Source organism: Helianthus annuus, chromosome 2, assembly GCF_002127325.2.
Source record: "Helianthus annuus cultivar XRQ/B chromosome 2, HanXRQr2.0-SUNRISE, whole genome shotgun sequence".
In the NCBI taxonomy this organism is placed as follows: Eukaryota; Viridiplantae; Streptophyta; class Magnoliopsida; order Asterales; family Asteraceae; genus Helianthus; species Helianthus annuus.
The window spans coordinates 64,496,977-64,569,065 of NC_035434.2; the positions used below are offsets into that span (position 1 = coordinate 64,496,977).

The 72,089-nt window shown below is 39.4% G+C and overlaps 2 protein-coding genes across 2 annotated transcripts; both read right to left on the reverse strand.

Moving 5' to 3' along the window:
- Positions 1 to 34,243: 34,243 nt before the first annotated feature.
- On the reverse strand, positions 34,244 to 34,887 carry LOC110902868 (probable calcium-binding protein CML15). The gene has a single exon (XM_022149219.2). It carries the CDS (start codon positions 34,736 to 34,738, stop codon positions 34,244 to 34,246), a length of 495 nt encoding a protein of 164 aa, XP_022004911.1. The 5' UTR covers positions 34,739 to 34,887.
- Positions 34,888 to 37,684: 2,797 nt separating this feature from the next.
- Positions 37,685 to 38,371, reverse strand: LOC110888120 (ATP-dependent DNA helicase PIF1-like). Its single transcript, XM_022135661.1, has one exon. It carries the CDS (start codon positions 38,369 to 38,371, stop codon positions 37,685 to 37,687), a length of 687 nt encoding a protein of 228 aa, XP_021991353.1.
- Between the last annotated feature and the right edge of the window lie 33,718 nt (positions 38,372 to 72,089).

Genomic DNA, 72,089 nt, shown 5'->3' on the forward strand with positions numbered 1-72,089 from the left:
AATCTGAGTCTCTAGAAAGGCGGAATCAGACTAGAAACCTTGCATCAGTGTTAGAATAGGAGTAGAAGAGTATAAATACATTTTAAACATGTTTTCCATTGATTATAAACGTTTTCGTACGGAGAGAATTCGTCAGCACTTCGTGGCAAGATTCTATGAAAAGTTACAAATGAAAAACTCAACAAGCCTATTTATAGGCACACCAGGTCGCACGAGGTCATACATCCACTTCGCACGAACTGGCTACTTCCAGTTCGTGCGACCTGACCATATAAACATTCAGGTCGTGCGACCTGGACATAATACATACAAAACTTAACTTTTAACCTATTACATCATACATGACATGACTCAGACTGATGACGTAGGCGATAGACATTGCGCATCAACAGGTCCCAAGGTGCAATCCGATCGGGTGGCTGTCCGGTCGGGTGGCAATCCGATCGGATGGCAATCCATCACAGACGACCTGATCGTCTTCTTCACTTGGTTGTTTTGATAGTTTTGTGTTTTCTCGAGGCAGTGTGATAATGTGTCAAACAACAGAAACCTTGTCAAGACCCTTGTGACCCGGTCGGACAGGAATCACCTAAATCCGACCCGTTCTAGTCACTGGTTCGTGACGGTTTTCATGTGTAACCCAAAATCAGTATCCTCATGGATAGAATCCCGATCTTGAACCAACCAACACTAAGAACGAGTAGGAGATCAGAAAAAGCTCTGATTCTATCGGTTTTGAGTGCATTGAGTGTAAAAGAGTTGAAAGAAAGTTAGAAACCATCCTTCAATCCTTTTCCACCTCTAATATGTTCGGATGTATGCAAGATCTTTGTTTATTTGTGTGTAAATCGTTCAGATCTATGTTGTTCTTGGTGGATTGAGGACAAAACATGAAGTTCCTAAGAACACCATGACGACATCATCCTAGAACACCTTAAATCTAGTGATTTTACGGTTAAAAGTTAAGATTCAAAAGATAGAAAGGTGTAGGAGTGCGTGTAGATCTAGAAAGTACAAGATTTAGGTTGAATACTTACAAGAATCGTGAGAAATCGGAATAAAAGTAGGCAAAGAGCACTAGTCGGACGAGTGGTGCAGAAAAGGTAAGTTTGTGATGTGACAAGAGGTATTTATAGGGTTTCCCAAAAAGGAAAGTGGGAAAAGTGGAGGAGAGTGGCTGGTCGATCGGGTGGTAGCCCGATCGGATGGCACCTCGACCGAGTGGCAACTCGCTCGGGTGGCAGTCCGGTCGGGTGGCAGCTCGGTCGGCTGGCCACTCGAGTGGAGCGTTTGGCGCGACGAGTTTTGCGGTTTTAAGCGTTGCGATGCGATAGAGTTTCTCATTCAAATTACATTTAATCCCAACCACTATATCTAACATACAGTCACCCTATTTAACTTACGTTTAGCGTTTGCGATTCGATTGCGATGGCGTTTCGATTGCGTTTCGATTGATCACCACATTAAAACATAAAGTAAACATGCAAAGGTAACACATAAGTAACACACACGTAAAATAATATCCAGAACGCATAAATCGGGTTGCGAGTGCGATTGCGATAAGCGATAAAACATGCGATAAATAGCGATTAAATAGCGATAAAACCTCGATTATTTCAAGTACTCCACATAATACAACTAATGTAACAAAGCAAATAGATTATCTACAAGTCAAAGAAGTCAAAACAGGAATTGAGCAAGGAGTGACAGATCGCAATTAGCAATCTTTTCTTCCTTCGACTTCAACCTTGACTTTGACTTTGACTTTGACTTTCGAAACACGGGGTGTTACACTCAAGCACATGCTTTGCAATGCTCCTGTTCTTGCTTTATCTGACGGAAACGACGACTTCATTGTCTATTGTGATGCCTCAAACCTTGGTCTTGGTTGCGTTCTCATGCAGCGGGACAAGGTTATCGCATACGCGTCTCGTCAGCTCAAGATCCACGAGAAGAACTATACAACCCATGACCTCGAGCTAGGTGCAGTTGTTTTCGCGTTGAAGATTTGGCGACACTACCTGTACGGTACCAAGTGTACAGTCTTCACCGACCATAGGAGCCTACAACACATCTTCAGCCAGAAAGAACTTAATATGCGTCAACGCCGATAGGTGGAACTTCTCAACGATTACGACTGTGAGATTCGTTATCATCCTGGCAAAGCAAATGTCGTTGCCGACGCCCTCAGCAAACGAAGCTATTTGCATAGCGTTCATAATGTTCAAGCCCAGCATCATCTCGAAACTCTCATTCGTGAAGCCCAACATGCATGTTTTACCGAGCGCACTTTGAAGAAGAAAAGGATTCTCAACGATGGAGCCCAGTTAGTGAATAAATCGAATAGGATATTCCATTATCTGGACCGAATTTGGATCCCTAAGCGGACCGATTTATGACAGATTCTGATGGACGAAGCCCACAAGTCTCGATATTCTATTCATCCCGATGCCAATAAGATGTACAAGGACCTTCGCTAAAAGTACTGGTGGCCGGGCATGAAGAAAGATATCGCTCTCTATGTTTCGAAGTGCCTGACTTACTCGAAAGTCAAAGCCGAGCATCAAAGACCCTCTGGATTGCTTGTGCAACCCGAGATCCCGATGTGGAAGTGGGAAAGCATAGCTATGGACTATATCACGAAACTCCCGCGTACAAACTCAGGTCACGATAGCATCTGGGTTATCGTCGATCGCTTGACCAAATCTGCTCACTTCTTGCCAATACGAGAAGACTACAAGGTAGAAACATTAGCCCGAATCTACAAAAACGAAGTTATCTGTCGACACGGTACGCCTCGCGACATCATCTCTGACCGCGATGGTCGGTTTACCTCGCGTCTATGGGAAACGTTTCAAGCTGCTCTCGGTACTTCGCTTAATCTAAGTACCGCTTTCCATCCCCAAACCGACGGTTAAACTGAAAGAATGATTCGTACTTTGCAAGACATGCTTCGCTCATGTGTCTTAGATTTCAGTGGTAATTGGGACGCATATTTACCTCTAGTTGAATTCTCGTATAATAACAGTTATCATTCTAGTATATAAATGGCACCTTTCGAGGCATTGTAAGGAAGAAAATGTCGATCGCCAATTGTGTGGCATGAGATCAGAGATGCGCAGCTAAACAGTCCTGAGCTACTACAAGAAACAACTGACAAAATCCTCCAAATTCGAGACAAACTGCTGAAAGCTCAGAGTCGTCAGAAAAGTTACGCCGATAGACGACGCAAGCCCCTTGAATTTGACGTTGGCGACCATGTACTCCTAAAGGTATCCCCTTGGAAGGGTGTGGTCAGATTCGGCAAAAGAGGAAAGCTCGCGCCTCGATATGTTGGACCCTTTAAGATTCTGTAAAGAATCGGAAAAGTGGCCTACAGACTCGAACTACCGGAGGAACTTAACAACGTCCACCCGACTTTCCATGTATCGAACCTCAGAAAGTGCCTGGCTGAGCATGATTTACAAGTTCCTTTAGAGGACCTCCAAATAAATGAAACACTACACCTCGTGGAGAAGCCTGTCGAGATCATGGACCGGGAGACCAAGCAGCTCAAGCGCTCACGCATACCCATTGTGAAGGTCCGATGGGAAGGCAAACGAGGCGCAGAGTTCACTTGGGAACTCGAAGGCGGTATGAAGGCGAAGTACCCGCAGTTGTTTGTTACGGCTGAAGCCTAATTTCGGGACGAAATTCCCTTAACAGGGGTAGGCTATAACACCCCGTGTTTCGAAAGTCAAAGTCAAAGTCAAAGTCAAGATTGAAGTCAAAGGAAGAAAAGATTGCTAATTGTGATCTGTCACTCCTTGCTCAATTCCTGTTTTGACTTCTTTGACTTGTAGATAGTCTTTTTATTATCGCATTAGTTGTATTATGTGGAGTACTTGTTAATAATCGAGGTTTCTCCGCTATTGATCGCGTGTTGTATCGCTTCATCGCTTAACGCAATCGCACTCGCAACCCGAATTGCGCGTTCTGGATATTGTTTTACGTGTGTGTGTTGTTTATGTGTTACTTGTGCATGTTTGTTTACATTATAATGTGGTGATTAATCGAAACGCAGTCGAAACCCTATCGTAATCGAATCGCAAACGCTATACACAAGATAATTATAGTGATTGTATGTTAGATATAGTAGTTGGGATTAAAGTGTAAATCCTATCACATCGTAAAACTCAACGCACGAAACGAAAACGCCGAACTCTAACCGTCGGAGCCACTCGATCGAGTGACAGCTCGATCGGATGGCCATCCGATCCGATTGCCATCCGATCGGATTGCCACCCGATCGGACAGCCACCCGATCGGACAGCCACCCGATCGCACTTTCCTTTTTGGGAATCCGTATAAATACCTCAACTGTCACATCACTTGATGTGACAGCTCCTCTCACTCGACCCAGCGCTCTCAAGCCTCTTTCTCTCGATTTCTCGCGATTCTTGTAAGTTTTTCAACCCAAATCTTGTACTTTCTTGATCTACACGCACTCCTTCATCTTTCTATCTTTTGAATCTTAACTTTTAACCGTGAAATCACAAGATTTAAGGTGTTCTTGGATGATGTCATCATGGGGTTCTTATGAACTTCATGTTTTGGCTTCAATCCACCAAGAACAACTTAGATCTGAACGATTTCCACAAGAATAAACAAAGATCTTGCATAGATCTGAACATATTCAAGGTAAAACAGATTGAAAGATGGTTTTCTAACTTTCTTTCAACTCTTTTACACTCAATGCACTCAAAACCGATAGAAGCGGAGCTTGTTCTGATCTTCTACTCTTTCTTAGTGATGTATCGGTTCAAGATCTAAATTCTATCCAGGAGACTACCGATTTCGGGTTAAAGATTGAACGCCGTCCCGAACAGTTAACTGGTCGGACTAGGGTGATTCCTATCCGATCGGGTCACTTGAGTCTAGACGAGGTTTCTGATTGTTTGGCACGTATCACATCGTCTCGATCAAACTACAAACCCTCAAAACAAACAAGTGACAAGACGATCAGGCCACCGGGAAGGATTGCCGTCCGATCGGCTTGCACTTGTTCCACACTTAAGCATTTATTCAAATAATTCAAGGTTTTAAACGTTGAACGGATTACCGTCCGATCAGATTGCCATCCGATCGAACAACCATCCGATTATGTGATGTTTGGAACTTCAACACTTAAACAATTTTCAACATGTTCAATGCATAAACAAAGACCAATGGATTGCCACCTGATCGGATTGCTATCCGATCGAGTGACAAACTGCTGTGAACTTGTTCTCACTAAGTGTCCACCAATCGGATCGTCACTCGATCGAACCACCGTTCGGCCGTTCAATCGATCGACCTGAAGAGTAAAGATACTTCTCTGTTTTCAAAATGCTACAACGAAAACTTTAAATGGCAAACCATCATACACAAACACATCCTTCCCAAACGAGGTAGCAATCCAATCGAATGGTCACTTGATCGGATGACCATCCGAACTGATTGTCACCCGATCGATCGGCAATCCGATCGGATTACCGTCCGATCCTATGACACCTTGCACCGTTTTACGCGCCACTTATCATTTATGCTATCGTTAACTGTTCAGGCTAATCTCTCTCAGCGATCCCTTCAATCCAAGGTTGTGTTTATTTATTAAGCACAATCTGTGAGTATACTCGAACCCCTTTTGCTTTACGCACTTTTGGGTGTTACATACGTTATCTATATTCAAATCACATCTATCACACAACCCAAACACTATTTAAACGCTAACCGCTATTGCATATTATAAGTGACTCGATGAATGCTTGTTTGTTATGTTAACACATTGATTGATGTCTACCAGCCTTAGCAACGATAGTACTATAGTTTGGATCAGCAACTGTCGTGGACAGGGGTTGTTAAGGATATTACTTCACGTGTTTGCAGTGGTGAACATGTGTTGCGCACTCGTTACTCGCAGTCATTGGTATTGATAGTATCTTTGTCGATAACTTACATGCATCAGATTATACGTTGTACATGCTGGTTATGCGTAAACTTTTTCGAATTTCTATATGCTATTATCAAACTTGTATGCTCACCTTTACATTTTATGTATTGACTTTTATTTTAATGTATGTGACAGGTGTTTAGGATGCTATCTGCTAGGATGTGGTGTTTTCATGCTTTTATGGAATCGAGTAGGATGGAGTCTAGAAACAAAGACAATTTATCTTTTATTTAAATCTTAATCGTCGAAACAATTTAATTTGTCTATGAGATACTGTGTCTGTAATAACTGATTTACTAAGTACGTTTTGGTATGGGACTTGACTTAAATATTTGGTAAAATTAGCTGTTATGGATTTCTCCTGGACAATCTTTTTCGCTCAGTGCCGCGCCCCGATGTTTCCGTCATCGATTGGGGTGTGACATTCGGTACCGGTCCGGTACGGTACCGGTTTTTACCCTCAAATACCGGTACCGTACCGGTACCGAACCGTACCGGGTATATATTCGGTACCGGTACCTACTTTTGGGGATTTTCGGTATCGGTACTTTCGGTGGTACCGGTTTGGTACCGGTCGGTGCCGAGCTCATCCCTACCCCCGAATATTACGGTTAGAAGTGTAAAATTTCTTCTTTTAGTCCGAAAATTTTAAAATTATATAGGATTGTCCCCCAATTATTTTGCCTAAATATTTATACAATATATAAATTGGGTCCCATGACTTTCCGCCTTTTTAAAACTTTTGGTTAAGCTCCGCCACTGTATGGTAGGTTGCCATATTACCAATTTCTTGATTACAAGTAATATAACCCTAATTCTAGGTCTATAATGAAAGGCTTTTGTACTTGAAATTCACTAATTCTTCATCAACTCCAAAGTAATAAAAATGAGTCGCTATTTGCAGTGGTGGACGTAGGTCGGTTTACACAAAGCAACATAAATCCTTCGTGTTCTTTAGTTTCTGCATTTGTGAGCGTGTTTTTACGTTTGCTACAATACCGCCCCTACAGTACATCGCATATATGTCCAGAAATTTCCTTCCTTCGGAAGTGGTTGTTGACCTTGTCGGTCAACTGTTTTCACACAATACTTAAATAATATATATGATTTACTTGATCTTGCCATAAAAGACTAGTATTTTCTTTTCTTTTCATCAAGGGCGGACCCAAGCCCACTTCAAGGTAGGCGGGCGCACCCCCGGGGAAAAAAAAATTAGTGTTAAATTCTGTCGAAAATCCCGTCCGCACCCTTTGGAATTTTTCGTCCGCACCCCTTGGATTTTTCGACCGCACCCTTGAACGCACCCCTTAGGTAAAAAGTGTTATCAATTTATATTTTAATTTTTTGGTAAACTCTTATTTAAAAAAAAAAAATACTACATAAATTATATAACTTTTAATACCTAACTAACTAAACCCAAATACTCATACATTTACCCACTTATAATTCCTAACTAGCTAGCCCATTAAGTCTTAGCCCATTAACCAAACCCAACAATTTTTCAAACTATAATAAAATAATTAAAGCCCAAAACCTTTATAAATTCTCTCCCGCTCTCTCCCTCTCTTGCTTCCCTGCACTGCCAACGAACAACATCACCCAGCGACAACAGTCCAGCAGCCGGCGACCACCGTAATCAGCCACCATACCACCGTCGTTTGACACCAAATCTAACCGGAATCCGAACACGGGTAAGTTTCTTTGTATTTTGATGATTTTGGTTGATATTATAGGAGAAAAAAAGGTAATAAAGTTGTTAAATAGGTTTGAAATTTTGTGTGTTTTGACGTTGTTTATGGTTTTTTAGGTGATTTTTAGGGTGATTATGTTGTTTATATATTTTTACGGTGATTACAACTAAAGTTATGATTTCTAGACTTGAATAGTTGAAAATTAAAATTGAAACATTATGTTATGGAGCGATAAAATTATGTTATATAGAGAAAGAATTGTTTAAAAATTTAGTTTTAAGTGATGTTTTGGATAGATTTCAAAAAATGAAAACCCGTAGGGCGTCGACGTTTTAATTATGTTTGTAACAAAGTTTACATGTTTTTGATTATTATATAAATTTAGTTTGATGTTCGTTTGTTTTACATGACCCGACCCGACCCGATACGAACCGATTTTTTTACTCATATAACTAGGGGCCTAAAATTTTTAAAAATGTTCCACACCTCCATGGAAAAATTCCTGGGTCCGCCACTGCTTTTCATGACACGCGTAGAATTACTTATGAAAACTGAACACAAGGAAATTTATACCTGCAAAACGGGCGGAGTGGGGTTACAAGTTAAGGTTGTTCATTTGAAAAGCTACTATTCATTTGGGGGGGGGGTCAAGAGCATATCTATTTATATACCAACCAACCATACCCAGTAAATCCTATAAATAGCAAAACTACTTATAGGGTCTGGGGAGGGTGGGATGTAGACAGACCTTGCCTCTATCCCTAGGGATAGAGAGGCTGCTTCCAGAGAGACCTTCGGCTCCAAGCATATCTATTTATATATATATTTTAAAATGTGAAACCGAGAAATTTATTGAATCCTTTATATAAAAACTAGGTTAGAACCCCGTGTATTACACGGGTTGAATAAATGTAATTTTATATATTAAATAATAAAAAATTATATCTGAAACTCGCATATTTTACGGGTTAAATAAATGTAATTTTATATATCAAATAGTAAAAAAAAAGTTATCTTTAAAAACTATGTGTATTACACATATTAAATAAATGTAATTTTGTATACTAAATACTAAAATCGTCGTATCTTTAAAAAGCCGTGTATAATCGGGTTGAATAAATCTACCAAATGATAAAAAAAAATTACATCCTTAAAACCCCGTATATTACACATGTTGAATAGATTTAAAAAAAGAGTTATATCTTTAAAAACCATGTGTATTACACAGACTATATAAATGTAATAAATACTAAAAACATCGTATCTTTAAAAAACTCGTATATAGTCGGGTTGAAAAATCTACCAAATAATAAAAAAATAATGTATTCTTAAAAATCTCGTGTATTACACGTGTTGAATAAATCTAATTTTACATAGCAAATGATAAAAAAAGTTATATCTTTAAAAACTTCATGCATTACACGAGTTATATAAATGTAACTTTGTATAGTAAATAATAAAAGTTAACTTTTTAAAAACCCCATGTTTTACATGAGTTGAATAAATATAATTTTGTATACCAAATAATAAAAAAAAGTTATATTTTTAATAAATTAGGATAACATTTAATATTAATTTATTATTTATATATTTAATATAAGATAAGTAGGAAAGAGAGGTATTTGTTTTAAAAATATACTAAATTAACAATTTAGATTTGAGCATAATATTTTATTAAAGTATGATAAGATTTAATATTAATGTATTATTTATTTATTTATTTAGTTAATATAAGATAATTATATAATTTAATCTAACAGTTTGTTGGGCTAAATAATTTTATTTTGATTCATATCTAATTTCTTATAGTTTTTTGGGCCCAATAATTTTATTAACAATTCGAGTTTGGACAATACATAGCAGAACACATATGAACTTTTTATAGCCAAGCCTAACCAGTGAACGAGTGATTTAAAAAGCGAAGATTTTGAAAAACGATGTTTATAAAAAAAAAACTTATAAAAAACAAGTTAACAAGTGTAAGTTTTTAAAAACGCACGGATTTAATAAACGAAAGGTTTAAAAATAATGAATTTTGAAAAAACAAATGGAAGATTTGAAAAAAAAGATAAACCATTCTAAAAAGAAGTTTGAAAAATGAATGATCTTTTGCAAACTTTTTATTAGAATGGTTCATTTTATTTCAAATCTTTCATTTCTTTTGTTTTTCATACACATCGTTTTTTAAAATTTTAAAATGAACGACTTCAAAAAGCGAATTGTTTAAAAAGTTTAAAAACTGTAGGACCGTTGTATGACCTAAGTAGTCAGTTAAGGCGGTTCATCTTTGTGTACAAAAGCGGAATCAGTGTAACAAAGTAACAACAGCTTTTCCTCTTTAATTCCTCTTTATATTACTGAAATCCAAGCTTTTACAATGATTTCTGACAAAAATCCGGCAGCACCTCAGCTTAGATTTCGCTCCAACAGATACTCAAATGAGATCACACATTAAGGTATTTATAGTGTGCTTGATTTCGCTCCAACCAGCAGGAGCGAAATCACCATGATCTCATGAGCGAAATCACTAACTAAACACCTAGGAGCGAAATTACCAATTTACACATCAGGAGCGGAATTAACCTTATACCTGATTTCGCTTCTAATGACACCAAAGTCATTTGGAGCGAAATCTCCCTCTAAAACTACAAATCATATTTTCCGACTCCGTATAATCTATCTAAACCTAAGACTCGATACTGACGTAGTAAACAGACATTTAGTGCACCAACAAAAACCAAATGATTTCAAAAAAGAAAGGTATAAAATGAATTGTTTAAAAAAACTTTAAAAGATAAAGGAATTTAAAAAGAACGATTGAAAACAAATGGTTTAAAAAGTAACAATTTTAAAAACGATAGACGGTTTAATAAAAGGTTAAAATACAAATGATTTTAAAAACGATATTTGTAAAATACAAACGATTAAAGAAAATACATATTTATTTGTATATTTAAAAAGTATTAACAAAATAATAAAATAAACTTGAGTAATTGCATTAATAATCTATTATATATTAAAAAAACTTTGTAATTATCAAAAACAGTCCCTAAGGTATATAATGACCTAATTACCCTTACACTTAACTGTAAAAAGTAACAAAGTTAGTGTCAGGGGCCAAAATCGTTATAAAATGCAACCTTAAGGTTTGATATGTTAAAAGATTATTTTTTAGGCTGAAAGGGTTAAACTAGCTAAATCACAGGGGCCAAAAAAGTAATTTACTCTAACAAAAAAGTAGAGTAAATTAGCTTGTGATCTATTTAAATTTCATTTTTCGTCCCTAAGCTTGAAAAGGGTTTTTTGTATATTTCCCCTTAAAAAACTTTGAAATTGGATATATACCCAAGACAAAAATTAAATTGCATATTTCCCCTCTATTAACTAGTAAAATTACAAATTTACTCATTTTAATTTAATTTATTAAAATTAAATTATAGAAAGACTATTTTACCCTTCATTTTACTAAACTTTAGAAAATTACATATTTACCCTTTTTTTTACTAGTTTTTGTCTTTTTTCACTACTTGCATTTTTTCATGAAGTTTTTTTTTTTATTATTTTTCCTCACGAACTAGAGTAACAATCATAAAAAATACAATTGACAATCATCAAAATAGAAAACAAAATGCCAAAACTTTAATCTATTACGGTACCAAAAAATCATCTCAAAAGAACAACCACAAAAATTCAATGTAACAATATCCAAAAAATGAAAAAGACAATGCCAAAGTTTTGACCATTTGGTACCAAAAAAGTGACCCGAAACAACACACCCGGCTCCCGAAACCACTGTGAACCTTGAAGTGACCCGAAACAACACGCCCGGCTCCCGAAACCACTGCCATCGTTGCCGGACGGCAACTGTCGTCGCCTTTTTGGCTTCAGCCATCATCATCAACATCACCGGGTTCATCATCATCATCATCATAATCTGAAACCCACCGTCTCCGCCGCCGTGAACGGCGGCACTGACGCCGAAAATCTCGCCAGCTCTCTCTCTCACCAATCTCTCTCTCAGCTCCCTCTCTCTCTGTTAACTCTGCAAGGTGGGGTGTGTGTGAGGGTGTGCGGCCGGAGAAGACAGCGGCGTTACTCCGGTTTGCCGCCGGAGATGAAAGAACAAGGGAGAGTTGTGGGGGTGTGGGTGGTGTGTCAGAGAAACAAAAGAAAGCTGTAACACCTCGAAAATTTGTGTTCAGTATATAAACGACACGTGTCATGTAAGACAAAAGCATTATAAACCCGGATTTAGTTAAAGATGTATGGCAGGATTTTTGAACATGTCGACATGTTAATTTACACCTCTGAACGACTTCATTATGAATCCCAAGACCCTAAAATGAATAATAAACATCTAAGTATACCTTTAAATCCGGTGATTACTAACGATAATAGATTCCTAATTGCAAGAATGGGATCCTATGAAATAATGCACGATAAACCTTCATTTATAAATTCCATTATTGTTCAAACCAATAATTCTATTTGATAGGGTAGACACAACTGATCAAGCATGGGTTAAAAGTCTCATACCGACAATTCCTGGCCAGAAATCATAATGCATAAGTTGCCCTTTCAAAGCTAGAAAGGTTATTTTTTTTGCCTTCTGGTAAAGGCTTACGGACCGTAAAGGTCCTGCCTTACGGTCCGTAAGGAGTGCCCAGCGACAGGAAGTTGGCAGTTGGCTGTTATAAACGTTTTAACCGACTTAAGGAGATATTTTCACTCTCATGGGCGACCCCTAACAGTTCCTAGGCACTAGGAACACTTGTAAATGATCTGAGATCAATGCTAGGCTTACTTTTCATGATCGTAATGGATCAAAGGCACTATATAAAGGCCTCATTGTTGCAACTTTGATCATTCACTCCCAACTCAACTTCTGATCATTTCTGGAGCTCAAGGCCATTCCCTAAGCATCCCTAGTCGTGCATTGGACCTTGGTAAGTATGCTTAACCTTTCCTAATTGAGTTTTACTTAGTTGTTAGCTTAGAAGTCAAACCGTCGTAATTAACGTTTGACTTAGCGATTAATCACTAATGGTTCAGTATTTAGTCGAATCAAAGATAGCTATAAGTTGGTAATTATGTGGGCATTAAACCCTTAAAAGGGCACCCTCTGATTCCCGCTCTAACTAGATCAAATGTCGGGTCAAAGTTGTTTAGAAAAAGTCAACAGAATGCTAATTTTCAAATTAACGCATAATTAACAATGTAGAAGACATGTAATCTATTTTATCACTCATATGACTTAGTAATAAGTATAAGAACTGGTCTAAGCTTGTTTGGTCCTACAATTTTCTGTTTTGACCCGGTTCGGAACCGAAAGTCGCAAAACTTTGACTTTTGCTTTGACTTCAGTTCTGATCCGTTTTAGTAAGGTTTAGAGATGCCTTAGGACTTCCTTAGGACCAGGTTACATAATGGTTTAACCCTCTGTGATTGGTTCGTTGATTGTCCATTTCATTTGCACGTTTCCGTTAAATGCTTAAATGTTGACCATAATGCCCTTTTGTCCATAAAACGAGAATTTTGGAAAAGTGAGAGAGCAAAAATCTTTGTTACTAATTTATAAACATGTCCCTAAAGTTTCATAACAGTTCGAGGTCCAGAGTAGGAGTTATGCTAAATAGGGCAATTAAGAAACTTTTGTTAATTAAACGGCGCACTTAGTATAAAACCTATCTAAACCCAACTTTTGACACCAACCTTTTACCCACTGATGTAATATAATATTTTGAGATTTTTAAAGATTTTTTTTAATTATTTTTAACCTGCTCATAACCTAAGGTTATGGCCTTGATTCGGTAAATACCGATTATACCCTTTTCGGGCATAAAACGAGTTCTACATAATATTTTAACACAAATCCAATTGCTACTGATTTTATATAATAAATAAAGTATTTTGAACTATATAAGCTGATCAGAAAACTCAGATTTCCTAGTTAACCTGGAAATCGCTTAAAATGGCCTTTTAAGTGTAATTAAACGTATAATTTGGGTTTAAAACCATTTTGTCATGTAAGGCTTACTACCTACTGATATAACTTGTTAAAGTAAGTGGTTTTACTGATTACTTCAGACCCAAACATCAGAATTATAAATAATCTCTTTTATAATCTTTAAAATGACCAAAATACCCCTACGGGGCTTATATTGAGATTAAACTCGTTTTGGGCATAATGGAAGGTATCCTACTGATATCACAACATATTTAGGGCATATTAACTTAGGAAACCTGTAAATGACTCTCATGGTTACCCGTTACGCTTCCTGCGCATTCGGTTCGGTTTATGTAACTAGTTTACATAAATTAGCCGAAACGGGTCAAACCTTATCGTTTTTATCTCAAGATCCAGAAGGTGTTTAGTTCACCCATATTATACAAGTCTTTAAACTTGCTGGGACTAAAACACACTCTATTCCGGTCTTCGCCTAATCGTGCGTTCGAACCGTATCTTTCGTTAAAACTAACTGGTCTAAGTTTAGGCTTAATTAAAGACCCGTTAGGATTCTAATAGGCTATTATCAACCTTCGTTCCAGAATAGGAGACCCGGTAAAAGCTACACGCACTTGCTATTTGTGATTGATACTTGCAAAGGTAAATACTTTTCACTTATCTTCCCTATACGGGCTTGGGGTATGGTATATAAAATACCGCTTGGTCGGACATTGAATCTTTAATCGATTAGAGGTTAAATCATTGATATGCTCCGTTTTGAAATGTTTTGTTTGCTTAAAGCCTTTGGGGGTTTAATGACCATGTCCCGGATATCCCTAGCATCATTTTACGAAATGGCCACGACCTAAGCACGGGGTGTAGGCGTACACCCGTCAGTGCCAAAAATAAATAATGTGGTGTGTCTGTTGATCTTTAACCCGGTCTACGGATCGGGCTACTGAACGCATAAGGAACATGTAATTCTTTTAGAAGATTATATACAAATAATTATCCCAAGTTATAAAAAGTTTGTGCCTCGTGCATTCAAATCAATTTTATTAAACTTTTCAAAATGAGTCGGTTGAATGTATTTATCAGTGTAAACTGACGTATTTTCTCAAAAAGGTTAAGTGCTGGTACTACGCGAACTAGGCTGGCTTTCTCCTAGCGTCCACAATAAGCCTCGCAAACTTGGATGTCAAGACTGTTGAACAATGCTTCCTATTTATTTTTGATCCACCTGTGGATTATTTTCAACTATTTGTGATACTTGATATTACAATTATATTCGGTTGAAATATATCTATCTTTTGCTTCCGCTGTGCATATTTAATATTGTGTGGTTTGACTATAGTGTTATCAACTACGTCACGATAATCCCCCACCGGGCCCACCGGTGAAACGTGGAATATCGGGGTGTGACAAAAGCCGGTGGCCGGCCGGTTTGACTGTCGGTCTGTCATCGAGAGGGAGAGGCAAAAAGTTGTTTGGCTTTGTGTGCGTGTTTGGTTTGGATAGGGGTTGCAGAGAGTTTGAGAAGGGTAGTTTAGTCATTTTAACAGAGAAGGGGAAATATGCAATTTTTATTTAGGCTTGGGTAAATATTTAATTAAGTGTGTTTTTAAGGAGAAATATGCAATTATTCCTTGAAAATTAATGGATTTCATCCTTACTATGTGAACTTTGGAGTTTGGAGATTTCTACACTTTTCATCCTGGCATCAAAGGCTGGCTCTGTCGAGGAGCAAAGTGGGGGTGACCACCCAAGGCTCACTTTTCAGGTATGCCCAAAATTTTGATTTAAATAAACGATTATAACCATATTTCAGTTTAACTTATTTATCAACTAAACCCATTAGGCCAATATTGTTATAAATCACACTTTGAAACCAAATTAAATAAAAAAGAAAAAATAACGAGTGGTGGTGACAACTAGGGGTGCGCAAAAACCCGAATTAACCGAATCATAACCGAATTAACCGACAAAACCGAACCGAAAAAACCGAACCAAATAAAAAACCGACGGGTGGGTTATGGTTATCATTTTTTCCATACCCATCATAACCGAACCGAACCGACATGTAATAAATCTTTGTAGGATTTAGGACTTTCACCATATTTTTAATATTTGATGTTTTTGACCGAATATTTTTAGTACTTATGGGTTTTTCATATCATTTTGTGGTTTTGGTTGAATGTTTATTTGAATTTATAGAATGTATCATATCACTTTATTTGAATATTCGATAATAATAATAATTGGTATTAATATTATAGATTATATATATATTTTTAGAGTGAATTGCAAGGATTGTCCTTTATCTTTATACCCATTTGCAGGCGTTGTCCTTTATGTTTAAAATTGACGAGTTTTGTACTCTATGTTTTCAAATCATACACGTTTTGTCCTTTAGCCCTAACCCAGTTAGATTTTTCTGTCAAATCTGGTCATGTGCAATGCACATGAGGGTAAATTTGTCTTTTCACCCTATTCTTTAAAAATACATAAAAAAAAAAATATTAATTAAAACAGCCTCACCACCACCCCCTGCCACCAGCACCACCATCTGCCACCACCCACTCCCACCCCTCACCACCACCTACCTCCCCTACCTGCAGACTATTCATTCTCCATAATTAAACTTTAAGCTCCCAATTGTTCCGTTCACAATGAATCATAAAACAATAAATTTGAATCATATACAAGTATTTAATCAAAAGTATGAAAGACTCACCATGTATTCAACCCCCAAACTTCAAACCTCCACCGAATTGGTTCACCTCCACCAGCCAAACTTCAAACTTCAAACCCCTTACAACCAGCCACCACCACCCGACCAACGCCATCACCGGTTCACCTCCACCAGCCGACCAGCACAACACAGCCCACGCCCTCTCCCCAATTTCAAACCCTACAAATAAAAAACCCCCAATTTCAAAATCCTAATTCAAACCCACCTCAATTGTCATCTGAATCTGGATCGGAATCAAAATCAGACTCTAAACAAAGTTCCATACTTCAACTTGATTTAAGGGGGTTTGACTTCAACCGTAAAGTTTTTTGGAGAAACATAGTAGCTCAGAAATTGAAAACATTGATGGAGCTCACCTTCGACCACCTTTACTCTGAAGAAATCAGAGACATGGAATTTGGGTTTTTGTTTATTCATTAAGGAAACAAGAAACAAGACCAAAATAAATAGCCATGAGGCCTAACAAACAAACCTATAATCATGGGCTAAACAAGGAAACGAGATAAATCAAATAAGGAGACATATTTGCTATAATTCTAGAACATTCTCCTTTACTCCCTCTCAAGCTGGAGCGTGTAAGTCCCGACCGCCCAGCTTGTCAAGTAAGTTCCGAAGATCCTGAGCTCCCAAAGGTTTCGTGAGAAGATCGGCAAGTTGTTGTTTGCTGGAAACGGGAAGTGGAACGATCTCATGAGTCTCGACACGTTCACGAACGAAGTAACAGTCCATCTCGACATGTTTAGTTCTTTCGTGAAATACGGGATTATTTGCAATGTGTCTGGCGGCTTCGTTGTCACAATAAACTGGCGTGGCGTCTTCTAGAGTGATCATAAAACATTTTAGTAACCATCGCATCCAAAGAACTTCACTAACCGTTGTGCCCATGGCCCGATATTCGGCTTCGGCCGATGATCGTGACACAACAGACTGTTTCTTCGTTTTCCAAGACACGGGAGCCCCTCCCAGAAATAGCATGTAACCCGTTCTTGAACGTCTCGTGAAAGGACATCCCAACCAATCGGCATCGCAATAAGCTACGAGATGAAAACCTCCGTCCTTAGGAATGAAAATCCCCTGACCAAGCGTAGATTTTAGGTACCGTAGAATACGAAGCACAGCATTCATATGGTCTTCCCTTGGGTCGGAAACGAATTGGCTAAGAACGTTTACTGCGTAAGCAATGTCGGGACGAGTTGCTTGGAGATACAATAGCCGGCCGATGAGCCGGCGATAAAGTGAAGCATCGGTTTTGTGACTCTCCTGGCAATGATCAAGTTTTAAGTTTTGCTCCATGGGAAAGGCACTCGGCCGACATCCAAGTTGTCCGCAATCGGACAAAATATCCATGCAATACTTGTGTTGACTGAGCACAATTCCGTCATTGGTACGGGCAACTTCAATGCCTAAGAAGTACTTCAAAGATCCAAGGTCTTTGATGCTGAAGTTGACGTTTAAGTGGTCCTTGGTTCTTTTAATCATCTCCTCATGATCACCGGTAATGACAACATCGTCAACATAGATTAGGATGGCAACGAACTTGTCTTCTCCATTGTAAGTGAAAAGCGAGTGATCGGCATGCGACTGCTTGTAGCCGATTTCAAGTAAAGAAACCGTGAACCTTTGATACCACGTACGAGAAGCTTGTTTTAAGCCGTACAAGGACTTCCGAAGACGACACACTTTATTATCTTTTCCGTTCGAGAACCCTTGTGGGATTTTCATATAAACTTCCTCCATTAGGTCGCCATGAAGGAAAGCGTTGTTGACATCAAGTTGATGTAACAACCAGTTCCTCTTGACCGCCACTGTGATGAGTGTCTGAACAGTTACGAGCTTTGCAACTGGGGCAAAGGTGTCACGATAATCAATCCCTTCAACTTGTGTGAATCCTCTCGCAACGAGACGAGCCTTATATCTCTCGACTTCCCCGTTGGGTTTGTACTTGATTTTGTAGATCCACTTCGAATCAATGACATGTTTCCCTTGTGGCAAATCTTCCAAGGTCCATGTTCCATTTTGTTCAAGGGCATTGATCTCACGTTGCATGGCAAGTTGCCATTCTTCATCCTGCATAGCCTCTTTAAAAGACTTAGGCTCATTACGGGACGTAATGGCCGTCAGGAAAGCTTTATGTGAGTTTGAAAACTTGTCATAAGAAACATAGTTTGAGAGAGGATGTACCGTGGAAGAAGTGTGATCGGGCACGTGCTTTGCATGGTCTACGGAGGGGGGCAATGTAACTTCGTAATCTTGGAGCCGTGAGGGCGGGTTTTTGTTTCTCGAGGCCCTTGAGGCAGGAGCTTGGTTGTTTGTTCCTTCCTCAATATTGTTCTCGGTATCAACAGAAGGGTGTGAGGACGAAGTGGGCTCTGCCTCATGATCCAAAGAATTCGGCCCATCTACCAAGTCATCAACCTGGGCCGCAGGGTCCAAGTGGGCCAGTTCTATATCATCATCAGAATGGGCTTGATGATTCGAATGGACCAAATCGATAGTTTCACCTGTCTCGTTAAAATTGATTTCGGCCTCCTCATAGCTGGGTGTTTCAAAAGGGTCTGTGGCCTGAAATTTTGGTTTGAGTTGCGCAAAAGGGAATTTATTTTCAACAAATTTAACATCACGGGAAATAGCCATTTTCCCATGTTCGATATCAAGGATTTTGTATCCCTTTGTTCCCTGTGGGTACCCCATAAAAACCCCCGGTCTCCCCCTGAACTCGAACTTATCGCCTCCTGTTTCTATACTCCAGTAATAAGCTAAGCAACCAATAGTCCTCATATGCTTATAATCGGGCTTTTGCCCAAACATAATTTCGAATGGCGTTTTGTTACCGATGGCTTTAGATGGGAGCCGATTTATTATGTAGGTTGCGGCTTCTACGCATTCTCCCCAATAACGTTTAGGAAGATTTGCATGGAACATGAGAGCCCGAGCGGTTTCAAGGAGGTGCCGGTGTTTTCGCTCGACAACCCCATTTTGTTGGGGTGTGTGTGGGCAAGTCGTGTTGAGGAGGATTCCTTCACGAGCATAAAATTCTTTCATACGATTAGAGGTGAATTCTCCTCCATTGTCACATCTAATACGCTTTATAGGTTTCGAAAATTGAGTTTTTATCATGCTATGAAAGTCTATCAAACAATCACTAGCGTCACTTTTATGTTTAATAAGGTAAACCCAAACCGCCCGGCTAAAATCATCAACAATGGTAAAAAAGAAACCGGCATGCGTGGTGGACGGTTTGCGGTATTTGCCCCAAATGTCACAATGAATGAGATCAAAACACTCATTAGTTTTAATGAAACTTTTAGGAAATGGGTTCCGTTTGTGCTTAGCTTTGACACAAGAATCACACTCATCGTTTTTAAAAGAAACACCCTTAAAAAAATCAATACTTGATAACTTAGAATCGGAAGCGTGACCTAATCTTGAATGCCACTTTATTGCGTCAACATTAGCAGCCATAGCCTTCCTTTCTTGACTTGCCACCCCCATCCGATAAAGACCTCGAATGCATTCACCCGTGCCAATCAACTTCTTCGAGTGTAAGGCCTGCATCACAAAAAAATCCGGAAAGAAGCTTATTACACATTGCAAATCCTTGGACAATCTACTAACGGAAAGTAAATTGCAATTGAATTCGGGAACACATAAGACATCGCCGATTTTGTTCCCACCAACCAAGGTGCATTCTCCTTTTGCCACTACCGGTATGTTGTCGCCATTTGGTATCATAACGGGTGTCTCCCGTTCGGTTCGAGTACCATTATCGAGAGACTCCAGTTTATGAACTATATGTTCTGTCGAACCTGAATCAACAATCCAATTAATATTTTTATCGAGCTTACCAGCCATGTTTGCCTTACGAGTTGGATCACCTTCGGTTTTCTGTTCATTGTTGCTAAAGTGTTTCATAAGAGCTTGATATTGGGCCTCGGTCAGACCGGCCAAGCCGGGTTCGGTTTCAACATGAGCAGCTTTTGGCTTTGTCTTCTGAACCTTGGCTTTCCCGGGCCACCACTCGGGATAACCAACAAGCTTAAAACATCCTTCCCGCTTGTGACCATTCTTCCCACAGTGAGTACAGTGGTCAACTTCCTCCCCGTAGCCCCGTTTAGGATCCTTTGAAGTTCCTTTGTCGTCTCGGCCGAAGCTTCGGCCTTGAGTCTTGAAAGAAGCCGGCTCCGCTTGAGTTCTTTTATTCAGGGTGATTTGTCTTTGTTGCTCCTCCTCAGATGCCAGACGGTAAGCTTCCCCAAGAGTTGGCGTAGGCTTGATGGAGAGGACGTGGGTCCGAATCGTGGAAAATTCCCCATCAAGCCCCATTAGAAATTCATATAATCGTTCCTTTTCCTTGAAATCCAACAGCCTCTTCCCAATGTTACAGGAACAGTTTCCGCAGGTACATAAGGGAATCGGTAATACGGACTGTATTTCATCCCAGATGCCGCGGAGACGGGTATAATAGGCGGAGACTGAGGATCCTTCTTGATGAGTAGCCGAGAGAGTCTGCTTCAGTTCATACGCTCGAGGGGCACTTTCCTTCCCGAACCTTTCTTTTAGATCTTTCCATATTTCAGAGGATGTATTGGCGTATTTCACGCTTCCTCTAATGTCTTTGTTCATCGCGGTGGTGAGCCAACCGATGATCATGGCATCGCAACGCATCCATTGCATGTAATTCTCTGCCTTCTTCTCGGGTTTGGGGATCGTACCATCCACGAATCCCATTTTATTCTTTGCAAACAAAAAGTTCGCCATCTCCTTCGCCCAATCGCTATAGTTTCCATCGGTCAGGGATTCGTTTACGTGCATTTGTTTAGGTAGGTCAGATGGGTGTATGTTGTCACACCCCCAAAATCCACCTGCGGATAACACCCGCTTCGGGGGCGTGACCGACCAGGATCCAGCCACCAATTATACTGAATACTTAAGTTGATAACAAAAGTAATACTTACTAATCATAAGCTTAGCAAATATTAAGTTCAGAGTTTAAAGTGTTAAGTTCAAAACAGTAATAAATAGCGGAAGCATAAGTAAGGTAGTTTAAAACAAAGTTCATGATTCAAAATAAGGTAACACCCAACACAAGGGTGAACAGACACTACACGTTCCCAAGCTGCAAGCTCCTTCGTCACTGGTTACCTGCAAAGCATGCAGTAAGGGGTCAACAATAATGCTGAGTGAGTTCACTAGTTGTCCAGTTTTAATTACCAAAAACTTTGTTTCGCCGGTTAATTTATCCGTTTATACATGCCCTGGGGAGCTACCCCAAAAGTTAGCGACTAAACTGTTTTTCCAATACCGAACACTAGGTAACCGTTGCGTATCCGCAGGATGCCCCGATGTCAATGTTCTATCATCATTGACGAATATCTGAGTACATTAGTTCACGCCCGTCCCAGACCAGGGCACGGTGTGAGGCTGGTAAACACCTAAATAGCGCTATCAACTAATAACCCGTTCGCCTAACCCGGCGACTAATCGGTATTTGTAGTAGGGACTTGAGTGATAGAGTTTCGTTTAGTGCCGTTAGTTGCAATCCGTATAAACAGTAATTAACCAAAAGGTTTCCCAATACCCGGGAAGGAAAAGTAAGTTTTGTTCCCAATAACTAGGGAAGGTATGTAAATGGTATCCCCTTTTACCAGGGGATAGGATTGTTTTAGTCTCGTGTCCCAAACCACCGGGACGCATGCTTTTAAGTTGTGAACTCACCTTGGGTTGCTCGGTAGGTTTAGGTTTCTTGTCAATCACGTTGGTCACCACGTCCTAACATGGTTACCGGTATAGGTCAGGTTCGGTGCACAATCATTCACGTAAAACACATATAGGCACGTATCAAGCATATAAGTAAACAGTCATTGGGTTATTGGGCCGGCCTAAACAATTAAACAGTCAACCGCATCACATAGTCCATTTAACAGATAGTCCAAGTTAACACAGAATGGCCCAATAACCAAAATGGACAGCCCACTCGCAACCAGCTTGTCTCGAGTCGCAACCAGGTGGTCTCGGCTTGTCTCGTTATGGTTGCGAGTCGCAATCGTGGTCTCGAGTTGTCACGTGTTGGTTGCGAGTCGCAACCGTCGTAGTCTCGAGTCGAAATCTCGTGGTTTCGACTTGTCATGCTTTGGTTGCGAGTCGCAACCGTGTGGTTTCGAGTCGTAATGCCGTCGTTGCGAGTCGGAATGCTGTCGTTGCGAGTCGGAATGCTGTCGTTGCGAGTCGTAATCTGTCACTTTCATATACACGTGATGATGCAGAAAAGACAGTCCAAATTGTACATATGAAATCAGACCCATATTTGGAAACAGCCAATAGGGTTTCTACAAACACTTTTCCTAATTTTGACCATATACAACAATAGATCAAACATTACCATTTTAAAATCTTCAAACTATCTTCAACAAGTTCATCAAGTTCATAGTTTTTCTAGGGTTTTCATGCCAACATAATCACACATTTTGGACCGAAAATCACCTATTTCTAACAAGATTAATATGCAAGAACAAGTAAAACATACACTTAGTGGCATTAACATAACTCGGTTGGCCCTAAACATCCTTAAACCATTATTCCATAACCATTTAAGCATGTTAGCAAGTATCATACATAGGGTTTAACACACATAGTCAAAACTTCACAATCTTCCTAAAAATCATGCATAGTATTTCTAACCAAGCATAATATTTCTAGTTCATTTAACCCACATAAATCTTATACACAAAAGATACACAAAGATAACACTAACCGGTTATGAAAGGAGGAGCCGAAAACAAAGAAAAGAGAACCGAGAAGATGGAGTGTCCGAATTGGTCTTGACCGAGTTTCCTTGTCCGAGATCCTTGAGCTTGAACCGAAAGTTTGGAAGAGTTTGGATGTTGTTGGCTTGGGGTTTTTAGTTGAGAGAAAATAGAAGAGGTGTGTGTTTGTTTGGTGTAACAAATGAAGGAAATGAGGAGGAGGTGGGATATATATTCATAGGGTGTTTCGGGTTGGGCTTGGGGGTTTCGACCCAAACCGGTTACGGCCCAAAGGCCCACTCGCAACCGAGTGACCCACTCGCAACCGCCCGGTTGCGAGTCATGGTCTCGGGTCGTGGTTTCGGCTCTCATATTTACATATATAATACATACATACGTCACATATCAAGTAAAAATCACGTTTTCATTTACTAATATATATATATACACAAAATATTACAAGGTGATCGTTCGGAAAAACCTCGAGTGTCACATTATCCCCAAGTTTTAAGAACTTTCGTCCCGAAAGTTGAAGCAGCCACTGCCAAGCTGGCGTGTTTCAACGGGGTGTCACATCATCCCCCCGTTAGTTTGGAATTTCGTCCCGAAATTCGGTTGTAGCTTCAGTGCTGGGGTTTTCGTTTGGGAATAACTGGGGATACTTGGACTTCATCTGGTCCTCCCGCTCCCAGGTAAACTCTGGGCCGCGCCGTGAGTTCCAACGAACTCGTACAAGGGGTATCTGGCTACGTTTGAGGGTTTTGATCTCTCGATCCATGATCTCAATCGGTTCCTCAGTAAAGTGTAGCTGTTCATCAATCGTCAGTTCCTTAAAAGGAATTACAAGTGTCTCATCCGACAAACACTTCTTCAGGTTAGATACGTGAAAAACGTTGTGCACTGCACTCAGCTCTGCAGGCAGGTTTAATCTATAAGCAACCTTACCGATCTTCTCGGTAATTTCGAATGGTCCAACATACCGTGGATTCAGTTTGCCTCGTTTACCGAAACGAACCACACCCTTCCAGGGTGAGACTTTAAGTAGAACCCGGTCCCCGACCTGGAATTCTAACGGTCTCTTACGCTTGTCAGCGTAGCTTTTCTGACGGTCACGAGCTGCCGCCATGCGTTGCCTGATCTGGGAAATCTTTTCCGTTGTATCTACCACTAGTTCTGGGCCTGTGAGTTGACTGTCACCTATTTCCGCCCAGCAAAGAGGTGATCGGCATTTACGACCGTACAATGCCTCAAAAGGTGCCGCCTGAATACTAGTGTGGTAGCTGTTGTTGTAGGAGAATTCCACCAACGGTAGATGCTTCTCCCAGTTCTTGCCAAAATCGATCACACATGCTCTAAGCATGTCTTCCAGGGTTTGGATGGTGCGTTCAGACTGCCCATCCGTTTGCGGATGATAAGCGGTGCTCATGTCCAAACGTGAGCCAAAGGATTTGTGCATAGCTTGCCACAATTCGGAAGTAAAACGAGCGTCTCGATCGGAAATAATAGAAGTTGGCACCCCGTGCCTGGAGACTACTTCCTTTAAATAGATTTCTGCCAAGGTAGAAAACTTGTCTGTTTCCTTAATGGCCAGAAAGTGTGCAGACTTAGTCAAACGATCTACTATCACCCAAATAGTATCATTCCCGCGTTGAGATCTAGGTAGCCCTGTAACAAAATCCATGGAAATCTGTTCCCATTTCCATTTCGGGATTTCGGGTTGCTGTAGTAGGCCTGCTGGTTTCTGATACTCGATCTTGACTCTTGCACAGGTCAAACATTTGCCAACATAGGCTGCTATGTGGGCTTTCATGCCAGGCCACCAGTAGGTGGTTCTTAAGTCGTGGTACATCTTATCTGAACCAGGATGTACTGAGTAACGGGACTTATGGGCTTCGTCCATCACAAGCTCTCGTAGGTCTCCGTAAAGTGGGACCCAAATGCGCCCTGCCACATAGTAGGCGCCGTCCTCTTTCTGTTCTAGCTGTTGTCTTGATCCTCGCAGGGACTCAGCCCTGATGTTTTCCGGTTTCAGAGCTTCAATCTGAGCATTTCGAATCTGGGTAGGGAGACTAGACTGGATGGTAAGTTGTAATGCTCGCACGCGCTTTGGTATAGTGTCCTTTCGGCTGAGGGCGTCTGCCACGACATTGGCCTTGCCCGGGTGGTACTTGATGGCGCATTCATAATCATTCAGAAGTTCGACCCATCGGCGTTGTCGCATGTTTAACTCCTTCTGCTTGAAGATATGCTCGAGACTCCTATGATCGGTGTAAATGGTGCACTTGGTACCGTACAGGTAATGTCTCCATATCTTAAGCGCAAATATCACTGCTCCTAGCTCCAAGTCGTGTGTTGTGTAGTTCCTTTCATGTGTCTTAAGTTGTCGAGAGGCATAAGCAATAACTTTCTCGCGTTGCATCAACACGCAACCGAGCCCATGAATAGACGCATCACAGTAAACCACAAGGTCGTCCGTTCCTTCAGGTAACGAGAGAATTGGAGCACTGCAGAGGTTATCCTTAAGCCTCTGAAAAGCAGATTCCTGTGCTTCATTCCACTTGTAGGTGACGCCTTTCTGAGTGAGTGTCGTGAGAGGTTGTGCAATCTTAGAGAATCCCTGAATAAATCTGCGGTAGTAACCTGCCAATCCCAAGAATTGGCGAACTTCAGTGGGAGTTTTAGGGGTAGGCCAATTCTTTATAGAGTCGATCTTAGCTGGGTCGACGTGGATTCCGTCCTTGTTAACCACGTGCCCAAGGAAATGGACTTCTCGAAGCCAGAAGTCGCATTTCGAGAACTTGGCATACAGTTGCTCGTTGCGAAGGAGTTCGAGGATAAGGCGTAGGTGCTGTTCATGCTCTTCCTGACTTTTCGAGTAGATCAAGATGTCGTCTATAAACACGATCACAAATTTGTCGAGGTAGGGTTTGCATACCCGGTTCATGAGATCCATGAACACTGCAGGGGCGTTGGTCATTCCAAAGGGCATAACGAGGAATTCATAATGACCATAACGAGTTCTGAATGCCGTTTTGGAGATGTCTTCGTTACGGACCCTTAACTGATGGTAGCCTGATCGCAGGTCAATCTTAGAATAGTAGCTCGATCCTTGCAGTTGATCAAACAAATCGTCGATTCGCGGGAGAGGGTAACGATTCTTGATGGTAACCTTGTTCAACTCACGATAGTCTATGCACATTCGGAACGTGCCATCCTTCTTCTTAACAAAGAGTACCGGTGCTCCCCAGGGTGATGAGCTAGGACGGATAAATCCTTTATCCAAAAGTTCCTGTAGTTGAATAGAGAGTTCCTTCAATTCTGCGGGGGCTAGTCGATAAGGTGCACGAGCTATAGGCGCTGCTCCGGGAGCTAGCTCGATTTGGAATTCGACCTGACGGTGGGGAGGGAGTCCAGGTAATTCCTCAGGAAATACCTCGGGATAGTCGCGTACTACTGGAAAGTCTTCAATCCTCTTTTCCTTTTCCTGCGTGTTGGTAACAAGTGCCAAGATAGCGGTGTGCCCTTTCCGTAAACACTTCTGGGCCTTCAAGAACGAGATAATGCCGGAGATTTCTCCACCCTTGCCACCTTGTACAATGAGGGGTTTGCCAGAACGGCGAGGAATACGAACTGCTTTCTCTTGACAGAGGATCTCAGCGCGATGCTTGGATAACCAATCCATACCAATAACGACGTCGAAGCTTCCAAGAGTAACAGGGAAAAGGTCGATACTAAATGTCTGACCAGACAACTCTAGTTTGCAACCCTTGACAACGTGTGAGGCCTCGATGTTTCTACCATTAGCTAACTCGACGACATGAGGAGAACTTAGTAACGAAAGCGGACGCTTAAGCTTCTTACTAATACGTAGGGATACATAACTAGCATCGGCACCGGAATCAAATAACACAGAAACATAACGATCATCGAGTAGGAACTTACCCGTCACGACATTGGGGTCATTCCTTGCTTCACCAGCTCCAATCACGAAAGCCCTTCCTCTAGCACCATTCCCAGCATTGTTGTTCTGGTTGTTGTTCCCAGCTCCCTGATTATTGTTGCGATTCTGATTCAGTTCAGGGCAATCCTTCTTAAAGTGCCCCTCAGCTCCACACTTAAAACATGCCCGGTTGTTTCCCTGCTGCTGTTGCTGTTGGGGTTGCTGCTGGTTCTGTCTAGCTGGGAACTGACTTCTGCAATCCTTGGCCTCATGCCCCATTTTGTTACATCGCTGACACTGACCCTTCACACACTGCCCGCTGTGATGTCGATTGCACTTGTTGCACTTGGGGTGGTTTCCACGATAGCCACCCTGTTGTTGAGCGCCCTTGTTGTTTTCGGTTTTCCTTTGCTGTGCTGGGGCCTGAGTGGGGTTAGCATCCTTGCTTGGATTTCCTTCCCACTTACGTTTGTTGTCACTAGAAGTTCCGACGGTAGCATTGATCCTTTTGGGCAACCGGCCCTCTTCTACGGCCTGATCAGTAAGTTTGTGAGCAAGTCGAACAATCGGCTGAATGGTAGTGTGGTTGGCTGAAGTTACATGGCTTCGAATCTCTGGAGCCAAACCCTTGATGTACAGTTCGATCCTTCGGTACATTGGTCGGGACATGTTCGGGCAGAGAGCAGCATAGTCATTGGACAACTTGGTGTAAGTTTCAATTTCCGACCCAACCATCTTGAGTTCATAGTACTCGTTCTCAAGCTTGTGGATGTCATCCCGGTGACAGTATTCATCCTTAATCATATCCTTGAAATCCTCCCATGCCGTAGCATTTGCAGTTTCCAAACCAAACATCTGAATCTGCGCCTTCCACCAAGAAAGCGCGCTTCCTTCAAGCGTAGCAGTAGCAAATTTCACCCAATTTGCAGGCGGACACTCGCAAACAGCAAAAACAGCTTCAATTTTCTCAATCCAATGCAGAAGACCTATGGCACCCTCAGTGCCGTTGAAAGGGAGAGGCTTGCAATCCATGAAAGTTTTGAAAGTACACACTGGTGGTTGCGCAGGTGCATGCTGACCTGTTCGTGAGAAGCGAAGCGTATAGGTTTAGAGGCGAAAAGTCGATGTGGCGGTAGGATCTATACATCCTAAAGCAACGAGCTTACCTATGGGGTGGGCTGCAAAAGCCGCAGCCACTGTGTTGAGCAGGTTAGTGAACTGAGCCTGCGTCATGTTAATGTTTCCTCTTCCGCGTCCACTCATTGTCTTCATAACCAGAAAACATAGTATGAGTGTGATGTCGTAGTGTAGCGAGAATGAGATAGAAGAGAGAGGTGTATCTATCTAGTTTAGGCACACTAGTACGTATAGCATAACAGGAACATAAAGCAAACAAGTAAACACTGGTCCGAGCTATGAGGTCAAAAGTGTCGAGCCTTGCACTTAGAGTGTAGTGTCGTTACGAGTCACGGGTTATAGTCTGGTTTTCTCCAAAAAGATTTTTCCTTTTTAAAACCAAGTTCACTATAACCAATGGCTCTGATACCAATCTGTCACACCCCCAAAATCCACCTGCGGATAACACCCGCTTCGGGGGCGTGACCGACCAGGATCCAGCCACCAATTATACTGAATACTTAAGTTGATAACAAAAGTAATACTTACTAATCATAAGCTTAGCAAATATTAAGTTCAGAGTTTAAAGTGTTAAGTTCAAAACAGTAATAAATAGCGGAAGCATAAGTAAGGTAGTTTAAAACAAAGTTCATGATTCAAAATAAGGTAACACCCAACACAAGGGTGAACAGACACTACACGTTCCCAAGCTGCAAGCTCCTTCGTCACTGGTTACCTGCAAAGCATGCAGTAAGGGGTCAACAATAATGCTGAGTGAGTTCACTAGTTGTCCAGTTTTAATTACCAAAAACTTTGTTTCGCCGGTTAATTTATCCGTTTATACATGCCCTGGGGAGCTACCCCAAAAGTTAGCGACTAAACTGTTTTTCCAATACCGAACACTAGGTAACCGTTGCGTATCCGCAGGATGCCCCGATGTCAATGTTCTATCATCATTGACGAATATCTGAGTACATTAGTTCACGCCCGTCCCAGACCAGGGCACGGTGTGAGGCTGGTAAACACCTAAATAGCGCTATCAACTAATAACCCGTTCGCCTAACCCGGCGACTAATCGGTATTTGTAGTAGGGACTTGAGTGATAGAGTTTCGTTTAGTGCCGTTAGTTGCAATCCGTATAAACAGTAATTAACCAAAAGGTTTCCCAATACCCGGGAAGGAAAAGTAAGTTTTGTTCCCAATAACTAGGGAAGGTATGTAAATGGTATCCCCTTTTACCAGGGGATAGGATTGTTTTAGTCTCGTGTCCCAAACCACCGGGACGCATGCTTTTAAGTTGTGAACTCACCTTGGGTTGCTCGGTAGGTTTAGGTTACTTGTCAATCACGTTGGTCACCACGTCCTAACATGGTTACCGGTATAGGTCAGGTTCGGTGCACAATCATTCACGTAAAACACATATAGGCACGTATCAAGCATATAAGTAAACAGTCATTGGGTTATTGGGCCGGCCTAAACAATTAAACAGTCAACCGCATCACATAGTCCATTTAACAGATAGTCCAAGTTAACACAGAATGGCCCAATAACCAAAATGGACAGCCCACTCGCAACCAGCTTGTCTCGAGTCGCAACCAGGTGGTCTCGGCTTGTCTCGTTATGGTTGCGAGTCGCAATCGTGGTCTCGAGTTGTCACGTGTTGGTTGCGAGTCGCAACCGTCGTAGTCTCGAGTCGAAATCTCGTGGTTTCGACTTGTCATGCTTTGGTTGCGAGTCGCAACCGTGTGGTTTCGAGTCGTAATGCCGTCGTTGCGAGTCGGAATGCTGTCGTTGCGAGTCGGAATGCTGTCGTTGCGAGTCGTAATCTGTCACTTTCATATACACGTGATGATGCAGAAAAGACAGTCCAAATTGTACATATGAAATCAGACCCATATTTGGAAACAGCCAATAGGGTTTCTACAAACACTTTTCCTAATTTTGACCATATACAACAATAGATCAAACATTACCATTTTAAAATCTTCAAACTATCTTCAACAAGTTCATCAAGTTCATAGTTTTTCTAGGGTTTTCATGCCAACATAATCACACATTTTGGACCGAAAATCACCTATTTCTAACAAGATTAATATGCAAGAACAAGTAAAACATACACTTAGTGGCATTAACATAACTCGGTTGGCCCTAAACATCCTTAAACCATTATTCCATAACCATTTAAGCATGTTAGCAAGTATCATACATAGGGTTTAACACACATAGTCAAAACTTCACAATCTTCCTAAAAATCATGCATAGTATTTCTAACCAAGCATAATATTTCTAGTTCATTTAACCCACATAAATCTTATACACAAAAGATACACAAAGATAACACTAACCGGTTATGAAAGGAGGAGCCGAAAACAAAGAAAAGAGAACCGAGAAGATGGAGTGTCCGAATTGGTCTTGACCGAGTTTCCTTGTCCGAGATCCTTGAGCTTGAACCGAAAGTTTGGAAGAGTTTGGATGTTGTTGGCTTGGGGTTTTTAGTTGAGAGAAAATAGAAGAGGTGTGTGTTTGTTTGGTGTAACAAATGAAGGAAATGAGGAGGAGGTGGGATATATATTCATAGGGTGTTTCGGGTTGGGCTTGGGGGTTTCGACCCAAACCGGTTACGGCCCAAAGGCCCACTCGCAACCGAGTGACCCACTCGCAACCGCCCGGTTGCGAGTCATGGTCTCGGGTCGTGGTTTCGGCTCTCATATTTACATATATAATACATACATACGTCACATATCAAGTAAAAATCACGTTTTCATTTACTAATATATATATATACACAAAATATTACAAGGTGATCGTTCGGAAAAACCTCGAGTGTCACATATGTAGTATGGTGAGTTGGCGTCAATGGCGTCGGTGTTGCCACTGCCGCCGGCTTTATCAGCCCCTTCAGTCATCGTTGATCAATGAGCGGTGATTAAGAATCCCGCTCTGATACCATGAAGAAATCAGAGACAGGGAATTTGGGTTTTTGTTTATTCATTGAGGAAACAAGAAACAAGACCAAAATAAATAGCCATGAGGCCTAACAAACAAACCTATAATCATGGGCTAAACAAGGAAATGAGATAAATCAAATAAGGAGACATATTTGCTATAATTCTAGAACATTCTCCTTTTTGTTTCAAAAATGGCCAATGGCACATCGAGTCAACAAATTAATGGCTTAATAGTTGTCAGCGGCATCATCGAGTTTTTAAAATATCCTAAAATAATCTAAAAAGAAGATAAAATAGACTAATGTTGTGCTGTTAGTGGGTGGGTGGTGGTGGTTTGGCAGGTGGGGACTAGGGCTGTAAACGAGCCGAGTCGAGCCGAGCTAGACCCAGCTCGAGCTTGGCTCGAACTCGATTCGAGCTGGCTCGGCTCGAGCTCGATTTTCAAATCGAACTGAGATTTGAGGCTCGAGCTCGACTCGATTAGAATTCAAGCAAGCTCGGCTCGGCTCGAGTTTTTGTTTTCTAAGCGATGTGGGACAAAAAAATAGATTGTCATTTAATTTAACCATGTGGCTAAATATGCAAGTATAAATAGTTAATTCACTTTGTACATTGTCTTTACCTTCTTTTATAGGGGAGATACTCCTCTAGTTTTTGTTTTCTAAGCGATGTGGGACAAAAAAATAGAGTATGTAAACCTTATCGAGCCAGCTCACAAGCCGAGCCAGGCCAAGCTCGAGCTCGACTCGTTTACAAACCGAGCCGAGCCGAGCTGGCTCGTTTACAACCGAGCCAATTTCGAGCCAAGATTTTTTCGAGCGAGTTTCGAGCGAGCTGCGAGCCACGAGTTTTTTGAACACCCCTAGTGGGGACAGTCGGATAGAGGGTGGTGGTTGCTGACTTGCTGGTAGTAAAGGGATGAGTGGTGGTGGGATGAGGGTTTTGTTATTATATATAATATATTTTTTATATGTATTTTTAAAGAATAGGGTGAAAAGACAACTTTACCCTCATGTGCATTGCACATGATCAGATTTGACAGAAAAATCTAACTGGGTTAGAGCTAAAGGACAAAAGGTGTATGACTTGAAAACATAAAGTACAAAACTCGTCAATTTTAAACATAAAGGACAACGCCTGCAAATGGTTATAAAGATAAAGGACAATCCTTGCAATTCACTCTATATTTTTAATACTATGTATTTGGGTAAGGTTATTGTAAAAAAAGACCAAAAGTGTGAGAAAGGTAAGAAAGAATCTCAGCCATTAGATCTAAATTAATTGAAAAGGGTAAACAAGTAATTTTATTATTAATTCAATTAATTAAAAACTTCTCATAACCACCACCTTAATTATAGGAAGCATATAACACCATTCAGCAAGTATATAAAACCATTCAATAAGTATATAACACCATTCAGCATTCAGCAACTATATAACACCATTCAGTAAGTATATAACACCATTCAGCAAGTATATAACACCATTCAGTAAGTATATAACACCATTCAGCATTCAGCAAGTATATAACACCATTCAGCAAGTCTATAACACCATTCATTGACTAAACATCTGATCGAAACATATTTTTTTCTCTATATAAGTATAGCAATATGGTACTCATATTAAAGATAAAAAAACGCTCGTTATTATGGTGTAATTTTTTTTTAAAAAAAAGTTACGTACAAAAAGTTATTGACGTTTAAAAAGGACGGGGAGAAGTTACATGTGCATTACCTAATTTCTAGTGGGTTTAAAAGACTATATTGCCCCTAGATATTTCAAATCAGTCCAAATTAATGAAAATATTTTACAATTTGGTCCTTATTGATCTCAACCATTAGATCAAAAGATCTAATGGCTGAGATTCTTTCTTACTTTTCTCACATTTTAAGCTTTTTTTACAGGATCCTCTACCCTATTTAATATACTGATATATATAGAAATATGCAATAACAATTTATTGCATATTAAAAAAATTAAGTTATTTTTAGCTAAGCTAAATACACGGTTAACCACCTATAACCGACCCGCTATAACCATCAAAACCGAATAACCATAACCACCATAGCCGATCGGTTATGGTTATGATTATCCAATAACCGACACCGCGGTTATGGTTATGGTTTTTGGTAAAACTGACAAAACCGACCCATACACACCCCCTAGTGACAACACAAAGACAAAGCTTACTACGATCTAGGGGCCCATTTTTTATTTTTTGGCCCAAAACATTGTTATTTATATTTACTTTTAATTATTCATTCATCTATGTACAGTTACGTACGTCGTGAATTGTTCATTTATTCTCTATATGTATTATTTTCTAACGTGCTAATGAATAGTCATAAGTTTTCTTTTGTGATTTTCCTTTTTCTATCATAGTAATTTTATGGTCTTCTTATTATTTTGTAATAAATTTTGGTTTTTTATAATTTTACCACAAAAAGTTAAACGATTTTGGTTTTTTATGAGTTTTATTTAAAGCTTTTTTCTGGATTTGGTGGTTGTTCGGTTGCTACTTACTACGATGTTTGGTGGTTACTTTTGGTCCCTCGGGTTTTTATACCCTCTCTACTTGCTAATGCGTGTTGAGATAAATTCGACCTCGGCCACTTATTATGTTACATGAGTCACTTGGTGTTATAAATTCATGTTTCTATTTTACGCTTTGTCCTGGTTTTGGCCGTTGTTCGGTTGCTACTTAGCACGATTTTGCGCCCCAGCCCCGCAACGCTGGTTGCACCGTTTTACGCTCCCCGCCCCACAACGCGGGGGGCATAAGACTAGTTTATATTAATAACGAACAAACATTAACAAACAAGGACACATTCGTTTTCTTAACGAACGAACACGAACTAGTACAAGAAAACTCCATTCGTTTAATTGTACGTGTATGATTGTTTGTTCGGTTAAAGTTAGACAAATAAACACGAACGGCGAGCATATTCCGTTCGTCCTCATTCAGTTTGTTTACAAGACTATGTCTTGGATTCAGTTTGTTGTTCAAATCGAAGGTTTTTTGAGAGGGTTATCAACCGGACAACAAACGCCCATATTGTCAATTTTAAGCTTCTTCTTTGTACAAACAAGGATCAAACACAAAAACAAATTTATAACAACATAACAAAACAATCAAGGCGAAGGAACAGGAGAACCAAACGATTCTGCTGCGGATTTCGCCATTACTCTTGCAAATTCGCTAAAACTAATGACACCATCGCCATCCGTATCCGCTTCTTCAATCATCTCGGTGAGCTCGCGATCCGTCAATGGCTGGCCCATCTTAGCCATGGCTAGCGCGAGCTCAGAGGGCGTGATGAACCCGTTTCCGTCTTGATCAAACAAATGAAAGACCTTCAAAAGAAGTTTTTGATTAATGATATTTTGTTCTGTCATCATGTTTGGTGACATAGCATTCACCAATTCTTCAAACTCAACGGCCCCATTCCCATTAGAGTCCATTTTGTTAAAAAGCATATAGATTTGATCACCCGAGGGTTCGAGGCCTAGAGACCGTAAAAGGGCGGCTAGCTCGAGGTGCGTTAGGGATCCGTCCGAGTCCATGTCAAACCGGTTAAATATGTCCCGGAGCTGGTTGCGTTGGTCAACCGCCATCAGTTTCGACATGGTGGTGGTCGCGTGGTTTTGATCTCATATAACGTTGTGATAGGCGATAGTAACGCGTCGGTTGATGCGTGATCGGAGGCGGTGGCGTGGCGCGGTGGTGGGATTACAAGGAGGGTGGTTTAGGGAAGAAGAGAGGATGAATGCATGGATTGTTGGAAGCCATACCTTTTGATGGAAAGGCTCCGGTTAATGCAAAAATACTAATTAAATTAAATTTAAAGAAAATATACGAAATGTTGGTATTAATGCTGCCATTGAGTTTTATCTAATGTTTATTGTTACATAATATTTGCTAATTACAGAAGGAATACTAGGTTATAATCCCGTGTATTACACGGGTTAACTAAATAAAATATCAAATAATTAACGAAAATTTAACAATTATAAAACGATATTTTTAAGACGCTTTTCTGATATCCAAACAAAATTTTGTGTCATGTATGATCAAAACTTATGAAGTTTGTCAAGTTTATAAATATGAAAGCTTTTGAACCATCGATTAAAAGACATACAGTATCGTCGACATTCTCACGAGTTTTAACAGTCATGTGAACATACATTTAATAACCCAAGTTTTATTTAAATAATAGTGGTGTTAATTTATTAGTTCTAAAAAAATGTTGAAATGTCCAGATAAGGTATATAGCAATTATCCAATTAGATAAACTTATATAAAAAAAATAATGTTTCAATTTAAATTAATTAGATAAGTATAAATTATCGGTAATTATTAAATTATATAACTTTAAAATTTAAATATCTGAACGTGAGTAGCATCTTAAAAGGATGGTTATTTTTGGATAAATTTATCAGTATGATAAATGTAATTATTATTCTTCTTGCATTTTAAACATATATCAAATTTAAAAGTAAAATGCACGGATAGTCCATGTAGTTTTGTAAAATAACATCTATAGTTCTCAACTTTTGTAAAATGCACGAAGAAGGTGTGTATCGATGAGGGAGTTGCAAGTGGTGAGGGTGAGGGTGGGGTGGGACTACTTGAGTTAACTTTATCTTTTAATATTTTTTAATATAATAAGAGCATCAAGGTCATTTCACACCCACTTAGCTGAGAAAACTAACCCCATCCACTCCAGGGACTATCCGAGTAACAAACTGTCAAACCACAGGGAGCACCGGATTAATATCCAAAAGTTAGGGACTATATGTGTTATTTTACAAAACCACAGAGACTATTCGTGCATTTTACTCTAAATTTAATAATTTAAATTAAATAATAATTATCTACAATTAAGGAATTAAGATATAATTTCTAATCTAGTAATTAATATAAATAAATAATAAGATATTTTATGAAATTTTATCCGTATATTTTTAAATGTTTGAAACATATTAAATTTATTAATTTAAATTAAAAAATAATTATACATAATTAATGATGGTCTAGAATAATGACAAGTGTCTCTTTATTGGTTTCTTTTATTAGGCTAGGAGTTGGCTAGAAAGTCCAAATTTCCTAAAAGGTGTAGAAAGTCATAAAACACCAAATTGTCAACCATAAAACACATCAAAAACCCAAAAATAACAAAATTAAGATTAATAAAACATCATATATGTGGGTTGTGTATTGTGTTTTGGATGATAAGGCTCTGATTATCGAATAACAAATATTATTGTGTTTTATGTTGATTAGCATGTTGTGTTTTATATTCATAGTTATACGATTATGTGTTTTAAGTTTTTATAAACTATTATGGTTTGAATATGGTGTTTTAGTAATTTTCACTCTGTTATTTGTGGGTTTTAGGTGTGTTTTATGGTTGAAATTAGAGTGTTTTATGACTTTTTACACTTTTTAGGAAATTTGGACTTTCTAGTCGAACCCCACCCTCTTTTATTATATAGTACTAGCGGTAAGACCCGTGTGCAAACACGGGTCGTTTCTTTGAAAACCATGCATAGCCCATATTGACAGAGAGTAAAAAAAATAATTAGTGCAGATTTATAAAAGAGATATACACTAATGGTCAATAGGTTTATTCAACAGCAATTCCATTATGTTGATAGTAAACTACTGTTGTCTATTAACTGTTAAAAACTTCAGTTTCTTTCCAACAGACTTTCCTAAAAAATGTTATCCATTATCTCCAACAGAAATTACCAGATAGATAGCGTAAAGTGAAACCACTATTTTCAAAACCATCAGAGATCGAAGACAATTCTTGCAATAAGAATGAGAAATATATGGTACTTGTAATTTAAATTCAAATAAAGTTAAAACCAATTTTTGCGGATATGCGTTGACCAATTTCATTGATGATTGCTTAAAGTGAAATCACTGTTTTCAAAAAGTCTGTTGGACCAAAGTCAAACCACTGTTGGCAAACTATAATTCTTAGTGGTTCAAAATCTGTTTGACTTTTCGTCAACATCTGTTTAACTGTTGGTCAACATCTGTTTGATTTTTGGTCAACAACTGTTTGACTCTTGGTAAACATCTGTTAGACTTTTGGTCAACATCTCATTTAGAATTCAACAGAGAATAAAAAAATAATTAGTGTAGACTTATAAAATTAATATGCACTAATGGTCAATAGGTTTATTCAACATCAATTCCTTTATGTTGATAGCAAGCCACTGTTGTCTATTAACTGTTAAAACTTTTGTTGCTTTCCAACAGACTTTACTAAGAACTGTCATCGATTATCTCCAAGAGAGCTTGCCAGATGACGTTATAGATAGTAACTATCAGATGTTAATCGACCCATGTTAAAAAGGCCAGTCAACAGAAATTACAAAGGTTATTAAACAGATATTAAGAGAATAATATTATTAACAACATGTGTTCTCAGGATAAGCTTAATGCAGAGCAAGTATCAGATGCTTTCAAAAAGTTGTATTGCTTTCCAACAAACATTTCCTAACAACAGTTCCTCCATTATACCCAACAGACGTTGCCAGGTTGACAGATGTTTAGTATCATCATAGATTTTGTAAAACTTCCTTATAAACCACATTAGTAGTGGTTGCACAGACTCGTTTCTCTTTATCACAAATCAAAATTTTCAATCCCTTCCTACTTTTTACTCTAGATACAGCAACATAGAGCTGGCCATGACTAAACACTGGACGTGGAAGATATAAACCAACACGCTCCAATGATTGTCCTTGACTTTTATTTATTGTCATAGCAAAACACAGTGAAAGTAGGAATTGTCTTCGAGAAATCTTCACTGGTATTCTTTTATCTGAAGGTGTCATCTTCAGTCTTGAAATCAAAGTATGATGACCTATATTAGTCCCTGTGATAATTTTTGCTTCAATCACAACTTTTCTGAGCTTCGTGATTTGTAAACGTGTACCATTACACAATCCATTTGCCTGATCAATGTTTATGAGTAACATCACCAGAGCATCAATTTTCAGTACTAATTTATGATTAGGTAAACCAGATAAACGAAGATTGTTTAACACATCAGGAGGAAACAACGCCATATTAAGCTCTGATTCTTCCTCCGATTGGCATAAACTATCTGAACTAAAATAAACCTTTTCTTCACCAGGCAGACTCTCTAACAACTCTTTATTTATTGAATCCACTACTTCATTAGTTGGAGCAAGAATCACTCTTTGTTGGAAATACGTTAAATCCCACAAAAACTTATTCATGTCCGGATATATATATATATATATATATATATATATATATATATATATATATATATATATATATATATATGAAATGAGAGAAGAAATAGGATTGACTTGGTCATGAATAAGTAAATCATCTGGTATTTCAATATCAATCTCACCATCGTTTTCTTCACCAAGCAGACCATCACCAAGCTTTAAAATCCATTCTCCAAATTCCTTTATTTCTTTCAAATCTGCTTCCTGACAACCAACTCTTAATCTCATATTCTCAGTTAGCTTTATTACTTACAGTGCCGCCATATATAAGAAGAATTCAAAGAAGCATTGACTATCATTGTTCTGGTACCTTTAGGGATGACCAGAAGAATTTGTCTAAAATCACCACCAAATAGAATGACCTTTCCCCCAAATGGATTCGATTGCATGTTCGGTTGACTGGAACGTGATATGTCTCTCATTGTTCTATCAAGAGCCTCGAAACAATGCTTGTGAGTCATAGGTGCTTCATCCCAAATAATAAATCTTGCTCTTTTAGTTAAATCACCTAACTTAGTATTAGGCTCTATCGAACATATTGAATTCTCGTTAATGTTGATTGGAATTACAAACCTTGAATGAGCAGTTCTACCATCATCCAGCAAAAGTGAAGCAATTCCACTGGATGCAACATTCAATACAACTTCTGTCACACCCCCAAAATCCACCCGCGGAGTATTACCGCTTGGAGGCGTGACATGACCAGGATCAAGCCACCAATCATATTGAACATAACAAGTAAGTAAAATTCAACCACACAATATGAAAGGTGTTTCAAATCAAAACCATAGTTAAGTGTTTAGCGGAAGCATAATTGTAAAACCCAATGTAAGTATTAAATACGAAATAAAGTAATGTTTTTTTAGCATGGCACACATGCCATGTCCCACAACGACCGTGCGTCCCTGTGCAAGCTCCATGAGTACCTAACGACCTGCAAGGCATGTAACAGAGAGTCAACAACAAAGTTGAGCGAGTTCACAGTTGGTTGTTTAGTTATAGTATTCATTTCGTAATCATATGTTCCCTGTGAAAGCTCCATGAGTACCTAACGACCTGCAAGGCATGTAACAGAGAGTCAACAACAAAGTTGGGCGAGTTCACAGTTGGTTGTTTAGTTATAGTATTCAACTCGAGGACAGTGGTACATATACCAGTAGCGATGAAAGTACGAGTAATCATTCAATCCCATTCCCAACCCACTGGGAATCCCATGCCTTGGTAAGAGTGTGAGCTCACCTTGGTTTGCTCGGCAGATACACGAAAAGGTTACTTGAGCTATATGTGGTCAACCACGTCCTAACATGGTTACCATACGAGTCAGGTCTAGGTTTAGATAGTGCATATAAGTTTACACAATAACTACAGGTTTCGAACATGTATTGATCATGACATATACATAACATCATAGTAGTTAGTTAACAGCATATAACTCGTTTCAATAGTAACATTCATGTTTGCATACAAGCTAAGCGCATGTGTGCAAGTCTACGGCCCAACACGCGTAAGCCCACTCAGTTGTGAATTGTGCGGCTGAGTTGGACTTGTGCGACTGAAATGTGGGCCGGTGTCTTGTGCGATCCTGCTCTTGTGCGGTGGCCCAATAAACAACAACAATTTAAAACTTGTGCGGCCCAAACATTGAACAATTACTCTTTGGTGTGTGGCCCAACATATTGTGCGATCGGCACAGGCTTGTGCGATCCATAGTATGTTGTGCGATCATGCAGTATAGTGTTGTACCCAGTGTATTAACAGTTGTACCCTGTGACTTGTGCGATTAGGAGCTTGTGCGACTGAGCTCTTGTGCGACTAGAGGGAACTTGTGTGATCATAACTAGCTTGTGCGATTTGAAACTTGTGCAATCAGTTATATGTTTTTCCTTAAATCATGCAAATCAGTTACACATTCTATAATTGCACGATTTACAATCAGTCAATTTCTAATCCGTTATCATGTACCCGAAACATAATCAAATCACGATTAACACCTACCATTTCAATCAAATCGGATCAATCATCAATAATTAAATCAGGAAATCATGCATGTTCATACAATTTCTAATCGTAATCAAATCAAGAACATCAATCATCGAACCATTCGAATCAGTGATTTCAATATCTAATGTGCAACCCTAATCATTCCAACTTGATTAATAAGCAACGATCATACACACACCATTCATCATCATTTAATTCAGTTTTATGTTCAAGATCATATGAAGGATTCCAATCGTTAATCGTCATCGACCACATCCACATCATGCATTCAAGTTGTTTACCTAGAATTTTTACTAACATAACACCCTAATCATCAAACCTTAAGTCAAACGAAACTAAGCAACTAATCATATCATCGTGAAATCAAATGTAACAACAGTTAGGTCAAACCATGGCAATCGTGTACTAACCGAATGTAAAATGGCACCAAAGAGGACTTGAGAGATGAGACTATCGTCGGCTTCGAAGTGGGGAAGGGGCTTCTGCCGTCGAGTTGTAGGGAGAGGGGAAAGGAATTAGGGTTTGAGGTTATCTTGTGGTTTGAAAGGATTATGAGGGTTTACATTCTAATCATGTGTGTGAATTCGTTGATTGTGGGCCGAACCCATCACTCGGGTTTGATATGGGCCGTGGACTAGTCCTCCTCAAAGAGAGGTGTGTGTGTGGTCGTGCATGAGTTGTGCGACCCAAAGAATATTGTGCGATCAGGTTCCTATGCGATCAGTCATCATCTTATCACTAAACAATAAACATCTTAATCAAATAGTTCAATCATTTAAACACGTACACATAATTACAACACAAAACTATCACACAGAAAACTAGCACAAGGCTCTTGAAAGTACGAGTTGTCACATTATCCCCAAGTTGAAAGAAATTTCGTCCCGAAATTTGGTACGTACTCACTGAGGAAGCTAATTAAGTTGCATGGTTTCCTGGTTTTTCCTGGGGTGTCACATCCTTCCCCCGTTGGTTTGGAATTTCGTCCCGAAATTCCGCAGTAGCTTCAGCCTCAGTAGTGGTTATACTGTTGTCGAACAATTGGGGATACTTTTGTTTCATTTGGTTTTCGCGTTCCCAGGTGAACTCTAGGCCACGACGGGAGTTCCAACGAACTCGAACAAGGGGTATTCTGGTGTGCTTGAGGACCTTAACATCTCGGTCCGTGATTTCAACTGGTTCCTCGACGAATCGCAGCCGATCGTCGATAGTGAGCTCCTTCAAAAGAACTATCAGGGTCTCATCTGACAGACACTTCTTCAGATTCGACATGTGAAAAACGTTGTGAACTCCACTGAGTTCTGCTGGTAGGTTTAATTCGTAGGCCACTTTGCGTATTTTCTCTATGATTTCGAAAGGTCCAACGTATCGTGGGTTAAGTTTGCCTCGTTTGCCAAAATGAACAACACCTTTCCATGGTGAGACTTTGAGTAGCACTCGATCCCCAACCTGGAACTCGAGTGGTTTCCTGCGCTTATCAGCGTAGCTTTTCTGACGGTCACGAGCTGCCGCCCTTCGTTGTCGTATCTGAGCAATCCTTTCCGTTGCGTCTACTACAAGTTCTGGACCCGTGATCTGACTATCACCCACCTCTGCCCAACAAAGAGGTGATCGGCATTTACACCCGTACAATGCCTCAAATGGAGCGGCTTGAATGCTGGTGTGGTAACTGTTATTATACGAAAACTCCACCAAAGGGAGATGTTTTTCCCAGCCGTTGTCTTCTAGAGTTTGAATAGTACGCTCAGACTGCCCATCTGTCTGAGGGTGATAAGCTGTGCTCATGTCTAATCGTGAGCCAAAAGATTTGTGCATCGCTTGCCACACGTCTGAAGTAAATCGTGCATCACGATCAGAAATAAAAGAGGTGGGCACCCCGTGCCTCGAAACCACTTCCTTTAAGTAAATGTCTGCTAAAGTAGAGAACTTTTCTGTTTCCTTAATAGCCAATTTGTGAGTCGATCCACGATCACCCAAATAGTATCGTTCCCACGTTGAGATCTAGGCAGGCCAGTAACAAAATCCATGGAAATTTCCTCCCATTTCCATTGTGGTATCTTTGGTTGCTGGAGTAGGCCTGATGGTTTCTGATATTCCGTCTTGACTCTCGCACAGGTCAAGCACTTGCTAACGTAAGTTGATATGTGAGCTTTCATGCTAGGCCACCAATACATAGTTCTGAGATCGTGGTACATCTTATCCGAAACAGGTTCGCGTAAGTTGCCATAGAGTGGGACCCAGATGCATCCTGTTACATAATAGGCGCCATCTTCCTTTTGTTCTAACCATTTCCTTGATCCGCGTAGGGCCTCAGCCCTGACGTTTTCTGGTTTCAATGCTTTTACCTGAGCATCTCATATCCGTGCAGGAAGACTAGACTGAATGGTAAGTTGTAATGCTCGTATGCGTTTAGGTGTAGTATCCTTTCGACTGATAGCGTCGGCCACAACATTTGCTTTACCCGGATGGTACTTGATCGCGCATTCGTAATCATTCAGTAGCTCGACCCATCGACGTTGTCGCATGTTCAACTCCTTTTGATTGAAGATATGCTTGAGACTCCTTTGATCGGTGTAAATAGTACACTTGGTACCGTACAGGTAATGTCTCCATATCTTAAGTGCAAAAATAACAGCTCCCAGCTCCAGGTCGTGTGTAGTGTAATTTCGTTCGTGAACTTTAAGTTGACGTGACGTGTAAGCAATGACCTTGTCACGTTGCATCAACACACATCCAAGACCCTGAATTGATGCGTCGTAGTAAACCACAAAGTCGTTTGTGCCCTCTGGCAATGAAAGAATAGGTGCGCTATAGAGTCTATCCTTTAGGTGCTGAAATGCAGATTCTTGTGGCTCACCCCAACGGTAAGTGACTCCTTTCTGAGTTAGTAAAGTGAGAGGTTGCGCAATCTTGGAAAAATTCCTTGATGAACCTCCTGTAGTAACATGCCAAACCCAAGAATTGGCGAATTTCTGTTGGTGTACGCGGTGCAGGCCAGTTCTTGACCGAGTCAACTTTTGATAGATCAACGTGAATCCCGTCCCTGTTTACCACGTGGCCGAGGAAATGGACTTCATGAAGCTAGAAGTCGCATTTTGAGAATCTTTGCATACAGTTGCTCTGTTCGAAGGAGTTCCAAGATAGGTCACAGATGCTGCTCGTGTTCCTCCTGACTCTTGGAGTAGATCAGGGTGTCGTCGATGAGAACAAGTGACACATTCATCCGGTTAGACTAGGTTCGAATGTCGAGTCTGAGAATCCATATCGGTCGTATCGAGTTCAAAGATCAGTACTTGTGGCACCATCACATGTATAACCCAATGTTCATCGAATGATATTCGTAGAGTGTAACTTGTCCAAGCGAGTGTCCGCGGGGATTGTTGTTAAGATCACTGAATCCCAAAAGTATATCATGCATGGGTGCGGCAACATAAGAAGGAGTTATCTCATTCGGTGGGTAAGACTTTAAGAATCCACAGCAGGGGTTTACTCGACATCGAATGTACAGCTGGCTGTACGCCAGTTGGGTATAGTTAAGATAAAGTATGTCGTTGATTACATATTGTTGTCACGGGGTTAAATCAATCAGAACAAGAACTTAACATAGCAGCATGGTTATCGTACAATCGTGTAGCGTTAAGTTTCACTGTGACTCCCACCAGGAGCCGTTGGAATCGCCCCCATGTGAAGGAGGGACAATTTACCTAAATTCATGAACTTAGGTGTGTGTGTTTCCTCAAGTAAGCAACCAAGTCCCGGGGGGGGGGTTTCCTTAAGTCGTACAATTGAGTCCAAAGTACGTCTGCGTATTCATGAGGTTCCAAGGAAAGACGTGTAGACCATTCGAGAGAGTATAATCGTATCAACATTACACCACCATTCTCAAGGTTTCGTGGAGTGATCACCAGTGATCAGGAGTCTAGCCTTCTAGATCCTCTAAGCTAGAGAGTGGTTCGTTTCAGTGGCTCGTCATGGAGGAGCGAGACCGTAACGTTGCTGTGGTACGGGTGTGATAGTTTGCTCTAAGCCAATGGTAGGAAGCGGGCATACCGCCATCAATAATCACGAGTCGGCGCAAGAGTTAGTGCAGAGATTTTGTATATGCAACAAAACTATCATAAAATAGGGTACGTCTCTTGTGGTGTAAGGTGGGTCATGCAAACGTATAATTTATCGTGCTTGTTGGTAGGTTGACTGATCCATAACTCTGTCCCTAAATGTCTTGAAGACTATTTCACCAATAATGGCATCCATTCGCTAAGCTGGGTATACGATAAAGTTAATCAAACAGAATAAGAAAAAAATGAACATCCAACAGGCTGGTAAGGTAGTCTCGTGTTTGGTGAAAGTCGTGGTATGGTTGTTGGCGTTTCATTAAATTGGTTGCCAATCGAAACAACAGGGAGTTACTGAGGTTCATACGAAGAATCGAGTGTAAACAGGGTCCATCGATAACCGAAGATTTCAACTAGTTAACCTGCTGTCCAGAAGCAATTTCCAGTAGGGGTACATGGCAGCGTGGCACAAAAAGGGAAGTTCGTTGCATCACGATCACAAAGGTATATCACTTGTCCAAAACAGAATTTGGTTGGTAGGGTTGCTAGTTGCAAAACGACGAACGCGTGTAATTGTGGCTGCTTCGTTTCTGGTATGGACAACCAGTGGAGATGATAAGGTTCGTCAACAGGGATGCGTGGGTGTAGTTCTCCTAATCCCAAGTTCATTTGAGTCGGTCCTGGTCTATGTGGCTGTTGGCGTACAAGCCGTATGTACGAAGGGTCGAGTGGCAACGTCATGTCGAGATAAGCGTACAAATAGATAGAATGCATAAACAGTCGTAGCAGGGTGACGAGTAATTAGAAAGGGTTTGACCACCTCTTGTCAAATAGTTAAACGATTGTGTGTCACATGGGACGCAGTAGGGATAACAGGCAACATGCTACTGTTCTAATAATTATTCCGTAAACCACACATCATGCAAAAGTACTCTAGCAGGTAGGCAATATCAACTTAAATCACATTACGTAAAGTATTGAGTCTTGCACGTGGAGCGAAGAGTCGTTGTGGATCGTTGAGCACTGTTCTGGTTATAGTCTAGTTTTAACAAAATTTTTTTCCCCTTATTAAAACCAATTTCTCTATAACCAATGGCTCTGATACCAATCTGTCACACCCCCAAAATCCACCCGCGGAGTATCACCGCTTGGAGGCGTGACATGACCAGGATCAAGCCACCAATCATATTAAACATAACAAGTAAGTAAAATTCAACCACACAATATGAAAGGTGTTTCAAATCAAAACTATAGTTAAGTGTTTAGCGGAAGCATAATTGTAAAACCCAATGTAAGTATTAAATACGAAATAAAGTAATGTTTTTTTTAGCATGGCACACACTGCCATGTCCCACAACGACCGCGCCTCCCTGTGCAAGCTCCATGAGTACTAACGACCTGCAAGGCATGTAACAGAGAGTCAACAACAAAGTTGAGCGAGTTCACAGTTGGTTGTTTAGTTATAGTATTCGTTTCGTAATCATATGTTCGTTTTGTAAACTATGTATCGTATTTGTGACAACTGGCACAAAACCGGTAATTTTCGTACACTTAAATTACTATTTAATGACTACAATTATGTGCTTAAATGTCAACATTGACTGATTACATGCTAAACAAGTGAATTCATGCACGTTCTATACTACTAAATATTGCTTTAAGCATATCGAGAGCGTTGCGTCAGAAATACTAGTAAACTCACCAGTAAGACACAATGTGTCAACATAACTGCAGAAAGCAGTCAGACATTAGAATTGAGGCCTAGGTGTAGGTCCAATGACAAGAATACAATAAAACCCAAGAATACATACAAGGGTTTATGTATAAACTTTACGGAAGCTAAAATACGCACTAAAAAGCACCTGAAGCGCACCTTAAGTGCAGAATTTTATTATATTCAGCACAAATCAGCTTTTAACAACATAAATAATGTGCAGAAATGTCGTTTTATCATCCAGAATATTCCCTAAGTTACGGAAATCGAAAATATTACAAAAAGGTACTTACAAGACACTAAAAGGTGCAATTTGGCGCTTTAACGGATCAGTATCCAACCGGATAACCGGACTTTATCCGGAACATAAAAATATTGTCATTGACACTATTTTTCTTTTTCTAAGCCAGGTAGGGTCCCCGAATACCCTAACACCTGTTATAAATCATAACACACTAGTAATTTGTTTAACCTTCTAACTAAACTCCTAACTAACCTTAACTATCAAAATTGGAAACAAGCCAAACCCCCCCCCCCATTCCAACCGATCGGTTCCCCATGTGGGGACACCCTACACCAATTTTGATTATAATAATCACCATGGTTTGATATCTAGGCTACATATTACATAAGAGTTAAAGCCCTAAACTAGTTTGTAAATAAACACCAAAGTTAAGAGTTCCATTTCACCACACAACAAAACTTCACTTATCTCTCTCCATCCCTTAACACTCTCGGCCGAACCCCCCTAACAACACCCCACCATTTTCAAGAATTGATCAAGGCACTCTACTAACATACAAAGGTGAAGGATCTCATATAAGGAGGCTTGGTGCTCGCGGAATCAAAAGGACCTCTCTACGACGCTATTATCCACCTATTTTTTCGTCTAGTTCCTTCCCTAGCCACGAGCTAGTAGTAAGTGACTCTAAACACCCTCTTGATCATGTCTAAGGTGGTTAATAAGAGATTTAACGGGTAAAAATCATAAACACTCAAGAACAAAACTAAAAGTCTTGTAAGAAGATGAACATGGTGGTTAAAGAATGAATATTAGTGTAAAACTCATAAATCTTGTTTTGTTAGGATTATTTTATGTTGTTTGATGCTAGTAGTAGTTCGGATCGTCATTTAACCCGGCTAGGTCATGTTCATGAAACATGAACTAGTGTTGTGTTAAGTGTGAAAATGATTAGATGATGAACCCTACTACTTATGAACACGAACTTGTGTAAAAAGAGTTTTTCTTATAAAATGGAGTTCAAAACTAGTAGATCTAAAGATCTACAAGTGGTATTTTCGAAGAACCAAGTATAAGATGAAACCATGTTATAAAGCCGGATCTTTCATAAACTAAGGTGTTTTTGTGAACAAACAAGTGTGTAGACACTTTTGTAACGAAAGGATTTAACAAAGAAATATTTTCGGAATCCTTGAATTAGAAGTTGTAAACTTGCATTTTCTTTAAAAATGAAGCTTTCAAGAAACTGATTTCATTTATAAAGATAAAAAGATCTAGTGAAGATAATCGAAGGTTATTACCTACTTTTACACGAACTGCAAGTTCATGTGTTTGCGATCTATGTATATTTTTGACTAGTTGATGTTGAAATATTGTTTGTTGATGTTGGGAAAATTGTTGGTTGAATTTTGAAAAGAAAATGATACGCTAGAAAGCGTGGCCACCTCCAATTACAGAGGAAACTCTGGCGAAATTTTTCCAGAAATATAACACTTGGAAATATTTTTACGACAAGTGTTATGAATATATTTTTAAGTTGTTTTTCCAAATAAATTTCGCCATGATTTTGTTACAAAATTTCCAAATGTCGGAGGTGGGTTTTCGTAAACGAAACTTGTTAAATATATATTTAGAACATATATTTCATAGTAAAACGCTTGTGTGATTTTATGTTTATCTTGTGAACTATATGAATATCATTTTTAGAGTAAAAACATAAAAATACACATGCAACCTACCTGGACAAACACAAGAAAATATATTTATGAAAATATATTATTTGATAGAATAAATAACTTGGACAAGTTATGAACATAAACGGAAGTTTTGAACAAAGATACATAATTCGGGTGCAAAGTGCAAACATACAAGATACTTATATTAATTTTTGAGAAAATAATATCAGTAAGATACATAGTTAAGAATATAAAATATTTTTAACACAACAATAACATTACAAAAGATAGTGACTTGTGCTTGTACGATACAAGTCTAGTGACTAACGATAATAAAACACGTTCAGGTCACGACGCACTATAAGCAAAACCGGTGAAGTTTACTACGCAAGGAACGCAAAGTTGTGAGTTCATGCTCCCCCTTTTCTTTTAACTGTTTTCAGTTTTATAACTTCGGGGGTGAAATACATGTTACAAATACGACAATATTTATAGATGGTATGATACAAAAACGAGAAGCACTCTTGGTGATAACTAGTACCAAGTATGATGCGTTTTGAGAAATGATACGAGAAATCGTGTCACGAATAGGGTACCATAAGCACCATTAATCGTGTACATACTAAGACCGCAGAACAAAAGGTTAGATCTAATGGGTTTCAGGGCAGCCCCACTCTTGGCGACAACTAGAACCAAGTAGTGTTTTTGTGTCTCAATCGTGCATCGACTACAGAAAAATGCCTATGGTTTGGTGACTTCCTATGTCGTGTCACATGTTAATGGCCTTGCAACCCATTAACACTTGATACATATAGAAATACTTGATTTATACATGAATACGTGATTTAAACAAATTTCATACCATGTTTTTCATACAAAGTATACAAACGTTCAATACAAAAACTGCATGAATTCACACCAACATTATGTTGACGTTTTTCCAAAACTCACATGTATTTCAGGTAACTAAAGCTGGATGTGCGCGCGGTCCTACTCATGCTTATGGATGTCGTCTATATTATGTTTAAATAAAGTTGTAAACTTTTAAGACAATGTTTTATGCTATTGTCGCGATGTAGACGCTAAACTTGTGTTTTCAAATTATGAAATGTATGGTATTTGAAGTTATTTTTACGAGCATGTAGTATGTTTACCTTTCGTATGCAATGAGAACCTTTCATGATCACACCTCGTGCTTCCGCCGCAGAAAGGGGTGTGACAGATTGGTATCAAAGCTGCGATTGTAGTGAACCAGGATTCCTTCTCGAGTCTAGTATACAATCTCTAGGATCCTTTCACGAAAATGATTTTTCAAAGAGTTTTCATTGCATAAAACTTCCCGTGACATCCACTGCCTGAAACTGTTTACATGAGTCTAGAAAAGACACTACGAGACTTAGGGTGCACAGGAGTAGCACTTGCCTTTAACTGAGAAATTACTTACAATTATGTGTGATAATTAGCATATATTAGGGGTAGAATACCGCTAGTACACATGACTTTACCGGGAAACAATGGCCTAACTGAAGGAAGTAATACGAGGACGAAATGAACTGTGCGGACTGTGCAAGGAGTTACGTAATTATGGATGTATACGTAATTATGGAACTTAGTGCACAGAAACCACAACAAGTCTTGTCACGTATAGATTCCCTTAGTACAAGAAAAAGGTCAAACGTATACTCTTTGGAGTCAATGACTTAGGGTATAAAGACAAGAACCGCCAACGTGAAGTAAGGTGTTTACCTAATTATACATGCTTGTTGCTGTATGAATTGATTGCGCGGATTGTTTAATGTCACTTATGTGGTATATGCCTGCGTATATATATACTACTACTGTCTCGTACGACGATATCCAACAAATGTCTAACCCTATTATGTTATGTTCTGTCAGAACATGGCACCAAGAAGAGCTGTGAACGCTCGTGATCAACCTCCCCCTCCCGCACTGCCAAAGACTGCTGAAGAGCTGAACGCTCTACTGGAAGAAAGGATGTCTGCTGCTATCGCCCAGTACGAGGCGAACCGTACTCAAGACAGTGGAGGACCAAGCAATGCTAGACGTAACGGACATGGAGATTCGTCTGGAGGAAACGCAGCTCAAGGTAACCTTAAGACAATTTGCTAAGCATGGAGAAGTTTTTGAACGGTCTTTGTTTCATTATTTCTTCGATTGCTCACAAGTGAATTGGTTGGATCGATTACAGGCTGCACCTTCAAGCAGTTCCTCGACTGCAAACCACTGAACTACGATGGCACTGGAGGAGCGGTAGCGTTTGTACGTTGGACGGAAAAGACTGAAGCCACTATCCGTATGAGCAAGGGTACCGCGGATCAACAAGTCACTTTTGCTACTGGGCTGTTTGTCGATGAAGCACTGGCATGGTGGAATTTGCAAGTTCAAACGCTGGGTGATGATGCCGCGTATGGCATGACTTGGGATGAACTGAAAGAGAAGATGAGAGAGAAGTACTGCTCTCGTGCTGAACTCCAAAGGCTGGAGACGGAGTTCTGGCACTTAACTATGGTAGGTGCTGACATCACTGGGTACACTCGAAGATTCCATGATTTGTCTAGGGTGATTCCCTACATGGTGACCCCGGAATTTAAGCGCGTTGAACGCTATATTTGGGGATTGGCCCCAGAATTCCGCGGCATGGTGACTTCAGCCAAACCCCAAACAATCACTGAGGCTGTAACTCTGGCTGTCAGCCTTACTGAAGACTGTGTTCGCATGTAGAAGCTATCACTGAACCCGACAGAAAACACCGAGATGCATGCTGAGTCGTCCGGTGACAAGAAAAGGAAACATGCAAACTTGAATCAAGTAACTCGTAACAACAAGGGTTCCAACAAGAAGCGTGACCCCAACCCACCTCAGGAGGCGAAATCGCTTGCAGCCATGAATGACGCTCCAGCTAAGGGATACCTGGGCACCCTGCCCAAATGCAATCGGTGCAAGCGTCATCACGAAGGAGCCTGTCGCGTTCCAAAGTGCGACAAGTGTGGAAAATTGGGTCACCGCACTGAAGACTGTTGGGGTAAGGGAAACCGAAACGGAAATGGAAACCTGGTGCTGGAAACAACGGTGGGAACGGTAATGGCAATGGTAACCGGGTTGGGAATGAAGCCGGGCGAAACCAAGGATGCTTCAGTTGTGGAAGCAATGAACATTTCATGAAAGACTGCCCGGATAGAAACAACGCTCAGGCTCGAGCATTTGTGATTGGAGCAAGGGACGCACTCGAGGACCCTAACGTGGTCACCCGTACGTTTCTCATTAACAATCACTTTGCATCCATATTATTCAACACTGGTGCCGATTTTAGTTTCATGTCTGTGGAATTTAAACGTATGCTTGGGATAGAGTCTAGTAGATTGGATATTCCTTACTCCATAGAACTAGCCAATAGAACTTGTTGAATCGGGCGAAGTTGTTAGAAGCTGCACACTAGAACTGGGTGAACGAAGATTTAGCATCGACCTCTTACCTATTCAATTGGGTAGCTTCGATGTAGTGGTCGGAATGGACTGGTTGTCCAAGAACAAAGCTGAAGTCATTTGTCATGAGAAAATCATTCGCATCCCTTTGGCGAATGATGAAACCCTCATCGTACATGGAGAAAGACAAGACGCGCCTCTGCGAATCATCAGTTGCATGAAAGCACAGAAGTGCTTAAGGAAAGGATGTGTCGCTTTCCTGGCACATGTTGTAGATAAGAAGGCTGTGGAGCTGAAACTCGAAGACATTCCTATGGTGGAGGAATTTCCTGATGTTTTTCCCGAAGATCTACCAGGACTACCTCCGCAACGACAAGTCGAATTCCGTATAGACTTGGTTCCAGGAGCCGCTCCTGTAGCCAAGGCCCCCTATCGACTTGCACCATCCGAGATGCAAGAATTGTCTACACAACTCCAGGAGTTGTTGGATAAAGGATTCATAAGGCCAAGCTTCTCGCCCTGGGGAGCTCCAGTATTGTTCGTGAAGAAAAAGGATGGAACTCTGCGAATGTGCATCGATTACAGAGAACTGAAGAAACTCACTATCAAGAATCGGTACCCACTACCGAGGATTGATGACTTATTTGATCAGTTGCAAGGATCAAGCTACTATTCCAAGATCGACCTTCGATCTGGATACCATCAGTTAAGGATACAAGAAGAAAGCATACCAAAGACTGCATTCCGAACGCGTTATGGGCACTACGAGTTTCTTGTGATGCCATTTGGATTGACGAATGCACCAGCGGTATTTATGGATCTAATGAACCGCGTATGCAAACCATATCTCAATAAATTTGTGATTGTATTCATCGATGATATCCTGATTTACTCGCGAACGAAAGAAGAGCACGAGCAACACCTCAGAACCATTTTGGAGCTACTGAAGAAAGAGAAACTTTATGCAAAATTCTCCAAGTGCGAATTCTGGATTCGCGAAGTTCAATTTCTTGGCCACGTTGTGAATGAGAAGGGCATTCATGTAGACCCGTCCAAGATTGAAGCCATAAAGAATTAGGAAGCCCCCAAAACCCTAACTGAAGTTCGTCAATTTTTGGGCTTAGCAGGCTATTATCGACGATTCATCAAGAATTTCTCAAAAATAGCTCAATCGCTAACTGCCCTTACACAGAAAGACAAGAAGTACGACTGGGGCGTTAAACAAGAAGAAGCCTTCCAACTACTCAAAAGCAAGCTATGCGATGCACCAATACTGTCATTACCCGAAGGCACCGAAGACTTCGTGGTATACTGCGACGCTTCACGACAAGGTTTGGGCTACGTGCTCATGCAATGCCAGAAGGTCATCGCTTACGCTTCAAGGCAACTGAAGGTACATGAAAGAAACTATACCATGCACGACTTGGAACTCGGCGCGGTGGTATTCGCCTTGAAGATCTGGCGACATTATCTATATGGTACTCGATGTACAATCTTCACAGATCACAAAAGCCTGCAACACATACTTGATCAGAAGGAACTGAACATGCGCCAGCGACGATGGGTCGAGTTGCTAAATGATTACGATTGTGAGATTAAATACCATCCTGGAAAGGAAAACGTTGTGGCGGACGCATTAAGCCGAAAAGAGCACTAGTAATGACGATTCGAACGAACCTCACTACACGTATTCGTGACGCACAACAAGAAGCCCTCAAGATGGAAAACCGTAAAGCTGAATACCTCCGGGGTGCATTAAAGTACATGGTGCCAAATGATGAGGGATCCTTATACTTCAAGAAGCGTATATGGGTTCCGCTCTATGGTGGCCTACGAGAAGTAATCCTTAATGAAGCGCATAAATCGAGATACTCGATCCATCCGGGATCGGACAAGATGTATCAAGACTTAAAAGAATACTATTGGTGGCCGAGACTTAAAAGCGATGTTGATGTCTACATTGGAAAGTGCCTAACCTGTGCTAAGGTTAAGGCTGAATATCAGAAACCATCTGGCCTACTACAACAACCAGAGATCCCCATGTGGAAGTGGGAGCAAATCTCGATGGACTTCATAACGAAATTAACCAGGATCCCCAGAGGGCACGATATGATATGGGTAATAGTTGATCGATTGACGAAATCTGCACATTTCCTACCAGTCTGAGAGAAGGATAGCACTGGAAAGCTTGCTTAGATATACTTGAAGGAAATTGTGACACGTCATGGAGTGCCTATCTCAATCATTTCAGACAGAGATGGACGCTTTGTCTCAAGAATGTGGCGATCCTTTCAGGAAGCCTTTGGATCTTAGCTAGATCTAAGCACAGCATTCCATCCACAAACGGACGGCAGAGCGAACGAACCATACAAACACTAGAAGATATGCTTCAACCCATGTGTCATGGACCTAGGCGGCAGCTGGGATACTCATCTACCATTAGTTGAGTTTTCCTACAATAACAGTTATCATACGAGCATAAAAGTCGCACCGTTCGAAGCTCTGTATGGCCGCAAGTGCCGATCGCCCTTATGTTGGGCAGACGCTGTAACAACTCTCATTAAAATCCATAATTAGAATGATAATTAGGCGATAAGAAAACCCTAATTGAGACACCCAAGTAATTCTGCACTAACCCTAAAATTTCCAGAACAATCGGAATTAGGATCAGGGCCCCTAAAATGCAACGGGGGGTAAATCCTAGTGATGATTATCACCAAATTTGCGTTGTACAGATTGAAATTGATTTTAAAAATGAGTCATGCAAGCTAGTCCCGTACCCAGCTAGCCTATGTAATTAGACTGCACCCCTTACGGACCGTAAGGGGAAAAGCCATACGGTCCGTAAGCCTGTCCAAAAATCACTATAAATAGCAGACATTGGCAATTGCTTTCTGTGTTGAAAACGACGTAAGAATTCTTTGTAGACGTCAAGTTATAAGCAGAAACAGTCCATAGTATACTAATATCGAATTGCTGCCGCAAAACAGGGTAATCACTCGATCGCTATTACGATTCATTTTCCGACTGATCAATATATCCAATGGATGTTTAAGTGCTGCCCACATAGGGTTATACTTTGTCGTTCGTCGTTAAATCGATGGATGTTTAAGTATTGCACATTGTCGTTCGTTGTGAGAATTTGATCTCGTGAGTTATCGTAACTGCTGTATTGATCACTAACCCGGTTTTGTGTGCATTATTATTAAATTAGGTTAACAAGGCTAAATCATATTCCGCCCGTGTTAAATCTGCAATGTGAGTCATTCTCTTTTTATCAACTGTTTTACAATACTCCAAATTATTTTCAGAATTATAATTACACTGATTAAGTTTATGTAATCACCAAATTACAGCCGGTATGTGGGGTATTGTGCACATTACTACTGTTGTTATCACATTAGGTGGGCAAACCTAAAAATAAGTGATATACGTCATTCATTGGGGCAGCCAATGGTGATATGACCACAGTCACAGATCCGGTCGAGTGACAAATACTGTGGGTAGTTGGTAGATATCAGAAACATATGTAAAAACTCTTAATACTGTAAATTATAACAAACGAGTCGTTTTAGTAAACTGAATGATTCACTCAGTATTTCCCGCTGACAAAACCTTTTTCAAACATGTTTCAGGTGATCTATTGTAATTCAGGAAAAGTGCTGGGGAGCATCTCAAGCTTAAGAAAGTGGCTCATTATAAAATAGAGAAAATGTGTTTTCTAAAAATAAATCAGTAAAATTATGTTATTGTAAATTACCGGGATTTTATCCCGAATTGTGAAATAAAATAATCGGGAAAAGTTTTTAGCTTTACAACGATCCTGATGATAAACTTCCGCTGTTAAACTCAATTAAATAAATATCACGGGATTTCTGTCCCGCGGCTCCTAAAACGGGTCAAACCGGGTCGGGGGCCGTGACAGAAATGAGGTGGTATCAGAGCCACTGAGTTAAGCTAATTAAGTATTTAGAGATACTTAATTTTTCCTGATTACTATTATGTGATTATGTGTTATATTAAACTGACTATGTGTTAGTTACAGTATGGGTAAGCAAAAGCTGCAAAATATCTATCTTAAATTAGATAGATCAGTCTACGAAGAGGGAAGTTCATCCCAAAACAAATCTTCAAAACTCCCTACAATTCCTGAAGAAGGAATATTTGTGCGAAAAGCACAATATGAGAAACCGCTTTCTCCTAGAAAAAGGAGTATGATTATTAAGAAAAGTAAAGAGCAAATCCGAGAAAAGAGGATTAAAAGGGAAACCCAGGAATTAATCAATAAATCACCTTAGGAAGACAAGCTAGATGAGAAATGGGCAAATTTATATATGTTAGCCACAGTAGCAGAACACACAGATCTTTAAAAACCCTAAGTCTAGTAATAGCACGTCCCAGTAAATAAATAAATAAATCCGAGTGTGTTCTTTCCTGTTATTTTGTACACTTAGTGTGCAATAAAACTTTGATGTTTATTTGTTAAACTTTGTTCCAAAGTTTTAACTTAGTATTTTTGTGCATTTTGCATATATGCTACACAGCATGAATGAGATATCTGAAGCCTTTCAGAACCTCGATCTTTACCCGGTGAATGTAGAAGTTTCCAAAGATTTTACTGGATACTTTGCTGATGTGGAACAACCTGTAGAATTCAATGCTCCACCTTTGACAAAGCCAAAACGAAAGAAAAGAAAGAATTATGTATGGGGTAGTCGTATCCGTAGGAAAAAGCCAGCCACGAAACTTCCTAAAATAAACAACCCTTTAGAAAAAGGAAAAGAAATGGCAATCAAGGAGAGTTCTAAACAGCAAGAGATGGAAACTGAAGTCAAGATAGACTCTAGGCAAATGGAAAAACAGTTTGAGGAATATTCTAAGGAAATAGAAATGGAAGTAGGACAAGGTTCTAGACCAACTCAGATAGAAATTGGAGAGAGCTCCAACCAAAACCAGGGAATAACTTTTCAGGAGGAAATAGATTTTCTATTGGCAAACTGTGAGACTATTCAACCTGTCAATACTAATGTTTTTACCTATCCTAGTGAAAATCCACTTCCTATGAATCTTGAACCAGCAATCCCAGAACCAATAGTCCACTCTCAACCTGTAGAAATGGACGAATGGTGGACGAATGATTGGAAATTTCAAAATATTGTCAACGACCCTTATTCCTTTCTTCCACAATTTGATCCAGAACCCCTACCTAATCCACCAATGAGTAAAGAAAATATGGCTGAACTTCGCCACTATTGTGACACCTGTGTCACCACAAACACCAAACAAATGCCAAACCTATGAAACATTGTGTTTCATACCTGGGATTTGTATAAATATGTGTATCCTTTGCACATATCATTTCTCGTTCAATTCTGAGCTTTAAATCGCTTTCTGGAAAGTTATACGCGCACTGGTGCGTAAACGTAATCAGTTTAGCGCAACAAACACTCCGGAATAGTGAAATAGGCTTAACATACCTTAAATGACCTTTACATAACTTAGAAATAAGTTTTGGAAGGTTTGGTATGGCAAAAACAAGTTTATTCAATCGCAGGGACTATTTGCGTCAAACTGCGAAACTATACCGATTCGTAAGGTAACGAATAGTCCGGAACTTGATCATAAGTTAAACATACCATATATAACCTAATCATAGCTTAGAAACAAGCTTTGAGTGGTTCGGTGTGCGAAAACATGCTTATATGATCTTTCAGGGACTAAAAGTGTCAAAAACGGCGTAAGTTTGCATTTTCGCGCATATCTTGCGTTCTGGACACATCTGGACATCCAAAATTTTTGTACACACTAAAATATTTTTATTTTAGTGATCGCCATGCAAAAATTCCATTCGTCGCTTAATTTGGATCGATTTTGCGTTCGTTACGACTTCCGTCGTAATTAACCGAACAACGCGATTGTACGATCAAACGAACCGACATCCGAGATATTTTTGAGCATGTTTTGAGTCCCCTATGCTTTAACTTCATTTTAGAGCCTTGAAATGAGGTTAACGGGGTTTAAACGCATCGAAAAAGGCTTTAAACGCGTGCAGGGACCATTTCTGCCATTTTTGAAAGTTTGCTGAATCTGATACACCGTATCGTAGCGCGAGCCCTCCTGCCTATGCCGTCGCGCTACGCGAGTGCCACATCTTGGCAGAAAGTTCATTTTCAGCAACAGTTTGCAAATTCAAGGGCTGTTTGTGCAATTTCTTTGTGTGGTGGGCAAGTTTGTGTGTTCACCAAGGCTCTAATCAGCTTGAAACACATGTATGGCTAGGATTAATGCTTAATGACCAAGCAAAACACTTGTGATGATCCTATTAACTCACCACAAGTATAAATAGCCATCCAAACTCCTTCATTCTTTGCTCATTTCTTCTCATTCTCTCTTCACATCTGCTTTGGAGCTCTCTCTCAAGCATTTGGGACTTTGTCTTCTTGTAGAAAAGATAGCAAGGACCCTTAGTGAGCATTCTTTCATTTCTTTTTATGGCTTTTTCCTTATGTAGTGCAGAAAGTCAAACGTTTGGCCAACAGTTTGACTTTCGGTTTTGACCATCAATTGGTCAAGTCAAAGTTCAATTGAACTTTGAAACGTGATTGTAATCACGATAGTTATAATCCTTCGTGATTATAGCCGCTGATTACCACGTTAACTAGTTGTAGTGTCGAGTCAAAGTTTCGGTCAAAATGCGTTTTAGCACGCATTTTGCAACGGAACTACTTTAGGGTATCAAAACACTTTGTTTTGATACCAAATCAGTAGGTTAAACATGTTTTGACATGTCTAACTCGACACTATTAGTTTGTGCTTGTTTAGGGTCGTAAGGTAAGCGGTCTAAACAACCGCTTATACTTCCGAACCCGACCCGTTTGGTCGATCTTTAGGATCCGACCAAGCTTAGTTAGTGATCATAGTTGTATAGGGAATAACCACTGAGGTTATACCTTATGATCACATAGGATTGGTTAGTCGTATGCTAGTTAGCTTGTATGCCCATAGGAAATGACCAAAATGCCCTTTTGAAGCTAAAATCCATATTTTGATTATGTGAACATATTTTTGACATATAATCTGAATTAGTAACATGTTTAGGGATAATTGGGCATGTAAGACTTGACATAGCACATAGTTAACCATCCGAACCTAGTTTTACGCAAACGACGCATTATAGTGGCTTATACTACCATAATGGGTCGAAACGGGTCAAAAGCACTTAGGTAAACTTCCAAATCAGAATGTTAGGTCTATTAAATCATGCCATATGAGTTGAAATACTCATTTGATTTATAGAACTTCATTCTATCCTATCTTCCGACTTAGGATCCGATTGTTTAACATAGTGACCCATACTAGGTGCCACTTGATTCCTTGATTTCCCGAGCTTTGTTAGGACACTTAATCAAGGATACTTGCAATCTCAAGTGAGTACATAGTCCCCTCTTTTACTGTTTTCAATTGTTTTGGGGTGAAACATATATGCCTATCTGTTATTTTCCTGATTTTAAACTATATGATTACACATGCTTAATACATATTCTTTTGACAAATTAAACAATTACCTATGGTTTAAACACTGATTTTCCAAAACTTAATAAACAAATTGTTGGATTGTACCATTTTTTTACACATTCACCCAGCCGATTGGTAGTATGATATAGCGCTATAGGACTAGACACCCCATTCCTGTTGTATGGAATGTCAGAAACCAAATTTAAACCAAAAAGAAATTGCCTTCGTGGTATTTCTATAGTCTCCAAAGTGTAGTTTGATACACTAAGGCTTGGTTGAATACCAAATCACACTCTCTTTGTATATGTTGATATACTACAAAAGTACAGTTTGATGTGCTCTCAAATGTGATCTACCAAAGTATATTTTGATATACTAAGTACAAAATCCAACATATGTTTTAACATACTACTTTGTTATTTACCAAAGCATAGTTTGATATGCTACTGTTTACCAAAGTATAGTTTGATATACTACCAACTTTGTTATTTTAAACTAAAGTATATTTTGATATACTATCTAAAGCATAGTTGATATGCTACTTTTAACCAAAGCATAGTTGATATGCTATTTACAAACCAAAGTATAATTTGATATACTACCAATACTTTTATTCTTAAACCAAAGTATACTTGAGATATACTACCGAAACTATTATTTTAATTACTAAAGTATATCTTGATATACTATCCATTTAACTATTTCAAAACTAAAGTATACTTTGTTATACTATTTATACAAACTTTCCAAAACCAAAGTATATTTTGTATATACTATAAACCCTTTTACAAAACGACACGTTTTCAGAAACAAAACTTTTTACATTGGATTCATGGCTATTTTGAAAACATAAAACCTTTTCCTCCTTTATCCAAAGCCATGAATCTAATTCATAAAATCCTATGTTACTCACAGGTATTTTTATGCTGACGTACCTATTTTCATATATGTTTCAGGTACTGCTTTGTGATGATTGTTGATGCATGCTACACATAGGATGGACTTGTGCCTTAGCGACTTTAAAACTGAGAACCAATTATTTGTATTTATCTGAATTGTACCAAAACATTGAGTTCAATAATTTAATAAAACAAAACTATTTAATCCATGGTTGTGAAACAATGATTCTGTTATAACACTCCCCGACGTTTCCGCCACGTTTTGTTGTTTTACGTGGTCGGGGTGTGACAACTATGGTGAAGAATTGATGGATGCAGGAAATAGAATCAGGGAGATAGGGGGACAAATTGCCTGGAAGTATGATGAAAGGGAACTTCGTTTTTAGGACGACAAGTGACGAGAGATAGGAGGATGGTAAAACTATAGTTGTGTAATAGTAAAAGTAAATAGTGAAATCAGTCTGTAACATAACTACGAATAAAACTTTGTAAAATATTTGTGTGTAGTGATGCATACTATAACAGATATAAAATGGAATCGAGAAATCAATAGTTTTGACTATACATGTATTATTGTTTGATTGTTTGTGTGTAATTGCTATTTATCAAATACTAATTATATATATATTATCATATGGCAAATATTGGAAATGAACCGGTAAATGAGGTTAATCAGTCAGAGCAACATCCAGGGGATCAATATATGACTAGACAAGGTATTGAAAATATTGTTGCTCAAGGGATAGCCAATGCTATTCCAGCATTCGTTGCTGCTGTAAAAAGTCCAATCGAACCACAACATATTGTTCCTAGTAAACGTACTTCTGAAGATAACTTCAGTAATAGTATAAACGGGGGCAATAATCATGTTAATCATGATAATGAATCCCAGCACACGCCGCTCCCTAAGAAACTGAAAGCTGCAACACCTGGTTGCACTTTCAAAGAATTCCTTGCTTGTAAACCCACTGAATTTGCAGGCAATGAAGGGGCAACTGCATCACTGCGTTGGTTAGAGAAAACCGAAGCAGTAATTGCAATAAGTAAGTGTGCTAAAGATGATCAGGTCATGTACGCATCAAATCTATTTAAAGAAGGTGCACTCGAATGGTGGAACACTGTGTTACAAGCTAAAGGAAGAAATAGGGCTTATGCTATGACTTGGGAAGAATTTAAGAATCTTGTAGAAAGAAAATTCTGTCCTGAGTATGAAAAGGAACAAATGGCAAATAAGTTCCTAAATCATCGGATGATAGGTGTGGATTGTCGTGGTTATACTTCGACATTCTTTGAATATGCTAGAGTGGTACCAACACTGGCTTCGCCAGAACCGGTACTCATTTCTCGCTATATTTGGGGATTAATTAGCGAAATTCGCAATATCATTAAGGCTGCGAGACCTCGCACTATTGACGATGTTGTAGAATTAGCTAACACTCTGACTGATGAATTGATACGCACAAGAGATGAAGACAGGAAGAAGGAACTAGCTCAGAAAATTACCCAAGGATTTAGGGTGGGTAATAGTAGTAATTTCAAGAAAAGAGGAGCAGGGCAATCTTCAACTTTGCCATTCTGCAAAATTTGCAATTTTTGCAAAACGATAGGACATCGTGAAGAAAACTGCAGAAAGAAATCCATAATTTGTTACAATTGTGGAGAAGCTGGACATTTCAAAACAGAATGTCCTAAGTTAGTTAAACCAGTAGACAACAAAACCAAGGCGACCGAAGGAGCTACTAAGAAGAATGCCAGAGCATTCCAGCTAACCACTCAAGAAGCAGAGCTCATCCCGGATGTGATAGCCGGTACGTTTTTAGTTCACAACGTTTATGCAAAAGTATAGTTTGACTCTGGTGCAAACCAAAGTTTTATAAATACTTCATTCTGCCAAGCTCTTAAGTTACCCTTAACTACCATTAGGCAGATTTTTACAGTCGAAACCGCAGATGGGAATTCAGTAAAAATCAATCAGGTTTTGCAAAAAGTAGAAATAGAACTTTCAGGTCATAAATTTGCTGCAAACCTATTACCTATGAAATTAGCTGAATTTGATGTTGTGTTAGGAATGGATTGGTTAATAGCCAACCATGCTCAAATCATTTGTGATAAAAACTCTATAGAAATTCAATCACCTACTGGAGAACTAATCATGATTACAGGAGATAAACCTCGAAAGCCACTGAAGTTCATATCAGTAATGAAAGTTGCTAATTATGAACGAAAACAAGGAATAGTATATATGATTTCAGTAATCATTAGTACTAAAGGTAAAGAACTTAAGGAAATTCCTGTAGTCTCAGAATACCCAGATATATTCCCGGAAGATTTACCTGGGTTACCACCAGATAGGGAGGTAGAATTTAGGATTCATCTAATTCCAGGAACTACACTGATAGCCAAAGCACCTTATCGATTAGCTCCTACCGAAATGCTAGAATTAAAGAAGCAATTAGATGAATTACTAAGCAAAGGATTTATACAACCTAGTTCATCCCCTTGGGGTGCACCAGTGTTGTTTGTGAAAAAGAAAGATGGATCAATGAGAATGTGTATCGATTATAGAGAGCTAAATAAGGTTACAATTAAGAATCGATACCCATTACCTAGGATTGATGATCTTTTTGATCAATTACAAGGCGCTAGGTACTTTTCTAAGATAGACTTGCGCTCCGGATATCATCAATTAAAGGTTCAAGAAGAAGACATACCTAAAACTGCTTTTAGAACTAGGTATGGACATTATGAGTTTACAGTCATGCCCTTTGGGTTAACTAATGCACCTGCAGCATTCATGGACTTGATGAACAGAATCTGTAAACCATATTTGGATAAATTTGTAATTGTTTTCATAGACGATATAATTATTTATTCAAAAAGTCAGGACGAACATTGTCAGCACTTGCATGCACTCTTAACTTTGTTAAGAAAAGAAAAATTGTACGCCAAATTCTCGAAGTGTGAATTTTGGCTACAAGAAGTGCAATTCTTAGGACACATGGTAAATCATGAAGGTATTCACGTAGATCCTGCTAAGATAGAAGCAATTACCAATTGGAAGGTTCCACAAACCGCAATGGAAATTAGAAGTTTTATAGGTTTAGCCGGATATTATAGACGGTTTATTAAGGATTTTTCCAAGATAGATGTACCATTAACTAAGCTAACCTGTAAAGCCATTAAGTTTGAATGGGGACCTAAACAAGAAGAAGCCTTTAGAATCTTGAAGCAGAAATTAACCAATGCTCCAATTTTAGCCTTACCAGAAGGAACAGAAGACTTTGAAGTATATTGTGATGCTTCAAAATTAGGATTTGGATGTGTGTTAATGCAACGCAAGAAGGTAATTGCGTATGCTTCCAGACAATTGAAGAAGCACGAGGAAAACTATACGACTCATGATTTAGAATTAGGAGCTATAGTTTTTGCCCTTAAGATATGGAGACATTATCTGTATGGAAGTAAGTTTACTGTTTATACAGATCATAAAAGTTTAAGGTATATATTTAGGCAAAAAAGAGTTAAATATGAGGCAAAGAAGATGGATGGAAATTCTGAGTGATTACGACTGTGATATTCAATATCACGAAGGAAAGGCAAACGTAGTCGCAGATGCCTTAAGTCGTAAGTATCATGAGAAGCAAAGGCGAGTCCATGCTCTTAGAATAAATCTACAAGTAGATTTAATGGAACAATTGAAGGAAATTCAGGAAACGGCAATCAAAGACGATGCCGAAGGAATGAAAGGTTACCTAAAAGAATTGGAACAAGGAAATGATGGAATTTGGAAATTCCACAAAAACAGAATTTGGGTACCTGAACAGGGAAATTTAAGATCAAAGATTTTACAGGAAGCTCATAAATCTAGGTATATTGTACATCCAGGAAACAATAAGATGTACCAAGATTTAAGAAAGAATTTCTGGTGGATAGGAATGAAAAAGGATATAGCCGAATACATATCTAAGTGTCTAACCTGTTCACAAGTTAAAGCCGAACACCAGAAACCTTCAGGACTACTACAACAGTTAGAAATGCCTGTATGGAAATGGGAACTCATAACAATGGACTTTGTTACTAAGTTACCCAAAACCAGAAAAGGTAATGATGCTATTTGGGTAATTGTGGATCGATTAACCAAATCTGCTCATTTTCTACCTATGAAAGAAACCTTTAGTATGGAAAGGTTAGCCAAGTTGTACGTAGATGAAGTAGTATCCTTAAACGGAGTCCCACTCTCCATTGTATCAGATAGAGATAGTCGTTTCACTTCCCGTTTCTGGACAAGCTTCCAAGAAGCAATGGGAACCCGACTCAATTTAAGTACTGCATATCATCCACAAACAGACGGACAAAGTGAAAGGACGATCCAAACTCTAGAAGACATGCTCCGAGCATGTGTAATTGACTTTGGTGGTAATTGGGATAACCATTTACCATTAATGAAATTCTCCTATAACAATAGTTATCACTCAAGCATCGAAGCCGCACCATTCGAAGCACTGTATGGACGCAAGTGCAGAACTCCCGTATGTTGGGCAGAAATAGGAGAAAGTCAATTATCAGGTCCAGAAATCATACAAGAAACCACTGACAAGATAACTCAAATCAAGGAAAGATTGAAAACAGCCAGAGATCGTCAGAAAAGCTATGCAGACAATCGCCGCAAGCCACTAGAATTCCAGATAGGAGACAAAGTACTTTTAAAAGTATCTCCTTGGAAAGGAGTAGTACGATTCGGTAAGAAAGGAAAACTGAGTCCAAGATATGTTGGACCATTCCCAGTGATCCAACGAATAGGACCAGTAGCTTATCGCTTACAACTACCAGAAGAACTAGCTGGAGTACATGATGTATTTCATGTATCCAATCTCAAGAAATGTCTATCAGACGAATCCCTAGTAGTACATCTTCAAGATGTGGAGGTAAATGAAAAGCTGAAATTCATAGAGAAACCCTTACAAATAGAAGACCGGAAGGTCAAGTTTCTCAAACACAAGCGACTAGTACTGGTAAAAGTCAAATGGAATTCAAAGAGGGGACCAGAATATACTTGGGAACTGGAGTCAGAAATGAAGAGAAAATACCCTCATCTATTTCAGTGAATCTCGAGGACGAGATTTTTCTTAAGGTGGGGAGGATGTAACAACTCTCATTAAAATCCATAATTAGAATGATAATTAGGCGATAAGAAAACCCTAATTGAGACACCCAAGTAATTCTGCACTAACCCTAAAATTTCCAGAACAATCGGAATTAGGATCAGGGCCCCTAAAATGCAAGGGGGGGTAAACCCTAGTGATGATTATCACCAAATTTGCGTTGTACAGATTGAAATTGATTTTAAAAATGAGTCATGCAAGCTAGTCCCGTACCCAGCTAGCCTATGTAATTAGACTGCACCCCTTACGGACCGTAAGGGGAAAAGCCATACGGTCCGTAAGCCTGTCCAAAAATCACTATAAATAGCAGACATTGGCAATTGCTTTCTGTGTTGAAAACGAAGTAAGAATTCTTTGTAGACGTCGAGTTATAAGCAGAAACAGTCCATAGTATACTAATATCGAATTGCTGCCGCAAAACAGGGTAATCACTCGATCGCTATTACGATTCATTTTCCGACTGATCAATATATCCAATGGATGTTTAAGTGCCGCCCACATAGGGTTATACTTTGTCGTTCGTCGTTAAATCGATGGATGTTTAAGTATTGCACTTTGTCGTTCGTTGTGAGAATTTGATCTCGTGAGTTATCGTAACTGCTGTATTGATCACTAACCCGATTTTGTGTGCATTATTAGTAAATTAGGTTAACAAGGCTAAATCATATTCCGCCCGTGTTAAATCTGCAATGTGAGTCATTCTCTTTTTATCAACTGTTTTACAATACTCCAAATTATTTTCAGAATTATAATTACAGTGATTAAGTTTATGTAATCACCAAATTACAGCCGGTATGTGGGGTATTGTGCACATTACTACTGTTGTTATCACATTAGGTGGGCGAACCTAAAAATAAGTGATATACGTCATTCATTGGGGCAACCAATGGTGATATGACCACAGTCACAGATCCGGTCGACTAACAAATACTGTGGGTAGTTGGTAGATATCAGAAACATATGTAAAAACTCTTAATACTGTAAATTATAACAAACGAGTTGTTTTAGTAAACTGAATGATTCACTCAGTATTTCCCGCTGACAAAACCTTTTTCAAACATGTTTCAGGTGATCTATTGTAATTCAGGAAAAGTGCTGGGGAGCATTTCAAGCTTAAGAAAGTGGCTCATTATAAAATAGAGAAAATGTTTTTTCTAAAAATAAATCAGTAAAATTATGTTATTGTAAATTACCGGGATTTTATCCCGAATTGTGAAATAAAATAATCGGGAAAAGTTTTTAGCTTTACAACGATCCTGATGATAAACTTCCGCTGTTAAACTCAATTAAATAAATATCACGGGATTTCTGTCCCGCGGCTGCTAAAACGGGTCAAACCGGGTCGGGGGCCGTGACAGACGCCGGAGATAAACGCATGGTTGATGCTGAACTTGTACAAGAGACAACCGACAAGATTACGCAGATCCGAGAGCGCACTAAGGCGGCTCGAGATCGACAAAAGAGCTACGCTGATCAAAGACAAAACCCATTGGAATACGAGGTGGGAGACAAAGTGTTGTTAAAAGTCTCACCTTGGAAGGGCGTAGTAAGATTTCGAAAACGTGGAAAGCTAAATCCACGATACATCGGGCCATTCAGAATCTTGGAAAGAATTGGTACCGTGGCATACAAGTTGGAATTACCGGAAGAACTTAATGGAGTACATGATATGTTCCATGTATCCAACCTCAAGAAGAGTCCAACACAAGAAGACGTGATCATCCCTGCGGATGAAGTACATATTGATGACACCCTCCGATTTACAGAACAGCCCGTTGAGGTTACAGACTGGAAAGTCAACAAGACCAGGAGGAGCACTGTGAAACTTGTCAAAGTACGTTGGAACTCTAAGCACGGACCCGATTACACATGGGAACGTGAAGACCAGTTCAAAGAAAAGTATCCCCACCTGTTCAAGAAGACTCCTGTGAGAGCTAGTTCGGCCTGAATTTCGGGACGAAATTCTTTTAACAGGGGGAGACTGTGACAACTGGCACAAAACCGGTAATTTCCGTACACTTAAATTACTATTTAATGACTACAATTATGTGCTTAAATGTCAACATTGACTGATTACATGCTAAACAAGTGAATTCATGCACGTTGTATACTACTAAATATTGCTTTAAGCATATCGAGAGCGTTGCGTCAGAAATACTAGTAAACTCACCGGTAAGACACAATGTGTCAACAAAACTGCAGAAAGCAGTCAAACATTAGAATTGAGGCCTAGGTGTAGGTCCAACGACAAGAATACAATAAAACCCAAGAATACATACAAGGGTTTATGTATAAACTTTACGGAAGCTAAAATACGCACTAAAAAGCACCCGAAGCACACTTTAAGTGCAGAATTTTATTAAATTCAACACAAATCAGCTTTTAACAACATAAATATTGTGCAGAAATGTCGTTTTATCATCCAGAATATTTCCCTAAGTGACGGGAATCGAAAATATTACAAAAAGGTACTTACAAGACACTAAAAGGTGCAATTTGGCGCTTTAACGGATCAGTATCCAACCGGACAACCGGACTTTATCCGGAACATAAAAATATTGTCATTGACACTGTTTTTCTTTTTCTGAGCCAGTTAGGGTCCCCCTAACACCCGTTATAAATCATAACACACTAGTAATTTGTTTAACCTTCTAACTAAACTCCTAACTAACCTTAACTATCAAGTTGGAAAAAAGCCAACCCCCCCCCCATTCCAACCGATCGGTTCCCCATGTGGGGACACCCTACACCAATTTTGATTATAATTATCACCATGGTTTGATATCTAGGCTACATATTACATAAGGGTTAAAGCCCTAAACTAGTTTATAAATAAACACCAAAGTTAAGAGTTCCATTTCACCACACAACAAAACTTCACTTATCTCTCTCCCTCCCTTAACACTCTAGGCCGAACCCCCTAACAACACCCCACCATTTTCAAGTTTTGATCAAGGCACTCTACTAACATACAAAGGTGAAGGATCTCATATAAGGAGGCTTGGTGCTCGCGGAATCAAAAGGACCTCTCTGCGACGCTATTATCCACCTATTTTTTTCGTCTAGTTCCTTCCCTAGCCACGAGCTAGTAGTAAGTGACTCTAAACACCCTCTTGATCATGTCTAAGGTGGTTAATAAGAGATTTAACGGGTAAAAATCATAAACACTCAAGAACAAAGCTAAAAGTCTTGTAAGAAGATGAACATGGTGGTTAAAGAATGAATATTAGTGTAAAACTCATAAATCTTGTTTTGTTAGGATTATTTTATGTTGTTTGATGCTAGTAGTAGTTTGGATCGTCATCTAACCCGGCTAGGTCATGTTCATGAAACATGAACTAGTGTTATGTTAAGTGTGAAAATGATTAGATGATGAACCCTACTACTTATGAACACGAACTTGTGTAAAAAGATTTTTTCTTATAAAAATGGAGTTCAAAACTAGTAGATCTAAAGATCTACAAGTGGTATTTTTGAAGAACCAAGTATAAGATGAAACCATGTTATAAAGCCGGATCTTTAATAAACTAAAGGTGTTTTTGTGAACAAACAAGTGTGTAGACACTTGTGTAACGAAAGGATTTAACAAAGAAATATTTTCGGAATCCTTGAACTAGAAGTTGTAAACTTGCATTTTCTTTAAAAATGAAGCTTTCAAGAAACCGATTTCATATATAAAGATAAAAAGATCTAGTGAAGATAATGGAAGGTTACTACCTACTTTTACACGAACTGCAAGTTCATGTGTTTGCGATCTATGTATATTTTTGACTAGTTGATGTTGAAATATTGTTTGTTGATGTTGGGAAAATTGTTGGTTGACTTTTAAAAAGAAAATGATACGCTAGAAAGCATGGCCACCTCCAATTACAGAGGAAACTCTGGCGAAATTTTTCCAGAAATATAACACTTGGAAATATTTTTACGACAAGTGTTATGAATATATTTTTAACTTGTTTTTCCAAATAAATTTCGCCATGATTTTGTTACAAAATTTCCAAGTGTCGGAGGTGGGTTTTCGTAAACGAAATTTGTTAAATATATATTTAGAACATATATTTCATAGTAAAACGCTTGTGTGATTTTATGTTTATCTTGTGAACTATATGAATATCATTTTTAGATTAAAAACATAAAAATACACATGCAACCTGTGACAACTCGAGTTTCCAAGATTCCATCTTCGCATTAGTTGCACGATTAATGGTTTAGATTGTTTGTTTACACGACTTGTTTGTTTCACAACTGTGCATGTTTGAAATATGTTAAACTGTATTGTGATTGATATGTTATATATGGTGTGTATTAAGTGTGTATGTGAGTGGAACTTTGACCAAACACCTTCTGGCCGAAAACCCCACCCGAAAACACCCCTGTGGCGAAAACACCTTAGTGTTTTCGTCCACTACTGCTTGACGAAAATCAAATGGGCTTTAGGCCCAGAAGTGATTAGTTATAATGTTTGTTCTCAATCTTCACGCAAAAAAAAAAAAAACTGTAACTAGCAAAACCCTAAAGTCCCTCTCTCTCTCCTTGCTTTTATGCGACGACATCATCAGGATCCTCAAACCCTCAATAGCATCAAACCATTATTCTTTCTAACTCGGTTAGTACACTGTTGTGAGTTACATGTTTGTATTTTATTCAGAACCTGAGTTGGTGATGTTCTGCGAATTGAATTTCATGTTCTTAGATGTTGAATATGGTTTTATATTGTTGCTTTGATTTCATGAATGATTTGAATGTTTGGTTATTATCAGAATATTTGTGATGTATTTAGCATGATGATAATGATGATCCGATAACTTGTCATGTGCCTCTGACTAATTAGTGAATGATCTCATGATTTTGTTTAATGATCGATTTGTTATGCGATGGGTTATTATTGTTTTTAAACAATTAATATGAGTAGTAGAAGTGTACAAAATATATTGATGATGGCCGACAACTTGTAACAAATAAACACATGGGGACTGAATCATATTAACTGACAATTGTTATAGGATGTCTCTATTGAATAGTGGTCGACAACTATATTTTTTAATAAGTTTTAATTGGGCCGCTACTGTTAAATGCTATTGAATCATGAATTGTATGAATGATCTAGATTATTATAATCAAAGTTGTTGACTGTGATAATTAGATCTAAATTAAAATAACATGATTAGGGTGTTGTAGTTTGCAACTAGTATTGATGATGATGATGCCGACGAAAACCCCCACCCCACTTGAATACATCTCGACGAAATCCAAATTGATTTCGGCCCAAAGTGATTTCGGCCCAAATTGATTTCGCCAATAACTGATTCGTCTGTTGTGTTCGTCTTAGTTTTAATACAGTAACCTTGTTTGTCCAATCTGCTAACCCTGTTAAGTGTATTAACGCTGTTAAGCAGGTCGATTATAGTAAGTATATTAACTGGGTTATGTTAACTATGTTAACTCTGTTATGTTAACTATGTTATGTGTGTTAACTGTGATATGTTTCTGATTAACTCTGTTATGCATGTGAAATATGCAAAGTGTATTAATCCAGTTAAGTGCGGTAACCTCGTTAAACCCATTAACACCGTTAGATATGTTAGTGGATGATATTGTTAGATTAAACTGAGAAAGCCATTATGTGAAACATGGATTGTATGAAAGTGATTAACTGATGTATGATGCATGATATCAACTGCCAAACATACCATGTGGTATTGATTGCATGTGAAACTTTACGAACTTGAACTAATTGAGTATACATGCATACTATAGGACTTGATTGATTATTTGCGAGCACATATTTTAGCATACCGAGCATACCAAAGTGAGTTCACACTCTTTCCAAGGCATGGGATTCCTAGGGGTTGGGAATGGGATTGAATAACTACTCGAATTATCACTACTATTAAACTACTTACTACTGTCCTCGGATTGAAGGGCACGTACGTAAAACCTACGTACACGACTATAAGACCATCAACTCTATCAATTGAAGTTCCTCATTTATCGACTTAATCGCTGAGGCCTATGGCGAGCGGGTCATTAGTAGATAGCGCTATTAGGTTTAACAAACCTCACACCGTGTCGTCCGAACGGGCGTGTACTAATGGACTATGGGCAAAGGGTCAATGCTGATAGACATTGACTTAGGGCACCTCTTACATTTTCGTAGCAGTCGATACGCGTGGTCTAGTAATACATGGGAAGCCCCCACTAATCTTCGCAACATGTCTGGGAGACCGCGATACTAATTAATACGATACATGGGTTACAAACGAACATACGAATTACGAAACGAATACTATAACTAAACAACCCACTGTGAACTTGCTCAACTTTGTTGTTGATTCGTTGCTACATGCCTTGCAGGTCGTTAGGTACTCATGGAGCTTGCACAGGGAGGCACGGTCGTTGTGGGACATGGCAGTGTGTGCCATGCTAAATACATTACTTTATTTCGTACTTAATACTTACATTGGGTTTTACAATTATGCTTCCGCTAAACACTTAACTATGTTTTGGTTTTGAACACCTTTCATATTGTTTGGTTGATTTATATTTACTACTTACATTGTTCAATATGATTGGTGGCTTGATCCTGGTCAGTCACGCCTCCAAGCGGTGATACTCCGCGTGTGGATTTTGGGGGTGTGACAGATTAGTATCAGAGCCATTGGTTATAGAGAACTTGGTTTTAATAAGGGGAAAAAGTTTTTGTTAAAACCAGACTATAACCTGTACAGTGCTCGACGATCCACAACGACGCTTCGCTCCATGTGCAAGACTCAACATCATAGGTGATATGGTACATGTTTTATTGCCTACTTTCTAGATACATAGAACTTTGCTCATGGTATGCTTAGATAAACGTAACAACTATTACTTGAAAACACATATGTGCTTACTCCCTTCTGTTATCGCACTTTCGCGAACCCTTCTCACTTATGTTGCCTGTTATCCCTACTGCGTCCCATGTGACACACAATCGTTTAACTACTTGACAAGA

What these genes read in the sequence shown, in the direction of transcription:
- LOC110902868 (XM_022149219.2), bottom strand. Translation starts at nt 34,738, where the DNA reads ATGTCGAAACTGATGGCGGTTGACCAACGCAACCAGCTCCGGGACATA.
- LOC110888120 (XM_022135661.1), bottom strand. Translation starts at nt 38,371, where the DNA reads ATGAATAAGTTTTTGTGGGATTTAACGTATTTCCAACAAAGAGTGATT.